A 72,089-nucleotide genomic window follows, 5' to 3' on the forward strand; every position below is an offset into this window, starting at 1 on the left:
CCTGGCCAGCTGCTCCGCGGAGCTGCCGCGGAGCATAGCCAGCCATTGAGGATTCTGGGGGGGAGGAACGGAACGCCTCCCCCCCATCAACATAATCCGCGAAAGGTAAGTCACTTTCATACATCCCTACTGGAAAGTAGAGTTTGCTTTGCACACCGGTTTGTTTCATCTGCATTGGGTTCACGTTCATTTCCAGGTGCAGTCAAAGTGTTTGTTCTTGCCTATAAAAGCCCTAAATAGTTTGTGACCATATTTGAAGGACCGCCTGTTCCTTTATGCCCGATCCACTATCATAGAGGCTCTGTAATGCATCCCACCACTTTCAGAAGCACAGTTGTTTGGGACACAAAAGGGGGCATTTCCTGTTGTAGCACTCAGGTTCTGGAACTCTGTCCTTACTGAGATTCAGGTGCTCCCCCCCCGTCTGATGACCTTTAGTGTGGGTTCAAGTGCTGTTTCCCTGTTTTCATGATGAATTGTTTGATCTTGTTCTTGGGTTTAATGTAGGGATGGAGAACATGTGGCCCTCCAGAAGTTGTTGAAGTGCAACCCCCATAATCCTCAGCCTTTGTAGCCAAATGGTAGGGTGGTGGGGATTGCAGTCCAACAACATCTGGCCTCTCTTCCACAGCCCTGCTCCTCTTCCTCAGACTATGAAGCAAGGTGCTTCTCTTCCTCTTCATTCAGTACCAAAAAAAAAAAAAAAAGCAAATTGCAGGTGCCTGGGATCCAGATTGGGACCCTGTTGAGAATGAGGATAAGAGGGCTTTAACCCTTCATCCCATACACAATATGATCTTGATCCAGAGGCGGTGCTGGGGTGGGGGGGATGTTCCTTAATTTTGTAAGGGGAAAAACAACATTCACTCCAATTGGAGTTTTCCTCCAAAACAAATTACAGGTGTGATGCCCCCCACATTTACATAAGAAAAAAACCCAGTCACTCAGATGGGAGTTAGTTTTTTCTCTCTCTCAATTCAAAGTGCAGGTGCTGTGGGGTACTGTGTATTGGGATCACAGTAGGGGTGGAAGAAAATCATTAAAGTCCCTCTACCCCCATGCCGCATTCTCTCTCTCTCTGTATTTGTCTGTGTGCACATCTGTGTGTGGGGGGGTGAGAGTTGAGAGAGAATGGATGAATGGAGACTGCTTGTGTGTTAAATGACTGGAGAGTGAGTGTATGTCATAGAATCATAGAATCATAGAACAGTAGGGTTGAAAGGGGCCTACAAGACCATCATGTCCAACACCCTGCTCAGTGCAGGAATCCAAGTCAGAGCATGCCTGACAGATGGCTGTCCAGCCTCATCTTGAATGCCTCCAGTGTGGGAGAGCACACTACCTCCCTAAGTAATTTGTTCCTTTATTTATTTATTTATTTATTTATTTATTTATTTATTTCATTTCTATACCGCCCAATAGCCGAAGCTCTCTGGGCGGTTCACAAAAACTAAAACCAAACAACACACAATAAAACAATTTAAAATATATAGAACATTAAAACCACAATATAACAATACAACCACAATAAAACCTAGCAGCAGTACAGAAGTTTAAAATACAGATTTAAAACAGCAAAGATAAAAATTTAGAAAGCTAAAATGCCTGGGAAAATAAAAAGGTCTTCACCTGGCGCCGAAAGGAGTACAATGTAGGTGCCAGGCAAACCTCACTAGGGAGCTCATTCCAGAGCCGGGGTGCCACAACAGAAAAAGCCCTCCTCCTAGTAGCCACCCGCCTCACTTCCTTTGGCAGGGGCTCACGGAGAAGGGCCGCTGATGATGATCTTAAGGTCCGGGCAGGCACATATGGGAGGAGGCGATCCTTCAAGTAACCTGGCCCCAAGCCGTTAAGGGCTTTGAATGTTAACACCAGCACTTTGAATCGGGCCCGGAAATGGACTGGCAGCCAGTGCAGCTGAAAAAGTACTGGCGTAATATGAGCTCGCAGGCCAGTCCCTGTTAACAATCTTGCTGCCCTATTTTGGACCAGCTGAGGTTTCCGGACCGTTTTCAAAGGCAGCCCCACATATAACGCATTGCAGTAATCCAGACGAGAAGTTATCAGAGCATGGATAACTGTAGCTAGGCTATCTCTGTCCAGATAAGGGCGTAGTTGGTATACCAGCCTAAGCTGATAAAAAGTGCTCCGTGCCACTGAGTTCACCTGTGCCTCAAGTGACAGTTCTGGATCCAAAAGCACCCCCAAACTACGAACCTGATCCTTTAGGGGGAGTGCAACCCCCTCCAGAACAGGTTGAATATCACCTAGCCGGGCAGACGAACCACCCACTAACAGTACCTCCGTCTTGTCTGGATTGAGTTTCAGTTTATTAGCCCTCATCCAGTCCATTACCGTGCCCAGGCACTGGTTCAGAACAGCCACTGCCTCACCTGGTTTTGATGAGAAAGAGAGGTAGAGCTGGGTGTCATCTGCATATTGATGGCACCTCAGCCCACACCTCCGGATAACCTCCCCCAGCGGTTTCATGTAGATGTTAAACAGCATGGGGGATAAAATAGAGCCCTGTGGAACCCCATGGCACAATTGCCATGGCACAGAGCAATAATCCCCCAGCACCACCTTCTGGAATCGGCCATCCAAGTAGGAGCAGAACCACTGTAGTGCAGTGCCTCCAACTCCCAACCCAGACAACCTATCCAGAAGGATACCATGGTCGATGGTATCGAAAGCCGCTGAGAGGTCCAAGAGAATCAACAGGGTCGCACTCCCCCTGTCCCTCTCCCGGCAGAGGTCATCCCACAGGGTGACCAAGGCAGTTTCCGTTCCAAAACCAGGCCTGAAGCCTGATTGAAATGGATCTGGATAATCCGTTTCATTCAAGAGTGCCTGGAGCTGTCCTACAACCACCCGCTCAAGCACCTTGCCCAGGAAGGGGATGTTGGCCACTGGCCTATAATTGTTAACATCCTCTGGGTCCAGGTTAGGCTTTTTCAGGAGTGGTCTAATTACCACCTCTTTTAAAGGACCAGGCACCACTCCCTCTCTCAAGGAGGAATTTACAACCTCCTGGACCCAGCTGGACAACCCCTCCTTGTTTGATTTAATAAGCCATGAAGGGCAAGGGTCAAGCACGCAAGTGGTCGATCGGACTTGGCCAAGCACCTTGTCCGCATCCTCAGGCCTCAGTAACTGAAACTCATCGTATTGCTCTAACAGTCAGGACATTTTTCCTGGTGTTCAGCCAGAATCTGGGTTCCCGTAACTTGAGCCCATGATTCCGTGTCCTGCATTCTGGGATGATGAAGAAGAGATCCTGGCCTTCCTCTCTGTGACAACCTTTCAAGGACTTGAAGAGTGCTATCCTATCTCCCCTCAGTCTTCTCTTCTCAAGGCTAAACATGCCCAGTTCTTTCAGTCTCTCTTCATAGGGCTTTGTTTCCAGTCCCCCGATCATCTTTGTTGCCCTCCTCTGAACCCTCTCCAGCTTGTCTGCATCCTTCTTAAAGTGTTGTGCCCAGAAATGGACATAGTACTCCAGATGAGGCCTAACCAGTGCTGAGTAGAGGGGAACTAGTACTTCCCGGGATTTGGAAGCTATGCGTCTATTAATGCAGCCCAAAAGAGCATTTGCCTTTTTTGCAGCCACATCACATTGTTGGCTCATATTCAGCTTGAGATCTACAACAATTCCAAGATCCTTCTCGCTTGTACTGTTGTTGAGCCACATATCCCCATCTTGTAACTGTGCATTTGGTTTCTTTTTCCTAGGTGCAGAACTTGGCATTTGTCCCTATTAAATGTCGTTCTGTTGTTTTCTGCCCAGTGCTCCAGTCTACCAAGATCACTTCAAATTTTGTTTCTGTCTTCCAGAGTATTAGCTATCCTGCCCAATTTGGTGTCATCTGCAAATTTGATCAGCATTATTTGCACCTCCTCCTCCAAGTCATTAATACAAATGTTGAAGGGCACTGGGCCCAGGACTCAGCCCTGCGGTACCCCACTCCTTACCTCTCCCCAGGTTGAGAAGATCCCATTAATAAGCACGCTTTGAGTCCGATTCTGTAACCAACTGTGGATCCAGCTGATCTGTCAGGGTGGACACTGAGCCCATGGAGTCCCAGAGTAGTTCTGATTCTGAGGAAGAGCAGTCGCTCCTGGGAGAGGAGCACACTCCTCTTTCCCAGGGCCAACAGCTGACGGAGATTCCTCCCACCAGCATTCCTAGCTTAGAAAGCAGTCCAGGGAGTGACCGAGCTCAGATAGCAGACTTGGTGGATGCGTGATGCCAACGCAGAGAGCGGCGCCAGATGGAGGGCGCGGAAAGGAGGCGTAGTGCCCGGTTGGCGTGCAAACAACGGCTGCACCCAGAGGATCCAAGAGAAAAGGGGAGGGACTCTCCCTAGTCCTTAAGTTCAGGGGTCTGCCAGTAATTCCCTTTCAAACGGAGACCAACTGTTCCAACTTAGGGCATAGGTATTGTCCTGCTCAGATCTAGTTGCAAACGGTAGAGTTGTTAAGTTGTAAAAGAAGAATAAAGCTTTGAAAGGAATCCCTTTGTCTGTGTCTGGACTTGGCTACTGGATTAGACTGAGAGAGGCCTCCAAGGAGCCCTTGACATGATCGTGGTTTCATCTAGCCCACCTTGAGCTAGTTTGCTCATCAGGATATCATGGGGCACTTTGCTGAAGTTGAGGTATATTATGTCCACAGCATTCCCGCAGTCCACAAGGGAGGTTACTTGATCAAAAAAATGATATCTGAGTCGTCTGGCACAATTTTTCTTGACAAATCCATGTTGGCTTCGAGTAATCACTGCATTGTTTTCAAGTTGCTTCCAGATGGATTGCTTTATCACCTGCTCCAGAATTTTCCCAGGGATTGATGTCAGACTGACTGGTCTGTAGTTCCCAGGTTCCTCCTTTTAACCCTTTTTGAAGACAGGGACAACATTAGCCCTCCTTCAGTCATCTGGCACTTCACCCGTCCTCCATGATTTCTCAAAGAGAATAGACAGCGGTTCTGAGAGTTCTTCTGCCAGTTCCTTTATGACTCTAGGATGCAGTTCATCTGGCCCTGGAGATTGGAACTCATTCAAAGTAATTAGGTGTTCCTTGACCATATGCCTATCGATCTCAAGCTGCAATCCTGTCCCTTCAGCCTGTACTTTGCCTTTGCCAGGGGGGTCATAGACCCTCTTTTGGAAGAAGACTGAGCCAAAGTAGAAATTGAGCACCTCTGCCTTTTCTTTGTCATCTGTTATCATTTTGCCATCCTTATTTAATAGCTGAACCACCATTTCTTTCCTCTGTCTTTTACTATGCACATAGCTGATGAAAGCTTTTTTGTTGCTTTTAGCATCTCTCGTTAATCTCAGCTCGTTTGTTCTCAGCTTTAGCCTTCCTGACGCCATCCCTGCAATTCTGTGCTACCTGCCTGTAGTCTTCCTTTGTTACTTGGCCTTCTTTCCACTTCCTATATGTGTACTTTTTGTTTTCCAGTCATCTCTAAGCTCTTTGTGAAGCCACATGGGCTTCTTCTGTTGTCTTCCACCTTTTCTTCTTGTTGGAATTGTTTGTAATTGTGCTTTGAGAATTTCCTTTTTAAAAAATTCCCACTCATCTTGGACTCCTTTTCTCATTAGAGTCGCTTGCCTTGGGACCTTACTGATCATTGTTCTGAGTTTATGAAAATCAGCTTTCCTAAAATCCAGGGACAGGTTTGGCTACACTCATCTTTTGCTTCCTTTAGAATGAAGAACTCAAGTATAAGATGGTCGCTTTCCCCCAGAGTTCCTGGAACTGTTACTTTATCCACTAAGTCATTTCTGTTGGTTAGGATCTAGTCAAGGATAGCCAATCCTCTAGTTCCTTCCTCTACTTTCTGTAGGAGGAAGTTATCTGCCACACAAGTCAGGAATTTGCTGGAGGGGCCATGTTTTGCAGAATTTGTCTCCCAACAAATATCGGGGAAATTGAAGTCCCCCATTACTACTACATCATGCTTCCATGAAACACTGGCTATTTGCTTTTCAAAAGTTTCATCCTTGTCTTCTCCTTGACTGGGTGGCTGGTTGTGTTGCCCTTATTTTCGCCGTAGTCTACATAAATCTTTACGTAGACTACAGCGACCAAATAAGGAACGGGAATGGCGGCTCCCTATGGGGGCCGCCATTATCCGTACACACTTTTTTTTTTTTAAGTCACCCGTGATAGGCTACGTGACGATTGACGTAGCCTATCATGGCTGACTTTGCAAATCTAGCCGTGATAGGCTATGTGAATCATCACGTAGCCTATCAGGGGGCGTTTTTTTTTTCTTTCATTGCAATGGCGGCGGCGGCAGCCGGTCGAAAGACCGGCTGTCGCTCCCGCCTCGCTCGAACACCCGCCGAACCGCCGGCCGGACCAGCCACCAGGAGGGACATTCGGTGAAGGTAAGTCCCGTCCCGGGGGGGGGGGTGCGGGGGGCAGGGAGGGTTCGGAGGATTTCTCCCCGAAACTTGTTCGGGGGGCCGAACACGTTGGCGCTCGGCCCCCCGAAGTTTTGGGGATAAATTATCCACCAACCCTACTGGTAGTAGACTCTGACCACCAGGTTCCTTTTATTCTTTACTCCCTTTATTTTAACCCAGATGCTCTTGATGGGGCTACCAAGCTCATCCTCCTGCATTTCTGTGCAGATATATGGATTTTTCACATATAGTGCAACCCCACCTCCCTTTCTGTTCCTCCTGTTCTTTTTGAACAAGTTATATCCTTCAATTGCTGTATTCCAGTCATGAGAGTCATCCCACCTGTCAGGGTGGAAACTGAGCCCATACAGCCCCAGAGCAGTTCTGATTCTGAGGAGGGACAGCAATCCATGGGAGAGGAGCTCGCTCATCTCTCACAAGCACAGCAGCTGGCAGAGGTTCCTCCTGCCAGCATTCCTGGGATAGATAGTGACCCTGGCAGTGAGAGAGCACTGGAGGGGGGCTTGCTGGATGCTCGGCACAGACGCAGGGAGCGACGACAGATGGAGGGCACCGAAAGGAGGCATTCCGCTCGTTTGGTGCTCAAACAATGGTCGCATCCCGAGGACCCAAGAGAAAGAGGGAGGATCTCTCCCTAGCCCATAAGTTCAGGGTCTTCCTGTGATTCTCCTTCAAATGGGGACCAACTGCCTTAACTGGAGCTTAGGCTACTCAGCTATCTTTCCCCAGTGCTGTTCCTTGCTTTGGCGCTAGCAACTAGTATTCTGAAAGAGTCATAAAGTAATAAGGGAATAAAGTCTTGGAAAGAATTCCTCGTTGTCTGTGTCCTGAGCTGGCTATTGGTGGGGACTGCAAGAGGCAGCTAGGGTGCTCCTGACACCACCAAGTCTCAGTTACACCTATCAAGTCATAATTTCCCACCTCTATTAAGAGTTCAAGTTCGTTCTGCTTGTTTCCCATACTCTGGGCATTAGTATATAGACATCAAAGACAATGTGCTTCATGGTTTGGCTTTCTTCCTACATGTGTCTGAAGACTATTTTTGGGTGCTATTGGAGCTGTTCTCCCCATTGCTGTGCATGAGCCTTCGTCCATTGTTACCCCCAACTTTACATCTCCCTTCCCTGTAGCATTCAGTTTAAAGCCCTCCAGGTGAAGTTCTACATGCTGTGGCCAAACACATTCTTCCCAGCCTTTGTGAGGTGCAACCCGTCCCTTGCCAGCAGTCCATCTCCCAGGAAGTATAGCCCATGGTCCCAGAAACCAAATCTCTCTTGTCAGCACCACTTTCATAGCCAGTCATTCACCCCAATTATTTTTCTTTCCCTTTCTATCCCTCCTTTGACTACTGGAATGATGGATGAGAAAACTATCTGGGCCCCAAAGTTCTTGAGTTTCCTTCCCAAAGCTTCAAAGTCTGATGTGATTTCTTTGTAGCTCCACTCAGTGGTATCATTTGTTCCCACATGGATGAGAAGAAAGGGAAACCTGTCAGTGGGCTTTATGAGTGCAGGCAACCCTTCAGTCACATCTCTCATTCGTCCTCCCAGGAGACAGCATACCTGGCGAGTCCATCGGTCTTCACAACATACTTGGGTTTTGATCCCACTCAGCAAGGAGTCTCCCACTACTATCACTCTTCTCTTCTTCTTCTTGAAGGCCTGGGTTTCATCACCTCTGTTTGACTGACCTTCAGCCTCTTGCTCACTCTCATGCAGGTTCCCCTGTAATTCTTCCTCTGCAGGCTGTCCTCCAGTCTCATCCTCAAGTACCTGGAAACGGTTCCCTAGTTCCACTGCCTCCACTGGTGCAAAGTGGCTTCTAGTTCTTCTGCTCCTAACTGTCACCCTTTTCCAAGGAGTATCCTCTACTGTATTTTTCCTCACCTCAGCATTTCCCTCCTCTGCCTCAGCTTGCTGTTGCTCTTCTAGCTCCTGTACTTCACTTTGCTGCTGTAGTTCCACCGTTCTGTCCAAAACCTCTTCATGTTCTCTTATTCCCTGGAGGCTCGACACTTGCCGCTCCTGTCCTCTTACTTTTTCTTCCAGCAGTGTCATCAACTTGCCGTTGTTGCACATGTAGGCCATGTTGTTCCCAAGCAAGAAAACAACCTTGCACATACCTTGCAGGTCACCACCATTGGAGAGTCTTGTCCTTCCATAGTCTGATTTCCTTTCTGTGTGCAGCTTTCTGATGGTCCTAGAGTAGCCTATGCCTGGCCCTTACTCCCTGGAATTTAAAAACAGAGTCCCACTGGTATGGAATTATGTGTTACAAGACAAATAAATGGAAAAAAAATGTGTGTGTGTTTTTAAATGTTAAATGTTTTTAACCTCCCCTGCCAAACTCCCCTGGCCAACTCCTGTTTGCTCCCCCTGTCCAATCACTCTGGTCACTTGCTTGCTTCTGTAGTCCCTGGACAAGCTGGAGCAGCTTCCTCTGCTCTGCTCAGCTGGGAGGCAGGAAACAGAGTGAAGCTTCCTGCCCGCACAGCTGCTGGGAGTACTCAGGCCATACACACCCAATTCACTTGGAGCTCTCAGGAGCATCTGGTGAGCTCACAGCCACTCAGAAGGACAAAGGGAAGCCCTCTGGGCTTTCTTCAGCTTCATCCAGCCCACTTACCTTTTTGCCTTTGTCTCCTTTGTCTCCATTGTCTCTTCTGCCACTGCAGCTCCCCTGGCCAACTCCTGTTTGCTCCCCCTGTTCACTCGCTCTGATCACTCACTCTCTGGGAGCTTGCTTGCTCCTGTAGCCCCTGGACCAGCTGAAGCAGCTTCCTTTGCTCTGATCTGCTGGGAGGTAGGAAACAGACTATGTTCACCTTGGGCCTCAGCTCTTTATTTTGCTCTAAATAAGGGTTGGATTAGGGGTGGACGAAAGTCCCTTACCTGTTCTCGAAGGACATTCGCAGTGGGGGGGAGGCGCTTCGCTGCTCCCCCCGCGAAATTCAGGCCGGGGGGGAGGCTTCCCACCTCGCCCCAGCTGAAATTCAGGCTGGGGAGGAGGTTTCCCGCCTCGCCTGGCCGCGAACGCGAAAGTTTTTTTTTTTTTTAAACGCCCCCTGATAGGCTACGTGACGATTCACGTAGCCTATCACGGCTAGATCTGCAAAGTCAGCCGTGATAGGCTACGTCAATCATCACGTAGCCTATCACGGGTGACTTAAAAAAAAAAAAAGCGTTGCCCTTATTTTCGCTGTAGTCTACGTAAATCTTTACGTAGACTACAGCGACCAAATAAGGAATGGGAATGGCGGCTCCCTATGGGGGCCGCCATTATCCGTACACACTTTTTTTTTTTTTTTTAATGTCACCCGTGATACGCTACGTGACGATTGACGTAGCCTATCACGGCTGACTTTGCAAATCTAGCCATGATAGGCTATGTTAATCGTCACGTAGCCTATCAGGGGGCGTTTTTTTTCTTCTTTTATTGCAATGGCGGCGGCGGCAGCCGGTCGAAAGACCAGCTACCGCTCCCACCCCACTCGAACACCCGCCGAACCGCCGGCCGGACCCGCCGCCAGGAGGGACATTCGGCGAAGGTAAGTCTCGTCCCGGGGGGGTGTGCGGGGTGCAGGGGGGTTTGGAGGATTTCTCCCTGAAACTTGTTTGGGGGGCCGAACACGTTGGCACTCGGCCCCCCGAAATTTCGGGGAGAAATTCTCCGCCAACCCTAGGTTGGATACAGATTAGGTCATGTTGAAATCACGGGGACGCAATGTTCTTTGTTTGTTTTGTTTTGTTCTTCATTACTCACATAATTCCCATTGTGTTCAGTGGTTCTGCTCCAAGTATGACTAAATTTGGATCCAGCCAATAACTTGCTTCAGACTGTCGTTATCAAGGTAGAACTCCAGTAGAGGCCAGGAAAGAAGATGGCTGCAGTGCTAGCCTTAATGTAGACTCCTGAAACCAAAATCAAAATAATGGCCTCATATTGTGAACCAAGAGGAAATTGAATACATAGAGATAGGGAATCTACACCCAAAATAACTTCTTCAACTTGATTCATAGTAAGGCTAACCCTGGATGATAAGCAATTTCTGAACTGTGGAAAAACATCACCCAGAATCAGACTTTTGGTAGTTCTTCAAAAGAAATTCGATCTCGGTTCAGGTCACTCCCTCATCAGGAACATCCCTAGTGTGGCCTCCTATTCTATCAGTCTCCAACATTTTTACAGAAGCAAGATGGGGCATGAACCTTGAAAACGTTGGGCAACTGGTCCATCCTAAGCTATAAGTCACCTGGCCAAAAGGAAATGACATTCCAGCCAATTAAGGATGAGTTGGATGAATCACATTCCACCATTACAATCAGAAATCAGGTGGGTAGTAGGTATTATTATATATATAGAAAACAGCTCAGTGGATTTATCTGAAACATGGCATTGAAGGAGAGGCTGGTTTGAGGATGGTCCATGAAGATGCTGAGGTAGAAAAGATAAGTGTGTGGTGCTATTAACACCAAGGTTATGGATTTAATCACCGCACAGGCCAATGGTTAATTTTACTCAAAGAAACATAAAGTACAAGTTCAAAGTTAACACATTCTGAAATCCAACTATCCCAGAGTTTTACCTAAGACAGCCACTCCCTATAGCCCAGTTTGCATGTAACATCTACCCATGGATTTTTTAAAGCATGTGTAGTTGGGGCCACATGGGAGCAAGGGAGTTTCATGACTGCTCACCACTTCTGCTTTTTTTTCCTGCTTTGCTAAACAACCTGGGATTGCTTTGTGGTGTCTGAATTCTGTGTTGGTGAGGGAGGAACAACCCAGAGTTTTAACCCAGCAACAAACCATGGCTATGAGTGTGGTGGGAGTTTCACTTTCTTGTTTTCTTATTGAAAACTTAAATAAAAGCTATATTTGCCAAAGACCACCATCCCCCACCCTCAGAATTTCCATGGCTTCATACTATATCATGATATTGCATCATTCCGGGGGCATGTGGGGAGGAAATGGCTGCTGTCCGTTGTTGGCTGCCATGAGAATTCCATGTCCCTGTCACAGGTGGCAACAAAAAAAACAAATGTATTACATTTTTAATAGAAAAAAGAATCTGCTACTTGCCCCCAACAGTAACTGGCCCTCTGTAACCTTTCATAAATATCCACTCACAGTGAAAACAAATGATGACATATCCCCCTAAGTTTAAATGTGATTGTGAATTTGTAAGGTTGGGGGTTGTCTCAATGCTATCAGAAACCAAAGAGAAAGATCTGAAATGATACTCATCAAATGTTAAAAAAATGAAACATTTCCTGATTCACATATTTCTACTGAGCATATTTAATAGCAAAATGCCCTAACCCCGGCGCCAGCTTGTCTGGCTGAAAGGGGGGGCATTGCAGGCGGGTGGGGTGACAAGACGTAGGGGCCTCTGATTGGTGCACCCCAGTGGCACCACCATGCAAGGAGGGGCAGGCTGAGTTGCCTTAAACTCAGCCCCCCTCCCAATCTCAGCTCTCTGGCTTGACGCAGCTAGAGAGGAAACCACGAAAAACACTTGCTTCCTGAAGACTGGCTTCGTTGTTTGCCAGCCACCTGGACTCGGCGTGCAATCTGTGCACCCAGAGCTCGCTGGTGCTCGCAGCGGGGCACGCGCGCTCCGGTGCGGCTCCATTGGGGCCAGCGCCTGCCCTGCCAGCTGGAGTGCCGTCATTGGTGGCGGCGCCGCTAGGGTGCAGCGCCTGCCGCCACTGGTGCTTTCTGCCCCATGAGGGCCCTGGCGCTTGTGGCAGCAACGCGCCCGCCCCCTCCTTCTCGATTCTTCCAGATAACTTGGCACACCTGCCGCGGCCCCGGGGTTGCTGGCGCTCGCGGCGGGGGTGCGTGTGCACGGGCGATGCCCCCTCGGCCGGCGCTTGCCGCCCCAGCAGGAGCGATGCCGGTTATGCCGGTGTGCACCCGGATGTGGTGCCTGTTGGACTGCTCCCCTGCCGGTGTGGCAGCAGAGCGCCCGCCCCCTTTTTTCGGTGTGCGCTCGTGCATGGCGCCAGTGGCTGCGGGCGCTTACCGGCTTTGAGGGGTGCTGGCACTTGTGGCGGTGACGTGCCCACCCCCCTGCTTCTTTCCTCACTGGCGGTCGCACGGGCCTGGGCGCCGAGCAAATCGGCGCTGGCTGTCGCCGCCTCCTGTGAGCATGGGGCGTTCGCAGCGGCGGCATGTGCGTCCCCCCCAAAACACACACACACACAAACAAACACACAAAAATAAACAAAACAAAAACAAAACAAAAACAAACACAGCCGTGGCTCGCTGTTGTGCTCCCACCACGGCTCCCGGGTCGCGGGCGCTCTTGGCTGGGGGCGCCCACGCTCAGGAGTGGCTCCCGTGCCCGCGGGCCTTTGCCGCGCCTCTTGGGCACCGTGCTTGCAGCGGGTGGCAACTGCACCCCCTTCAAAAGCCACTGTGGTGTAGTGGCCAGAGTGTTGGACTGGGACTTGAGAGACCCAGTTTCTAGTCTCCTTTCCAGGGGCATAGTTCAGTGCTAGAGCCCCTACTGGGCATGCAGAAGGTCCCAGGTCCAGTCCCTGGCATCTCCAGGTAGGGCTAGAAAACCCCTACCGGAACCTCTGGCAGAGCCATTGTGGGGGGCACAGATTCTCCACCCCTGTTTTATAAGCAAATAAGGTTAATGGCTAGACACACGGTGTCTTAAATGTGAACACACAGTAGGGGTGGACGAAAGTCCCTTACCTTTCGCCGAAGCTTGTTCGTGGTGGGGGGGAGGCGCTTCGCTGCTCCCCCCACGAAGTTCAGGCCGGGGGGGGAGGCTTCCCGCCTCGCCCCGGCCGAAATTCAGGCCGGGGGGGAGGCTTCCCGCCTCGCCCGGCCGCGAACTCAAAAGTTTAAAAAAACCCAAACAAACGCCCCCGTGATAGGCTACGTGACGATTAACGTAGCCTATCACGGCTAGATCTGCAAAGTCAGCCGTGATAGGCTATGTTAATCGTCACGTAGCCTATCACGGGTGACTTTAAAAAAAAAAAAAAAAGCGCGTACGCTAATGGCGGCCCCCATAGGGAGGGGGAGGGCCCCGCCTCCCCTTCCCAACCCATTGCTACCAAGGCCCGATTCCGAGTCTGATGATGAAACAGACCTGGTGCTGGCGTCAATTCTTGCTCGTCTGGAAGCTGCTGAACGTTCTTCAGAGATCCCTTCCCCCTCCCCTGGCCAGGCCTAAGAAACCCCCAGTGGTCCAGCCTAAGTGAATGCGACAGCAGACCCAACACTTGCTACTTCTTTTTATTTCAACTCTTCTCCGGGTTCAGTGCACCTGGACACCATTGAGGCCTCCACCTCGCCTTCTCAGGTTCACCATGGCAGCACTCCACCACTGCAGGCAGTCCACCTTCCTGCAGCATCTCCGTCAGCAGTGATCCAAGCAACATCCTCCTCCTTGTGGTTTTGCCCAGGCAACACACCACAGCTGGAGGTGGTCCGCCCTCATGGGGCATCTCTGTCAGGAGCACTACAAGTGGCATCATCTCCCTGGCTCCTGGATATGGGTGAGATGACTGCACCTCGCCCCACTTGTCCAGACGGGCGACCTTCAGGGCCATGGGGTTGCTGCCTTAGCTTACCTCCCTGGGGCAGCTGTCCCTCCCAATGTCATCTCCCTATACGACACCCGGGCCACCTGCAGCTCCGTCAGTCACACCCCAGTAACCCCAGCCGCTTAACACAGCATCTTACAGGGATTTGCTGGATTAATTTAGGATCCCTCGCCTGCCCCCGCCCTCTCGGGCATCCACGTAAGTGGCATATCAGATCCCACATATCTGGCGAGTTGTAATGCCACCAGGGCTACTCCTGCTCCTAATGACTTTCACCTGAGGAGGGGTGTGACTGGCTTATGTTGAGGCCTTTCGCAGGAGGGCCACCATTGCCCTTCTCTGCACAGGGACCTGTTGGACCAGGACCTTTCACTCCAATTTTGACTCCTTCCCGGCCAGGTTCGGCGACAGATCTGGCAGTGGCCACATTCACCAGGCTGTCTCCCGCACTGGCCCTCGGCCTATGGAGGGTTCGCTGCTTCTGCACTGCTATCTTTGCTGGGAATACAGCCCCAAGGGCACATACTCCCAGGACACGTGCCGTTTCCATCGTGAGTGCTCCCTTGTAGCAGTCAGCCCTCATGCACCTCTTGTCCAATGCCTGGGGATAGTAGGGTCCCCCTTGGAAAGGCCGAGGCAGTAGGAAGCTCTGGTTGGCCCATGCCTGGTTAGGTTGGTGCCGCTACTCCGGCTTTAAGACGCTACCCCAACTGGGGGAACGCGTTTTAACTTGGAACACGGTTTTATGCTAGGTTCTAGGACCCCTCCCCCCTCTCTCTCTAGGTCAACATATGCCATCCTTACCTCGTAAGCAACATTTCTCCTCGCCAGGCGTCTACAGGTTCATGAGAGGTTGACAAGGCAGTACTGGCAGAAGGGTTTTAGCCCCCCCCCTTTTCCACACCCCGTTATCTACTCTAGGGATCTCCCTTCTCGAAATGGTGCCTGGGAAATCCTCTAGGGAGTTTATCCTGATTTGTAACCTCTCTTCCCTGATGGCCAGTCAGTTAATCATGAGATCCCTGATCATCTCTGCTCAGTGCGACACACCTCTTCGATGAGGCAGCTGTCTTGGTCTGGGATCCCGGCCATAGGTCCCTGATGGGCATGTGCTACATGGAGTCCAAAGACAGTGGCCAATGTTCTGACCTAATGCAAGTATTGCTCCCCTTTCCTGTTACTTCGGTGTCCCTTAGCTCACAAAGGCTGAGGGCCCGTCTCCCACATCAACATTTGGTGAAGCCAATCCGATACCCTTAGGTGTTATTCTCGCCTCCCTCAGGACAACTTTCAGGTCCTTTAGGCACAGCTCCAAGCAGTTATACATCTTCCTAGGGTTCTCCTTTGGGGGGCCATGCAAGGTATTGTAGGGCATCTTCTTTCCACAGTTAGGGTAGCAGCCCCTGACTGTGCCTTCTGTGCTGGCTCAGTTTGGGCAGTGCAGGGACTGCAGCTGCCTCACCATCGAACCAGGGTCACTTCTGCTGTGCGCATGTATCCATAGGCATGGCTTCAACTTAGTAGGGCTTTAATGGCACCTCCTTCCAGAAGCGTGAGCCTCTCCTCAAAGCCGGTCTGTGGATTCACATGGTTCTGCCGCTACCCTAAGGGGGTTTCAGACTCTTAGGTCGTGCTGTGGTGGGTAGTGGCCTGTAGAGTGGAGGCTGCTGCCGCCGCCAAGCACATTTTGGATGACCTTATAGCCAAGTCAGTAACCCCCCCCCCTTCGTTATGACAGCATGACCACGTTATTCATTCACCGTCCTGAAATCGGAGGGTCATGTCATGTGTCAGTGTGTTCGCGCTCCAGAGTCGGTGTTACAACATCTGGTTCTGGGTCCACCATGTGCCGGGTTAGGCAAACCCAATTGTCGATGCCTTGTCATGAAATTAGGTCAATGTCTTCCGGGCCTTAGCCCCGCGGGTGCTCCATTCCCAGATCCCATCCTTGCAGTACTATGGGAGACTGGGATACGGAAGCCAGACATGCCATCCTGCATTCCATGGCTCTCTGTACAGGAGCCGCCTGCGACAGAGCCACGCATTAGGCAAAGCTTCAGCAATAGGATTCATGGCCCTTACATATAGATAGGATCTATAGAGCCAGCATGGTGTAGTGGTGAGAGTGCTGGACTGGGAGCTGGGAGATCCGGGTTCTAGTCCCCACTCGGCCATGGAAGCTCACTGGGTGACTTTGGGCCAGTCACAGACTCTCAGCCCAACCCACCTCACAGAGTTGTTGTTGTGAGGATAAAAGGGAGAGGAGGAGAATGTAACCCACCTTGGGTTCCTTGCAAGAGGAAAAAAGGTGGGATATAAATGCAATAAAGAAAAGAAATAAAGAAGATCATTGGCCGCAATTTTGTGCCTCTTTAAGTAACAACAGACTATCTGGGACCATAAGTCACAAGCTGGCCATTTAGCCTTCCAGCCCACAACAATGGGATTCACTGACTCCATGTCAGATTTTAGGGTTCGACGTGCAATATAGTGTTGGGCACAGATGTCGCCTGCTTTAGTAAATTAGCCACCTTCTCTCTCTGGATACCCCTTTTGGGCTCCGGGGGTAATGGCCCTCCATTTGAGCTTTCCAGTAAGACGTTTCCCTGTTCCACGTAGCAGCCTTAACGGCCTTCTTCAACCGCCCCCCTTAGGAATTCAGGGATGGTCTGGGCTCCCAAGGCTGACTTGTCCCAGAGGGCCTTGATATGCTTCAAGGTACAGGTCTGGCCCAATGTAACCCATTTACGTATTTGGTGATCAAACTGATCGGTATGGCAAGGGCACAGCAGTGGCCCACGGCCAAACGCAAGTCAATGGATTATGCCCCGTCGGCACCTTATGGGTTGTATGGAATGTCGCGGGTCTGAGGAGGGGCCTCCGTTTTATCACTTCAATGGCTTACTGTTGACATAAGGGCAATTTGGGCAGTTTCTACATTAGCTCTACCCCACTAGGCCTAGGTAATTTGCAGTTCAGAACCCACTGTTGTTACATTGAAGCAGTCTCCATGGTAGCCACTGGAGGTTTCTCACTCAGGCATGTTATGACATTTTGAAAATGGGGCTTCACAGCGTTTCGGGCTGCATTCACAAGTTGTCCGCTTCTTCCTGACACAATTTTCGCTTTGCTTGCCCTAATGTGCTTCTTCCTTAGACCAGCAGACTCATCGTACACCGGTACGGGTGCTCTTACATGGGCACGTTATGATGTCTGGAGCTGCACGAAGGGCTTGTAGGTCGTCTTCAGGCTTCAACTTCTGTCACCCCGACACATTAAGATCCAGGGGCTTCACAGACGTGGCATACGGTGGGAGTCCCCTCCTCACTCTGTTCCACCAAAGTTTGTCAGTCTTCCTCCACAGGTCCAGGTGCTGCACATTGAGAGGAATAACTTGGGCTGTAAGCCAGGCGAGGACCTGATCGAACAGGCCTTGGTTGAGATGCAGGTGATCCAGCATACCTGGCCGGAAGTAGCCTATTGCAGCCCTCACTGCTCCCATGGATCAATGGGAAGGAATGGAATGACATTGCCAGTGGCAGGGCACATCCGAAAGTGCACAGAGAAAAGGCTTATGGCCATGCAAATGAGGTGATGGATGCACCACCTGCCAGGGAATTCTGTGGACATGGAGGGAGCATTACAGGTAGGACGGTGTCCGCCTCTCTCATTTAGTGAATAACATATTTCTGTCTGATCTGCAAAGGGGCCTGAGGGAAGTTCTTCTGTGAAGGAGGGGGGAGTTTCACAAGCTCTAGGCTTGTGAGTCCTGTGGTGGCTAGGATGGGCAAAAACAGGAAAGTAGGGATGGTGTGCATGCAGAGGCACCTTATGGTGACAGGTGATACCTGAGGCCCCCAGAATGGGTTGTGCGGCTCAGCGGGGGGATAAGGGTTGCCTTGGAGACCAACCCTACTCACTCACCCAGGTGTTGTGTGGCACCGGGTTGGGGATGACACCAGAAGGTCTACCTCCCCCAGAAGGGGCAGTCTGGAGGGATGGCAAGATCACCGCCACCCCTCAGGCTGGGTGTGTTTTCGCCCAAGAAGTGCCAGCTAGCCGCTGACACAGTTAGATGCCTGTCCTAGTTACCCCTTTGCAGGTATTTCAATAAATGTGGCCCAATTTTCAACCCAAGTTTGTTGTCTGCGTCTTCTTTAATCCATCTCCACTCGCAATGAAAATATTCCCTTTGGGATGTTTGGTTATGTAGTACACAAGGGAAGGGGGGGGGGAACCCTCTTGTGTGTTTCCTCTTGTGCATTGATCATATTATTTTGAAAGTTTCTGTATGGAAATAGTATATAGAAGAAACTGAGAATTCTCCATTCTCAATAGAGAAAATACAGGGAAGATGAATTTGTTTCATAATGAGGACATCATGGCCAGAAAGAAAGAGTAAGGACTCAATCCTACTGGAGTGCTGCCCACTAGACAGAAGCCTCTGAATCACATAAGCATCTTCTAAGGTAAGTATCTGTTCAGACTAGGAAAGATTATGTGTGCAGAAAATAACAACAACAAAAATGGCTATCTGAGTTAGTGGCTGCTTGAAGAAAGGATATTGCTGAAGTTCATTAAGAACAGAGGGAGTTCTTATACAAAGTTGCATTTTCCACACTTGGAATACTGTGCACAGTTCTGGTTGTTGTACCTGATTAAAGATAGCATAGAGCTGGAAATGATGCCAAAAGGGCCAACCAAAAATTACCAGGTGTTGGAGAAACTCCCCAGGAGGAAAGTTTGTAATTGGTTGGATCCAACCTTGTATGAGTGAAAATTTGTTCATGGAATGCGAATTCCCACGCAGCAGGGTTTATCTGTCTTTTTCTCTCCACTGCAGTCCCCACATGTACCCCAGATCTGCTCCAGAGAGTTCCTCAACTCTCCAGAGCTTATTTAGGGGGTACACAGGGGGCTGTAAGGGAAAAGGGGAAATCTATTCTGCTGGTGGTTCCCTTCTATCGGATGAATGACACCACTGGATACAGCCCAGGTTTTGGAGACATTTACTTTAGGGGGAAAAAAAACACAACATGGCAAGTAATATGACAGATATGATAGAGTATCTAAGATGATGCCTGATGTGGAAAGAGTGCATAGAGAGAAATTTTGTCCCTCTCTTAATGCTAGAACCAGGGGTCTTCCAATGAAGCTGAATGATGGGAGATTCAGGAGAGGAAAGATAAGTATTACTTCATAGAACGTATTGTTAATATATAGAATTTGCTTCCAGAAGATGTCATGATGGTCACCAACTTAGATAGCTTTGCAGGGGATTTTAAAAGTTGTTAGAAAATAAAGCTGTCAATAACTAGCTATGAGTCATGATGGGTATATGCTACCTCCTGGATTGGATTAGAGGCACTATGCTATCTGGTCCATGTCACCACCAAAGGCACTATGTTCTGGAGGAACATAGGAACATACAAAACTGCCTTATACAGAGTCAATTTGTCTACCTAGACCAGTATTGCCTCACTGACTGACAGTGACTCTCTGGGGTTTCAGACAGGGGTGTTTCCCAGCTCTACCTGGAGATGCCAGAACTTGAACCTGGAACTTTCTGCATGCAAAGCATGTGCTCTGTCAAAAAGCTACCTGCTTGTAGGCTTCTCATAAGCATCTGGTTGCCCACTGTGGGAAACAGGCTGTTAGACTAGACAGAACTCTGTCTGATCTGGCAGGGCTCTTCTTTTGCATGCAGTTCTCCTTAAAGCATTCATTTTCATACACATCTTTTTAATCATAGAACTGCATCACCACATTTGGAGAAATGTGAAAACCAAAGGATAATTGCATTCTGGTTTGAGTATTCAGGTTGTGCAAATTTGTTGGATTTGTATTAAAATGAGAACCATATGATTCCCCCCCCCCCATCACTAGCCAGAGCTCTGCCGACCTCCATGTTTTCCTCAGAATAGCTCTGGAATAATGATGCAAGAAACTTTTGTCATTCTTAAGTTGTTGACACTTTTGTTGTCATTCTTGAGTTGTTCTGGGGAAAAACATGGCAAAAAACAGACACACATGAGGAAGAAAGAAAGAAAGAAAGAAAGAAAGGAAGGAAGAGATGCCATGATAAGCAAAACACCCTTTCTCTTCCCTTCCCACATGTACCTCCCAAACTATTTCACCCCACCCTAATGAAAGCCACTGAAAGAGGCTGCACCAATCCACCACCATGAACTGGGGAGGGAAATTGGGGAGGTCATTTCAATGCAGCCCTAACCTCAGCTAATTTAGGTCCCTTTGATTTCCACAGGACTCCCTCTTTTCTCAGCTTTAAGTTTCTACGGGGAGAAACACCTTTGCACATATGAAGAACCAAACCAAAGTGACCGAGTTCATCCTCTTAGGTTTCTCCAGTGATCCATGGCTACAGCTTGTACTCTTTGTAGTACTCTTGTTGATTTATTTGATAACCCTCTTTGGCAATCTGACAATCATTTCAGCTATAAGAGTTGACCCTCACCTTCACACTCCTATGTATGTCTTCCTTTCTAATTTAGCATTCCTTGATATTGCTTTTTCCTCTGTCACAGTTCCGAACATGCTAGAAGACTTCCTTACAGAGAGAAAGGGTATCTCAGTGCATAGTTGTTTTACCCAGGTCTTCTTTGTCATGTTCCTTTCAGTCGGAGAGGGCCTTCTCCTTTCCGTGATGGCATATGATCGCTACACAGCCATCTGCCAGCCATTGCATTATATGGTGATTATGAGCAAACAGGTCTGTGCTTTGCTGGTGTTCAGTGCATTGTTCACTGGCTTTCTCTATGCACTGCTAAATACTCTTCTGCTGACAACTTTACATTTCTGTGGGCCCAATGTTATTCATCACTTCAGTTGTGAGGCCCCACAATTGTTCAAACTTTCCTGCAGCAACACCTTTGCAAACCAAATGGTGATTTTCACCCTTGGCTCACTGTTAGGGATGGGGGCTCTACTCATTACATTGGCTTCCTATATTCACATCATCTCTGCCATCTTAAGGATCCAGTCCATGGAAGGGAAATGCAAGGCCTTCTCCACTTGCACATCTCATGTGACAGTTGTGGTGCTGTATTACGGAACTATTTTCTTTAGGTACCTGAAGCCCACCTCGAAGGACTCTCAGCCTCAGGATCAGGAAATGGCACCATCTGTTGTTTATTTTATTGTGACACCCATGTTAAACCCCATCATCTACAGCCTCCGTAACCAAGAAGTGAAGAGGGCAGTTTGCAATATGGTGAATAAGAAATTCAAAAATGAAAATATGTGAAAACAAATTAGGGATGCATGAGAATTTTGTTCCTGTTCAAAATTATATGAACATTTCTCTTTCGCAGCCACAAATAGGAACACAAGCAGGAGTGTAATTCTTGGGGGGAAAATGCAATTTCCTGAGCTTGCATTCACATTTGAAATTGCACATTTGTGCAAGTGCACACATCCAAAAAATTGCAATCCCCCCAGAAATGTATTTTAATCTTCTGAAATAACTCCTAAGGTTCATTTCAGTGCTTAAGCTATGGGGGGAAAGTATGTTTTTGGGGTGCGTGCTTGGAAAAGTGTGCATTCGTCATGTTCAAAAATGCAATTTTTTTCTGTTTGAAAAACAAACCAAAAAAATGACACGTTCGGGAGTTAGGACAAAGTGAGACAAGCATCAATTTGGTCAATGGATAACTTCAATGAGCTTGGACATCATTTGTTATCCCATCTCAACAATATTTTGACATTAAGACAGTGTGCCTTCTCTAGGACTATTGAAACAGCATCTTCCCTTGTGCACATGAATGCATGAGGAGTGGCATCATGCCCACTAGCCCCTCCCCTAATGCCATCTAATGTGCCAGTCATGCCCCTGGTGGCTGTTTGGCTAAGGTTCCCATTCTTGCAGAGGAGCCCTTCCTGGCTTGCAGCTGTAGATATATGGGCCCAGCCAATATATAGCTGAATTGCTGCTTACTTATCAGTGCTAGATTTATACACGCTGCTCCTGCTCCTATTAATACTCCCCCCCCCCAACCTATAGTTTAGAGGGATTGGGGGTGGGTGGGTGGAGTTGGCTATCAGAAGGAATGGTGGTGGTGGTGAGTTTTACAGGCCTGGATAAACACACACACACACACACACACACACCTGCAAATGTGTTGCCTGAAAATTTACCACCTGCAAATGTGAAGATTCCACCATCAAGCACAAAAAAATAAAATAAAAAATGAGAGCAGAAAGATCCATTTAAAATATCAGATGAGCAGCAAAGAACAAGGTAGAGTAAAACAAGCTGGCCTGGTCCCCTTGACCAAATAAACTCTGAGAAAAAAACACTTTAACCATACATCTGGAAATCAGAAGAAGAGAAAAGTGAGGTGGGGAAAAAAGGTTCAGCCTCCGTATTTTAGAATGGACAGTAGATGGATAATGCACCTGGCCCTTCTGCCAGGCTTCCCTATTGTCTGAGTCTGACATGACAAATAAATACCTCTATATACAATGTATGTTTTCAGAAGATACAAGACAGTTTGCCCAGTACACTCCTGGATTCAACACAGCTGGGTTAATGGCACACATTTGAGGCACGCACAAGCATCAAGGCAGGCATTCAGCTGCAACATGAGAAGGGCTAAACTTTGCGGGGGAGGGGGATGGAAACAGAGGTGCGCATGCAAGCTCTGACCCCAATGTCCCCCTGCACTCAGCTGCTTTAGAGATGTTTGCACAATTAACATGAAGTTTTGAATGGGGATGATCAGCATATTTGGTTAAATATGCTTACAATTTTGCATGTAATCAAGAACCCTGATATGAAGAGGGGGGGACTTACTTGGAAGTTACCAAAATATTTGACTACACACTGAATGCATATTCAAGAGGAAGCTTCTTCTGTTCCAGCTGAACCTGACACACAATGCTGCATGATGCATCGATGTGTGTGTGTGTGTGTGTGTGTGTGTGATGTTGTCTTTACTGCTTCTTCTTCTTCTTCTTCTTCTTCTTCTTCTTCTTCTTCTTCTTCTTCTTCTTCTTGGTCTTCTTCTTTGTGTGAGGGCAGTATATAAATAAAATAGCAATGTAAATGTGTTTGTCGTATTATGCATGCTTTATGGCTTGGATCCAGGATCTGCCTTTCTTAAGAGTAATGGGTCTGCTTACATAAAGTCCCTCTGCCAATTTTAGTGAACCCCACCACCACATCACAGCTCACCTGATTTAGCAGGGTTTCCTGACTCTTTGGGCCAGTTCACACAACCTCAGCAGCACACATGGATGGCCATTTGAATATCCATCCCCCTAGCGGCAGGGGCAGGGGGCATTGCCATAATTTTTGTTTTATCCATATCCGGGCAGGAGGAGTTATTTGAAGCCTAAACCATCATCAACTAACCCTTGCAGACCATGCATTATATGAGGGTTGTTTAAGCCTCAAGAAACCCCTACCGCTCAAGACTGGATTACAGCACAAGCTATGGTTGGGGCTTAAATAGCCAACCATGGCTCCTTGTGCCTTCAATAAGTCATAGTGGACTTTGGTGATCATGCAAAGCAGCTCTTTGTATAGCCTTTTCAGGGGGCTGGAGGGGCTGCAATAGTAAGGAGGGAGTGGGGAAGTCCACTTCTGCCAGTGCAGTTGACCCAGCATACATCTGGATCCAACCCCAGATGTTTAGGTGCACACATTAAAAGGAATCTATCTATAGACACAGGATTGTGCATACTTGCTTTAACAAAATGCAAACAAAAAGGTGACATTACCCTTGGATAACTGCAAAGTTCTTTGACAGGAGAGGAATACCTTATTATATTAAAATATATTCCAATGGAACAGTGGCTCTCAGTTGTACAATTGTATATGTTATGTCATATATGTAATTGTTCACAAACGTTTGCGGCTTTCAAATGGATGGAAATCCTCCTCAAGTCAATCCGCTATGGTCAATTGCCCTCCGGCACACTCCTAATAGGTATCCGCATTAGTTCTCTTTCCAGCCTGGGCCCATATAATAAAACCTGCACCAAGAGTTCAAAGCATGCTGTTCCTTTTGATAAGATGTGAGTGTGGTGTCTGCAGTTCCTGTCGTACTGCTTGCAGTCGTCACTTATCGACGCGCTTAATGCAAAAGTGGCTGTTTTGTTCTGTCTTTTGCTCTATGCACTTTTAGCATGTCCATTTCAAATGCATATTTCAAAAAGTGCATTTGGGGGCAAACAGACCTCCCATCCCAGCACATTATAGATGTAAATGCAGATTGACAGGTCATGCCAGCCCTTTACAGATGTCCAGTCTGGGTAAAATGAATGTGTGAAGAAGGTGGTGCAGCAGTGCGGTGACATGTTCCAACTCCAAACCTCAAAGCTCACTGTCTGCTGATGTATAGTTCTCATCAGATATGCAAACACACGGGTTTGCAGCCTGCCACTGCAATGCAAATTCACCCCCACCCCGTGAAGAGCCGTTGTATGACCAGCGCCTGTACAGGTCTCCTCTTAGGACTGGGCAGGTCTCAAACCAGGACGTTTCTCATTGATGTGGTGATGCTAGTGGTAGTGACCTACACAGTGGTGAATGAAGAATTTATGCTAGTTCCTTTTACACCACACACACATGCACACACACGCACACACACACGCATACACGTACACACATATATGGTATGGACAGTGGGGAGCAGGCGTCCATTCACTGGCTCCATACCCCACCCTCCACATGAAGGTCTGAAGGGAACCTACACCTGTAGGATCTTCTCAGACTTTTGGGTTAGCTGAGTTCCATCATCTCCTTTCCATGTCTTTGAGACAGGGAGATTGCCTTAGAGATATGGGGTATTGGTACAGATAGGGGCATTGCCTTAGATGGGGGTACTGGCACAACGCTATATCCTAATGCAGAACGTATCAGGTTGGATTCAGACTATGTCAGTCACACTTGAGTCGTTAGTCATGACTAACTTGCTCTATTGATTTCAACAGGACTAAAGCATAACTAACAGTGCAATCCTGTGCATGTCAATGCTCTTCTGAGTTCAGTGTGACTTAGACCCCAAGTAAATGTGCATAGGATTGCATCTTTACTCCATGTACAATTCATTCCAAATCATGTTCATAAAAAGCAAAACAAAACAAAACAAAAACAAAACATGCCAGTAGATCAATCTGAATTCAAAAAGATTTATCAAAATCTCAGATGGACATAAGAAAACATTCTGCAATAACTCCTAAAGTTCACTAAATAGTAGTAGTAGTAGTAGTAGTAGTAGTAATAATAATAATAATAATAATAATAATAATAATAATAATAATCCCATGCATTAAAGCAGACATGTTTTGGAAGAAGGTCACTTCACGGGAGCTGTTAACCCAACAAAGGTTTCTGTTTCGCACCCCCAAATGGGTACACAAGCAGGAGTGTAATTCTTGGATGATGATGATGATTTTGCAATTTCCTGAGCTTGCATTCACATTTGAAAGTGTAATACCCAGAAAATCACATTCCCCCCACAAATGCATTTTAATCTTCTGAAATAACTCCTAAGATTCATTTCACTCCTTACGCTGTGGGGGGAAAGTATGCATTTGGGGTGCATGCTTGGAAAAGTGTGTGTCCTTCATGTTTGAAAATGCAAACGTTTTGTGTTTGAAAAAAAATAAAAACATGTTTGGGCGTGAGGATGAAGTGAGAGAAGCAACGGTTTGGTAAAAGAAGAATTTCCATGAGCTTGAACACCACTTGTTATCCCATCCCTGAAAATTTTGACATACAGACAATGTGCTTCTTCATAAAGACTACAGGAATAACATCTTCCCTTGTGCACCTGAATGCATGGAGAGGAGTGGCATCATGCCCACTAGCCCCTCCCCTAATGCCATCTAATGTGCCAGTCATGCCCCAGTGGCTGTTTGGCTAAGGTTCCCATTCTTGCGGAGAAGCTCCTCCTGGCATGCGCCTGTAGATATATGGGCTCTTTCACTTTGACACTGAACATACAGCCATTAAGTGTGAGGCCAACATGCACAACAGCACGTGGAAGATGTGGCTAGCAGATGCAATGCCACTCCCTTTCAGGTGTGGGGCTGGGGGGTTCAGCCCTGCTATGCCCTCTGCATCTAAACAAAAAACGTGGGAAGGGATTAGGGCTGCCCTGACTTGCAGATCCTGGCTTACGTATTATCCTGATTTGTTAGCTGACATTAAGCCAGAGTTTTCCAGTTTGGACATAACAGGCAACTCTGACTTAATACAAGCATCAAAGTCAGCATGGGAGAGGAGGTGAGTGAGGGATGAATACTCAGCCCTGACAGTCATTCCTAGATTTATAGACACATTTTTTATAAAGTTGGGAAAGAACATTTGAGCACAGCCAATATTTACCTGAATTGCTGCTTACTCATCAGTGCTAGATTTATGCGCACTGCTGCTGCTCCTATTAATGTGCATCCCCTCCACCACCTAACCCATAGTTCGGAGGAATTATGTGTGTGTGTATGTGTGGGGGGGAGTTGGCTATCAGGAGTAATGGTGGTGTTGAGTTTTACAGGCCTGGATAAACACACACACACACACACACACACACCTGAAAATGTGTCACCTGAAAATTTACGACCTGCAAATGTGATGGGAGGGAGGTTGGGGGGAATCCCACTAGTAAGCACAAAAAACCAAGTAGACTAAAACAATCTATTCTGCTCCTGTTGCACAAATAATCTCTGAGAAAGAAGCACTTTGACCCTACATTTGGAAATCTGACAAAGAGAAAAGTGAGATGAAAAACAAAAAAGCATTTTGCCTCTGCGTGTTCGAATGGTAGAGGGATAATGCACCTGGCTTTCCGCCAGGCTTCCCCATATTCTGTTTGAGTCTCATGACAAATACCTCTATATATAACATATGCTTTCAGAAGATACAAGACAGTTTGGCCAGTACACAGCTGGCTTCAACACAGCTGGGGTGAATGGCACGTATTTGAAGCACACACAAGCCGCAAGGCAGGCATTCACCTGCAACGTGAGAAGGGCTAAACTTTGCGGGGGAGAGGGAGCTCTTTTGGAGATCTTTACACATTTTTAACATGAAGTTCTGAATGGGGATTATCAGCATATTTGGATAAATGTGCTTTCAGTTCAGCATGTAATCAAGAACCCTGAAAGGTCAGGAGGGACTTACATAGAAGTTACTGAAATACTTCACTAGACATTGAATGTATTGAATGTATATTCAGGAGGGAGCTTCTTCAGTTCCAGAACTTCCAGCTGAACCTGACACAGGAAGCTGCATGAATCTAAGGGATGGCAGAGAATTCCGCCATGGATTCCAGTGAGGCCCTGGAATCGGTGGCGGAAGGGCCTCATGCCCCCCCTGTGGAATCCCCCAGGATGGAACTTACTGGGGCGGATGTGGCAGATTCGGCGGCAGCGGCGGTTCCAGCGGCAGCAGCTCCAGCGGCGGTGGTGGCTGGTCTCCTGGCTGGCTGCGGCAGGGCTGCTGTGGCCACCATTGGCATCCTTGCAGCTGTGATAGGCTACGTAAGAATTTACATAGCCTATCATGGCTAACCACTAGGGATGTAGGAAACATCTACCTGGCTCCGCGAAGGGCAATCCATGGTGGGGGGGAAGGTGCTCTGTCCCTCCCCCTGGAATTCTCGACGGGGGGGAGGCGATCCAGTCCTCCCCCCCGGAATCCTGCCTGGCTGGCTCTGCTCCGTGGCCAAGCTGCGGAGCTGCCGGCCAGCTCCGGCCACCCGCAGCTGGACATCCGGCCTCTGGGCAGCCCTGCAGGGACACAAATGGCAGCTGTCGTAGCCACCATTTGTGTCCCTGTATTGAGCCGTGATAGGCTATGTGTCAGGGTGGACACTGAGCCCATAGAATCCCAGACTAGTTCTGATTCTGCGGAAGAGCAGTCGCTCCTGGGAGAGGAGCGCGTTCCTCTTTCCCAGGACCAACAGCTGACGGAGATTCCTCCCATCAGCATTCCTAGTTTAGATAGCAGTCCAGGGAGTGACCGAGTGCAGAGAGCAGACTTGGTGGATGCGTGGCGCAGACGCAGAGAGCGGCGCCAGATGGAGGGCGTGGAAAGGAGGCATAGTGCCAGGTTGGCGCGCAAACAATGGCTGCACCCAGAGGATCCAAGGGAAAAGGGGAGGAACTCTCCCTAGTCCTTAAGTTCAGGGGTCTGCCAGTAATTCCCTTTCAAATGGGGACCAACTGTTCCAACTTAGGGCATAGGTACTGTGCTGCTCAGATCTAGTTGCAAACGGTAGAGTTGTTAGGGGTGCACGAAAGTCACTTGCCTGGTCTTGCAGCTTTTTGCGGTGGGGGGGAGGCGCTTCGCTGCTCTCCCCACGAAGTTCAGGCCGGGGGGGGAGGCTTCCTGCCTCGCCCAGCCGAAATTCAGGCCGGGGAGGAGGCGCCTCGCCCGGCTGCGAAATTAAAGTTAAAAAAAAAAACGCCCCCGTGATAGGCTACGTGACGATTAACATAGCCTATCACGGCTAGACCTGCAAAGTCAGCTGTGATAGGCTACGTAAATCGTCACGTAGCCTATCACGGGTGACTTAAAAAAAAAAAGCACGTACGGATAATGGCGGCCCCCATAGGGAGCCGCCATTCATGTTCCTTATTTGGTCGCTGTAGTATACGTAAATCTTTACGTAGATTACGGCGAAAATAGGGGCAACGCAAATAGCGGTGCCCTTATTTTCGCCGTAGTCTATGTAATCTCTACGTAGACTACAGCGACCAAATAAGGAACGTGAATAGCGGCTCCCTATGGGGGCCGCAATTATCCGTACGCGCTTTTTTTTTTAAAGTCACCCGTGATAGGCTACGTGACGATTTACGTAGCCTATCACGGCTGACTTTGCAGATCTAGCCGTGATAGGCTACGTTAATCGTCAGGTAGCCTATCACGGGGGCGTTTTTGTTTTTTTTTCTTTTCTTGGAATTGCGGCGGCGGCAGCCGGTCAAAAGACCGGCTGCCGCTCCCGCCCCGGACGAAGACCCGACGAACCGCCGGCCGGACCCGGCGCCGGGAGGGACACTTGCCAAAGGTAAGTCCCGTCCTGGGGGGGGTGCGGGGGGTGGGGGGTGCGGAGAATTTCTCCCCAAAACTTGTTTGGGGGGCCGAACACGTTGGCACTCGGCCCCCCGAAGTTTCGGGGAGAAATTCTCCGCCATCCCTAATAGTTGTTAAGTTGTAAAAGAAGAATAAAGCTTTGAAAGGAATTCCTTTGTCTGTGTCTGGACTTGGCTACTGGATTAGACTGAGAGAGGCCTCCAAGGAGCCCTTGATACTATGTAAGTATTTACGTAGCCTATCACGGCAGGGGGAAAAACCCCAGAGTACGCAAATGGCAGTAGCCGCCGCCATTTGCGTATGCTGGGGTTCCCCCCCCTGCCGTGATAAGCTATGTAAATATTTATCTAGCCTATCATGGCCTCCTCAGGGAGGCAAATGGCATCCCTGCATTAGCCGTGATAGGCTATGTAAGTATTTACGTAGCCTATCATGGCTATGAAGAGGAGGAAGTGAATGGCGGCCTCAGGTCGGCCGCCATTCGCAAAGCAGCGCAGACGGGAACAAGGAAGTGCTCCATTTCATGCACCTTTTGTGGGTTGGGGGTGGCGGGGACTTCGTCCTGCATGCCTCTAGTGGGTTGGGGGGCGAGAGCTTCGTTCCGTGATGGATTTCGGGGGGCCGAATGCACTGGCATTTGGCCTCACCAAGATCCGTTGCAGAATTCTCTGACATCCCTACTAACCCCCCCCCCAAAAAAACCAGCGTATGCAAATGGTGGCAGCTATGGCGGCCGCCATTTGCGTTCCCTATGTTTCGCCGTTCTAGCCTACGTAAATATTTATGTAGGTTTTTACGGCGAAAAAAAGAAGAAATGCAAATAGCACCCACTACACTATTTGTGGTTCCTATTTTTTTGGACATAATTGCCTACGTAAATATTTACATAAGCTAGAATGGCGAAAAATAGGGAATGCAAGTGGTGGCCACTGTAGCCACCGCCATTTGTGTACGCAGTTTTTTTGGGGGGGCATGCTGTGATAGGCTACATAAATACTTACGTAGCCTATCACGGCAGCCTGGAAGGATGCAAATGGCAGCCGCAATGGTGGCCGCCATTTGCGTCCACAGCAGCCTGTCCACGGACGGATGTCCGGCTGCAGATGGCCCTGGCCAGCTGCTCCATGGAGCTGCCACGGAGCAGAGCCAGCTAGCAGGATTCCGGAGGGGAGGACCGGATCACCTCCCCCCCATCGAGGATTCCAGGGGGAGGGACCGGGCACCTCCCCCCCAGCGGATGCCCTGACCAGAACCAGGTAAGGGATTAGTACATCCCTATGCATGATGCAACTGTGTGTGTGTGTGTGTGTGTGTGTGTGTGTGACATATTGTTGTCTTTGCTTCCCCCCCCCTCCTTCTTCTGTGAGGGCAGAATATAAAGAAAATAGCAATGACAAAATATACAATTGTAAAAGAGTTTGTTGTATTATGCATGCTTTATGGGTTGGATCAAGGATCTGGCTTTCTTGAGAGGAATGGGTCTGTGTGCATAAAAACCCTCTGCCAACTATGTACTTATGAATGTATGTATATATGTATTAAATTTCTTAATCGCACATCTGGCCAGTCACCCAGCCACTCTGGACGATGTGCAATAGTACAGCAGTTTAAAACAATAAAATTCCACATTAACACATTGTTTCTAAAAATACCCTAACCCACCCCAAATGCCTGTCTGAACAACTACGTTTTTAATGCGTGGTAGAACCTCATGGGGGCATGGGGGCATTCCCTAGGGAGGGAGTTCCACAGAGTGGGGGCCACCACAGAGAATGCCCTCTTCCTCATCCTCACCAGCCTAGCTGTCCTGGCTGATGGGACAGAGAGAAGGCCATCCAAGGCTGATCTTGTTGAGTGGCCAGTCTGGTGTTGCTGGAGGTGCTCCTTGAGATAGGCTGGGCCTAGGAATGGCGGAGAATTTCTCCCTGAATCTGTGGGAGGCCGAGCGCCAACGCTTTCGGCCCCCCGAAATCGGTGGTGAAATTCTCCGCCCCCCGCCCCCCCCAGGATGGGACTTACCTTTGGCGAATGTCCCTCCCGGCGGCGGGTTCCGGTGGCGGTTTGGCGGCGTTTCGTCGCGGGTGGGGGCGGCGGGCGGTCTCCCGACCAGCTGCCGCCACCGCCATTGCAAAAAAAAAAAAAAAAGTAAAAAAAAAACACACACCCGTGCATAGGCTACGTAATGATTTACGTAGCCTATCATGGCTAGATTTCCAAAGTCAGCCATGATAGGCTACGTAAATCATCACGTAGCCTATCACGGGTGACTTTGGGGGGGAAAAAAGCGCGTACGCAAATGGCGGCGGCCCGTAGGCGCCGCCATTTGCGTTCCTTATTTTGGCACTTCTAGTCTACGTAAAGATTTACGTAGACTACAGTGAAAATAAGGGAACGCTATTTGTGTTGCCCTTATTTTCGCCGTAGTCTACGTAAATCTTTACGTAGACTAGATGTGCCAAAATAAGGAACGCAAATGGCGGCGCCCATGGGCCACCGCCATTTGCGTACGTGCTTTTTTTTTTCAAAGTCACCCGTGATAGGCTACGTGACAATTTACGTAGCCTATCACGGCTGACTTTGGAAATCTAGCCATGATAGGCTACGTAAATCGTCACGTAGCCTATCACGGGGTCTTTCTTTTTTTTTTTACTTTTTGTTTCGCGGCCGGGGAGACGGGGCGCTTCTCCCCGGCCTGAATTTCGGCTGTGCGAGGCGGGAAGCCTCCCCCCCGGCCTGAATTTTGGCCGGGCGAGGCGGGAAGCCTCCCCCCCTTCGCCTGAACTTCGGGGGGAAAAGCGAAGCACCTCCCCCCCACCGCGAAGCCAAGCTGCGAAAAGGTAAGTGACTTTTGTACATCCCTAGCTGGGACAGAACTGTATAAGGTTTTAAAGGTCAAAACCAACACTTTGGATTTGGCCTGGAAAACAACTGGTAACCAGTGCAACTCCTTCAGCACCAAAGTGATGTGATCATGCTGGCTGCTGCCTTTAATCAGGCGAGCCGCCGCATTCTGCACCAGCTGTAGCTTCCAAACTGTCTTCAAAGGTAATCCCACATAGAGTCCATTACAGTAGTCAAGAAGACAGGAGATCAGGGCATGTACTACCGATGGGAACAGATGGTCGGGAAGGTAGGGGCGCAGCCACCGTATCAGATGGAGTTGGTATGGTGCTGTCTGGCTCACAGCTGACACCTGAGCCTCCATGGACAGCTGGGAGTCTAAAATGATCCCCAGGCTGCGGACCTGGTCTTTCAAGGGTAGCCGTACCCCATTCAACACCAGGCCAACATCCCCCAACCTCCTCTTGTCTCATTTGGACAGGGATTCTATGGCCAAACTTGGTAAAGTTTTGAATGAGAGGAAGATCTGCATGTCATCCACATATTGATGACACCGCACTCCAAACCTCCTGATGATAGCCCCCAGTGGCTTCACATAGATGTTAAATAGCGTTGGGGAGAGGATGGAACCCTGTGGCACCCACAAGTGAGCGGCCATGGGTCCGAAACCAACTGTCCCAGTGTTCTCGTTCCTGCCAGAAAGGAAGGACCGTAACCAGCATAATACAATGTCTCCAATGCCCAACCCCTCCAGGCAGTCCAGGAGGATAATGTGGTCGATGGTATCAAAAGCCGCTGAGAGGTCGAGGAGAACAAGGACAGATCATTCACCCCTATCCAAAGCCCTCCTCATATCATCCACCAAGGCAACCAAGGCCATTTCTGTCCCATGCTTAGGGATGGCGGAGAATTCTGCCACAGATTCCAGTGAGGCCGAATGCACTGGCATTTGGCCCCCTGGAATCCATGGCGGAACGGCCTCCTGCCCCCCCGCCCACCCCGCGGAACCCCCGGGACAGTACTTACCTGGGGCAGATGTGGCAGATCCGGCAGCGGATGCGGCGGCAGCGTGGCGGCGGCGCAGCAGCGGCAGCGGAAGGTGCAGCAGTGGAGGCGGCAGCGGGGTGGGGGCGGCAGGTGCAGCAGCAGCAGAAGGTGCAGCGGTGGCAGTGGAAGGTGCAGCGGCGGGGCGGTGGAAGGTGCGGCAGTGGCGGAAGGTGCGGCGGGGTGGCGGAAGGTGCAGTGGGGTGGCGGCAGGTGTGGCGGCGGGGGCAGCAGGTACAGTGGCAGGGGTGGCAGGGGTGGTGGCAGAGGGGGTGGGGGAGGGGGGCAGGGGCAGCTGGTATCCTGGCCGGTCGTGGCTTGGTGCAGTGTACGCAAATGGCAGCGGCTACGGCGGCCGCCATTTGTGTTCACTATTTTTAGCTGTTCTAGCCTACATAAATATTTACGTAGGCTAGAACGGCGAAAAATAGTGAACACAAATGGCGGCAGCTGTAGCTGCCGCCATTTGTGTATGCGTGTTTTTTTTTTACTTTGCCATGATAGGCTACGTAAATATTTACATAGCCTATCATGGTTAAGTACAGGGATGCAAATGGTGGCGGCTACAGCCACTGCCATTTACGTCCCTGCTGCCCAAGGGCTGGATGTCCAGCTGCTGGAGGAGCCGGCCGGCGTCTTCCCAGAATCCCCGCGGAGTGAAGCCGGCTGGGCAGGATTCCGGGGGGAGGGATGGAGCGCCTCCCCCCTGTTGAGGATTCCGGGGGGAGGGATGGAGTGCCTCCCCCCCCACGAAGCAGATCTGCGAAACGGTCAGTGACTTTCGTACATCCCTACCCATGCTCTGGCCTGAAGCCCCATTGAAATGGATCGAGGGATCCATTTAGGGATCTTTAGGGATCCCCCCACATCACAGCTCACTTGATTCAGTGGGGTTTCCTGATGGTTTGGGGCCAGTTTGCACAAACTGGGCAGCACATGTGGATGGCAAATTGAATATCCAACCCCCGGAGGCAGGGGATGTGGGGCGATTGCCATGGTTTGTTGTTTTATCCATATCCGGGCAGACGTTGTTGTCCGAAGGTTAAAACCCATGAAATAACCCCACAACAGATGATGTTTTATATGAGGATTGTTTAAGCCTCAAACAACCCCTACTGCTCAGGATTGGATGACAGCACAAGCTGTGGTCAGGGCTTAAATAGCCAACCATGGCTCCTTGTGCCTCCAATAAGTCATGGCGGACTTTGGTGATCATGCAAAGCAGGTATTTGTATAGCCTTTTCAGGGGGCTGGAGAGGCTACAATTGTAAGGAGGGAGTGGGGAAGTCCACTTCTGCCAGTGCAGTTGACCCAGTGTACATTCGGATCCAACCCCAGATGTTTAGGTGACACTTTAACAGTGTGCACAGGATTGTGTACACTAGCTTTAACAAAACACAAACAAAAAAGTGAAGTGGCTTTAACATAATACAAACAAGAAAGTGAACTGGCCCCTAGATAACTGCAAAGGCCTTTGACCGGAGAGGTATATCTAATAATAATAAAATATATTCCAACTAACCAGTGGCTCTCAGTTGTATATGTTATGTCATATATGTAATTGTTCACAAACGTTTGCGGCTTTCAAATGGATGGAAATCCTCCTCAAGTCAATCTGCTATGGTCAATTGCCCTCCGGCACACTCCTAATAGGTATCCGCATTAGTTCTCTTTCCAGCCTGGGCCCATATAATAAAACCTGCACCAAGAGTTCAAAGCGTGCTGTTCCTTTTGATAAGATGTGAATGTGGTGTCTGCAGTCCCTGTCCAACTGCTTGCAGTCGTCACTTATCGACGCGCTTAATGCAAAAGTGGCTGTTTTGTTCTGTCTTTTGCTCTATGCACTTTTAGCATGTCCATTTCAAATGCATATTTCAAAAAGTGCATTTGGGGGCAAACAAACCTCCCATCCCAGCACATTATAGATGTAAATGCAGATTGACAGGTCATGCCAGCCCTTTACAGATGTCCAGTCTGGGTAAAATGAATGTGTGAAGAAGGTGGTGCAGCAGTGCGGTGACATGTTCCAACTCCAAACCTCAAAGCTCACTGTCTGCTGATGCATAGTTCTCATCAGATATGCAAACACATGGGTTTGCAGCCTGCCACTGCAATGCAAATTCACCCCCACCCCGTGAAGAGCCGTTGTATTGCCAGCACCTGTACAGGTCTCCTCTTAGGACTGGGCAGGTCTCAAACCAGGACGTTTCTCATTGATGTGGTGATGCTAGTGGTAGTGACCTACACAGTGGTGAATGAAGAATTTATGCTAGTTCCTTTTACACCACACGTGCGCGTGCGCGCGCGCACACACACACACACACACACACAGTATGGACAGTGGGGAGCAGGCATCCATCCACTGGCTCCATACCCCACCCTCCACATGAAGGTCTGAAGGGAACCTACACCTGTAGGATCTTCTCAGACTTTTGGGTTAGCTGAGTTCCATCATCTCCTTTCCATGTCTTTGAGACAGGGAGATTGCCTTAGAGATATGGGGTATTGGTACAGATAGGAGCATTGCCTTAGATGGGGTACTGGCACAACGCTATATCCTAGTCCAGAACGTATCAGGTTGGATTCAGACTATGTCAGTCACACTTGAGTCGTTAGTCATGACTAACTTGCTCTATTGATTTCAACAGGACTAAAGCATAACTAACAGTGCAATCCTGTGTATGTCAATGCTCTTCTGAGTTCAGTGTGACTTAGACCCTAAGTAAATGTGCATAGGATTGCATTCTCACTCCATGTACAATTCATTCCATATCATGTTCATAAAAAGCAAAGCAAAACAAAACAAAAACAAAACATGCCAGTAGATCAATTTGAATTCAAAAAGATTTATCAAAATCTCAGATGGACATAAGAAAACATTCTGCAATAACTCCTAAAGTTCAATCATCATCAGTCATCATCATCATCATCATCATCATCATCATCATCATCATCATCATGAAGAAATTTCATGCATTAAAGCAGACATGTTTTGGAAGAAGTTCACTTCATGGGAGCTGTTAACCCAACAAAGATCTGGGCAGACAGAGCTTATATGCTGGCTGACCCTGGCTCAGCAGGTGCAGTTCATTAGTAGTCACAGCTGTGACTACTGTGACACAGCTCCTTCTTATGAAGGAAGACCCTTATTCCCAAGCAGACACTTGCTCCTGAGTAGAACCCCCTTATAAGTATGCACTGGGCAAAAGTATCTTTTGGCAGCCAGGCGAATACTCCAATGATGGCTTTTAGTGTCCCACCTGGTCCATCACCATTGGTGCTCTGGTGCATCATGGATCGACTCAGGACAGGGTTGAAAGGGTTCTTGGGAGCCTCAAATGCAGCACTGATTTCACAGCACCCATCAGGTTGCCCCAGCACTACTGCAGCAGAGGGTTATAGTGGGACCCTTCTTCCTCTGAAGTGGTCTGCCTTGGGCTTGGGTCAGCCAGGAGCCTGACACATTGCCACATGAGGGACAGATGTTCTGGACCAGCAGGGCTGGTCCTACCCTTTGACAGGGTGAGGTGGTTGGCTCAGCCAGATGATTTTGGAAATCATTAAAGAGCAATCAATTGCCAATTATTTTTTGTTGATGTTGTTGTGCTTTTACTTCTAAGGAGGAGAAGAATAGATGGGAAGTTCTGCTTCAGGTGCCAAAATAACTGAACCAGCCTCAGATACAATGAACCTTGCCTAGGGTGGTTGTTTGCATTTTCTGCTCCACCTCAGGCAGCAAAATGACTTGGACTAATGTTCTGCATCATGTAAAGAAAATGTCCTGAAAATCCTTTCTCAAGAATGCTCCTAGCACAGAGACAGACACACCTTCCAGTAAATTAACAAACACACTGAAAAGTTCTAACAATACTTCTCAGGAAAAAAAAAAAAAAAACTATTTGACCCACCCAACCTTAGTGAGTGGGACCCAGGTTTTGGGGAGGAAACTGATGCTACAGAAAGCTTTCTTGAGAGCTCCCTTGACCTCTTGGTTTCTCAAACAGTAAATGAAAGGGTTCAGCATTGGAGTGACAATGGTGTATATGACAGAAACCAATTTGTTAAGATTGAAAGGGTGGATCCTCTTTGGTCGTGCATACATGAAGAGAGTGGCTGAGAAGAAGATTATGACCACAGTGAGATGAGCAGTACAAGTGGAGAAAGCCTTCTTCTGGCCCTGGGCAGTGGGAATATGCAAAATGGTACCAATAATGCAGACATAGGAAACTACAGTAATTGAGAGTGGGACCAACAGAATTATCAAGGCCAAGACAAAGTCGACTATTTCAGCCATGGTCATGTCCTCACATGCCATATTTAGCAAGGGTGAAATGTCACAGAAGAAGTGGTTGATGATGTTAGGGCCACAGAAGGGCAGTCTAGATATGAAGAGAACCTTCAGCATTGAAGCCAAGAAGCCAGTTAGCCATGAACAAACAGCTAACTGCATGCAAAGGTGTTGGGTCATGATGGTCGCATAGCGCAGTGGGTTGCAGATGGCCACATATCGATCATATGCCATTACGGCCAGAAGAACACACTCTGTACAGATGAGGGAGCTGAAAAAGTAGAGCTGTGTCATGCACCCTTCAAATGAAATGGTCTTGTCTTCCACTAGGATGTTGACTAATAGCTTGGGTACAATAACACTGATGTACCATGTCTCCAGGAAGGAGAGGTTGGTGAGGAAGAAATACATGGGTTTATTAAGGTGAAGGTTGCTTTTGATCACAACAATGATAACAATATTCTCCAGCAATGTCAGGATGTAGATCACAAGGAATATCACAAAGAGAAGCACTTGCAGTTCCATGGTGGTTGAAAATCCAAGTAAGATGAATTCCTGGATGTGACTGTTATTATTATGTTCCATAGATCTACAATGATAGGGAAAGGTGTGTTGTACATAAGGATAGAAACAGGGTGGCAATGATGAAATGATATCAGTGTGGAAAGGCAATGTGAGACAACTTGAGAAATTAAAGAAGGAAAACAGTTAAAATACTGAAGCCAGGAAACAACATACTGTAATCTATATAAATTATAAGTTATGCATCTTGCTCACTCTTTGATATTTGATAGCTGGTATATACTTATTCCCAATGTTCCCTGCCCCTACTTTCTATAGGTTACAAACATATTCATAAACTCTATGAATTTATTTTTAGGATCTATGATCCACAGAAGTACTATGGGACTCGTTTAACAGAAAATATCCGTGATGGGTGAAATTTTTTGCATATTTAGACAAAAAAAGTCCTACAATTCCCAGCATTTCCCAACCAGTTGTCAGCTAATATTCTTGGGGAAAATTCACTGGTTGGCTTTGTCCTATAATATTAACAAGATTAACTTTCATGGTAATGTGAAAAGGAAGTAAAGAACTGTCTCCCATACTGTTTCTTGACAAATTGAAAGTGATGTTTGCTTGTTTTCATTTAGGGTACAATCCTAGACATGTTTAGACAGAAAAAAAGACATACAACTCCCAGAATTCCCTAACCAGCCATACTGACTGGAGACTCCTGGGAGTTGTAGGTCATTTTTTTCTGTCTAAACATGCATAGGATTGTACCCCAATGGCCTTAAACAATGGACAGAGTAATACAAATAAAATATTGATCACTATGTCTTTTTTTCAAATATACATATTCAAAATCTGCTAGTATTCCATATCTGTTGTCCAGAAGGGCCAACACCATTTTTTGTAATATAATCAGACAAAAGTCCTCCATCACAAATGATATGAAACAACTTGATTTTTTTTCTGTGCTGATGGACCATCTCAAATGAAGATGGTGCCATTGTGAGGAGTCATTATTCCAAACGATTCCCCTTATCCTGCTAGGATTCTTTACCTTGATCTGAAACAATTATTTGGCATCCTCAAAAATAACAGTAGTCATCCTCTCTACTGAGAAATTATATTCCAATAGTAAGATCTCCTATTTCTTTACCTAGCTGTTCTAGATTGGTTGTGACATATATCCCTTATTAGGATATTGGTATTCTGGTTACTTCTGCAGCTTAAGTCAGTCTGAGAGTTCTATCTCATGATGTAGCTCTTTCTGAGGGAAGTCCTACCTCTGCTTCCATCATGGCAATACATGTGCCATGTTGCAAGTAGTGAAGAGGTCTTAGAGACTGAGACTGAACTAACAGCTAAATCCTTTGCATGTCTACTCAGAGGTTGGTCACACTGAGTTCAGTGGGGCTTATTCCCAGGTAAGCATGCAAAGGGTGGCAGCCTAAGAAGAGAAAACCTATGGAAATAATTCATCTTACCATTGTCATTTTGGATTAAATTTTATGGGTACAAATCCTCCAGATGGAAGTTGGCAACCCCTGCGTATTTCTATTTTTATTTTATGAAAATTCATTCAAAGATGTCACCCAAATTTGAACAGCTATACCATACATTTTGTATCATGTTCATATTTATTAAAGATAAAATCTCTATCCTCACTCTACCACATCCCCATTGCAAAATTTGGGAGAAATAATGAGTTCCATTTAAGGACAGATCACCAATGAAGTGGGGAGGGGGGAATTCTCTGCCAGATTTTCCAGAGTTGAAACAAAGTAAGTCTATAAACCTATAAACACTTACCTGAGAGTAAGTCCTGTTGAATTCAATGGAACTTGCTTCTGAGTTGGTATACATAGGAGTGCAGTATAAAATGTTTAATGAAATTCAGTTGAGGAAGAACCATTTTTGAAATGTGAAGCACTTCCATCTCCACATTACCCCCCCCCCCATTACTACTTGCACATTTCATAGATGTGCAAGTAGTATTAAGTAACTCTGCAACATTTCATAGAAACATCACTGGCTATTATTTTAGTAGAGGAGAAGCTGATGGATAGATTAAGTATGATTTCAAACAGTGGAGGGCAAGAGGAGCCACATTTCTGCAGTGTCCTACAATGAGGCAAGATGTTATGTTTGAGAAGATCTACAGAAGTTTCAAACAGACATTCCAGCCCAGAGGACTGCAACTAAAATATCAGACCACATACCCCCCCAAACAATATCTGGGAGTAAAGTCCTATTGAACTCAGTGGGTCTTACTTCTGAGTATGCAGGGGTAGCTGCTGTTTGGGGGAAGGTCAAAGTGTCCTTTTGAAAGAGTCACCTGGCGTGCAAATGCCCTTGATCTGATGTCTGCTCTCCCACTCAACCGAAGCTAATGTATCTGCCAGTCTCTCATTTCGCTGTGAATTAAACATCCCTTCATTCTCTACCATCTCACCTTCTGTTTCCCTCGACCATCATTTTTAGTGATAGTCCAGGATCACACTCTACTTTTTCTAAAATGGAATAAACAAAACTAGATAAGCAAGCAAACATACATAGAAAATCAATTCTGCCCTTTACCTGAGGTGCAGGTGAACTTCCAATGAAAACTTCCAATGAACATTTCACATTCTCTGCTAGATAATATTGGCTTGAATTATGAACATCTCAAGTACCTGTGTGGTGTTGAAAAAAGAAGAGGAACTTAGAAGTAACAGTTCCTCTTAATTTCCGCAAGCTGGAACTGCTTCTGATTGAAAACTGGCTATTCCAGTAAGGAACTACATTGAGAATCTCCCTTGATCGAACCAGAAATGTATCAGAATTTTTAGAAAGAACAGCCATTCCTAGCTGTTCAGCAATTCATACACCATGAAAATTATCAAGGGAGCTAAAAGTTTGCTGCCTGTACTCTGGGACTCACTGGCAGAATGCCCATGCAAACTCAGCTGGCAGATCAATAATTTGCAGTTATGTTTTATTATTTGAGGTTTTCAGACCATAGGATTTGTAGACATGGTGCTCTGGCAGTTTACACTCTCCTGAAGCATGAATGTCCTTAAGAAACTGAGACCAGTTCCCATTTACATTGCCAGAAACTTGGGAAGTGGTTTCAGGGCATTTGTCCTAAAAGGTGGCATTTGCCCCAGAAGTCAGCACATGAATAACATCGGAAGTAAAGGTGCAATGCTATGCATACGTAAATGGAAAGAGTCTGCGGAATGGAGGGTGTTAGGACTTTTTCTGTCTACACATGCATAGGATTGAACCTTAAGTAAGTAAGAATTAAAGTCAATATTTTTCCAGACCTACAGCTTTCATGTAGATCACAAGCTGAATATGAGCCAACAATGTGATGTGGCTGCAAAAAAGGCAAATGTTATTTTGGGCTGCATTAATAGAAGCATAGCTTCCAAATCCTGGGAAGTACTAGTTCCTCTCTACTCAGCATTGGTTAGGCCTCATCTTGAGTATTGTGCCCAGTTCTGGGCACCACACGTTAAGAAGGATGCAGACAAACTGGAGAGGGTTCAGAGGAGGGCAATGAAGATGATCAGGGGGCTGGAAACAAAGCCCTATGAGGAGAGACTGAAAGAACTGGGCATGTTTAGCCTTGAGAAGAGAAGACTGAGGGGAGAAATGAGAGTGCTTTTCAAGGACTTGAAAGGTGGTCACAGAGATGAAGGCCAGGATCTCTTCTCGATCATCCCAGAATGCAGGACACAGAATAATGGGCTCAAGTTACAGGAAGCCAGATTCCAGCTGAACATCAGGAAAAACTTCCTGACTGTTAGACCAGTACAACAATGGAATCAATTACTTAGGGAGGTAGTGGACTCTCCCACACTGGAGGCACTCAAGATGAGGCTGGACAACCATCTGTCAGGAATGCCTTAACTTGTATACCTGCATTGAGCGGGGGGTTGGACTCAGTGGTCTTATAGGTCCCTTCCAACCCTACTATTCTATGATTGTGTTATTTAGATGAGCAAGGAAGCTAACATTATTTCATTATAATGAAAATGTTCCCTACAATGAGTTACCTTTGATTCACACAGGTGGTTCAGGGTATGTGTGTGTGTTGAGGGTCAGGTGGGGATTCTAAGCATCCCTCTCTGCAAAACAGTCTGGTACTGTGGCTAGAGTGGAGTGGTAGGCATGGATGTCGGGAAGCACAACTTCAAATCTCTCCTTAGCCATGACGTTCACTGGTGATGGCCTTGGGCAACTCATTGTCTCTCTGCCAGGGGTATATGAACCCTGCAACTTCTGGTCTGGGTGGGTCTGCGGTGCAGAAATCTGGGCCACTTGGGGCCCCAAGGTTTCCCTAGAAGCTTACCATGTCCACCGTTTTTTGCAGGATGGCTCTCCTCCTGGCTATGCTGCAATCCTTCTTCCCCATGCCAGCTGTTAAGCAAGCCCTTGACAGCCAGCACAGGGAAGAAGGGCTTCGGTGCCTTGTTGGCACCCCAGCACTCTCTCTATGGTCTCCTGGAGAGGAGGCCAGGGCAAAAGCACTGGGCACTGGCTACGCAGTGACCTTTCTTCCCCACACCAGCTGTTAAGGAAGCCTTTGACAAGAGGTGCAGGAAGGAAGGGCCTTGATGACACCAACAGTGCTGGAGAGCTGCCCCATGGGAAATTCAACAGACCCAGAGGTGAGCGGAATCCTTCCGCTGCAGACTTCGCAGGTCGGTTTCCTGAGAATCCAGCCTGATTTGAGTCCACAGTTGATTTCTCTGCCATCCGTACTCTCAGCTAGAGATGTTGGAGAAATCCACAGTGGATTCAGATAAGTCTGGATTTCTATGAATCTAACCTGTGTATACAGCAGCAGCCTGGGCTTTTCCCTATTCACACAGTTTTAAAATTTGGAGTAGCTAGGGGTGTACGAAACCCCGCTTACCTGGCTCTGCCGGGTTCCGCTGGGGGGGGTGAGGCGCTCCGTCCCTCCCCACAGCATTCTCGCCGGGGGGGGAGGTGCTCCGCGCCTCCCCCCGGAATCCTGGCTGGCCGGCTCTGCTCTGCAGGGATTCCGTCGAGCCGCTGGCCAGCTCCGCCAGCAGCCAGACATCTGGCCGCTGGCGAGCAGGGACACAAATGGTGGCGGCCATAGCCGCCACCGTTTGCGTCCCTGTATTCAGCCATGATAGGCTACGTAAAGACTTACGTAGCCTATCACGTCTGGGTTAAAAAAAACAAAAACAAACGCGTACGCAAATGGCGGTGGCTACGGCTGCCACCATTTGCGTTCCTTATTTTTCGCCGTCTTGGTCTACGTAAATATTTATGTAGACTAAGAAGGGGAAAATAAGGGGGAATGCAAATAGCGTAGCGGACGCTATTTGTGTACGCATTTTTTTTTTTAACCCAGACGTGATAGGCTACGTAAGTCTTTACATAGCCTATTACGAATGGGGGGGGGGACAGACTGCAAATGGTGGCAGCAGCAGCAGCCAGTCGGAAGACCAGTCGCTCCGCTGCCGCTGCCGCCGCCTTCGCCGAAGCCGCCACTGGAGCTGCCGCCGTCCGGAACATCCCCCCGTCCTGGGGGGGATCCGCGGGGGGCGGGGGGTGGCAGGCCGTTCTGCCACGGAGTTCAGGGGTCCGAATGCACTGGCATTCGGCTTCATTGAGATCCATGGCGGAATTCTCTGACATCCCTAGGAGTAGCAAATAAGAATTTAATGAGGCAGACAGTTTATTCCCTTGAACTATCATACTGAAATATTTCCTACTGCATGTCACAGAGCAGTGTGATGACCAGGTCAAAATTCTAGTCTTAGACCACAATGATATGGGTTCAAATCTCTGTTCAACCATGAATCTCACTGGTGGATCTGTGAGCCTACATCTGTACAAACTGTAAGTCTGTAAAGGCAGCAACTGCAATCCCAATCCCCCTCTGTTCATTCATTGTACCCAGAACTTAATTTATTCACTCTTGTTTTCAACCTAACCTATCTCACAGGCTTGCTGTTATGATAGTGTGTGTGTGTGTGTGTGTGTGAGAGAGAGAGAGAGAGAGAGAGAGAGAGAAAGAGAGAGAGAGAGAGAGAGAGAGAGAGAGAGGTGGGTGGGAGACATCCAGAGCTTATCTGTTGTGCTGGCAGATACGTTGTGTTGTGCAAATGTGTTGTGTTGACAACTATGGGTGAGGATCACGCAGTCCTGAGTTTGGAACAGTGTAGCCTATTCGTTGGCTACACCTTGAGGTGTCATGGGTTGACCAGCTGAGCCATGTCCCCTTGAATCTCATGACTGATTGTTGAGTATGTGACCTGCTCAGGCCTGGAAGAGGTTATTTTTCCAAGTCCCACAGCCCTGACAGGAAAGTCCCAGGAAAGGAAACCCCTTTCATGTTCTTCAGTTCTTCTCCAGGAACTCACTATGGATTCCTGGCTCTGCACCCTACACACACACACACACACACACACACACAAACACACTTCCCTGCCTGTTTTGTGATTAGGCTAACCTATTTATTTTATTTATTGATTACACTTATATCTTACCTTTTTTCTTCCTTAAGGAACACAAGATGGCATACATAATCCTCACCCCCCCCCATTTTATCTTCACAACAACAACAACAACAGACCTGTTATGTAGGTTGGGCTGAGAGTCTGTGACTGGCCCAAAGTCACCCAGTGAGCTTCCATGGCTGAATGGGGACTAGAACCCAGATCTCCTGACTCCCAAGCCAACACTCTAGCCTGTACATTGCACTGGCTCTCATTTAACTCCTTGCACCACATCCCTAATACCCCTTCCCAAGATTTCCAATAAATATACATGGTAAGAATAAAAAACATGTCCCGATGGCTGATCCTGGCTTGTGGCCCAAAATTGCTACTTGATCTTGTGACGCCTAGTAATAGGGATGTGTGAGTGTGAATCAGCAGTATTCAAGCTCTTCAAAGTTCTCCAAATTCCATCTCAAAGCTCATTCCAATGTGAGTCCATATCAGATTGTGAGCTCTGTTTTCGTCTTTTTGCATGAAAATCCATGTGTATCTTTGTGGATATTATTTTAGGGCTGTGCATGGACCCCCGATCTGACTCAGAAGCCGCTTCGGGGCTTCTGAGGTGGGCCCGATTTGGCTCGGGCTGATTTGGAGGCTCCCTGACCTGCCTTGGTGGCTCAGTCTGTGAAGCCAAAGTGGGATTCGAACATCCAAGTCCCGCTTTGGCCCCCACAAAATGCCACACAGACCACAGCTCTTTACCTGGGTTCTTATTCCGTGGGGTGGGGGCACTGCTGACAGGGGAGCTGCCACTGCTGCTGCTGGTGGTGCCACTGGGGAGCTGCTGTTGTGGGATCCACTGGGCAAGGCCCTGCTAGGGAAACCTCTGCCTGTCACAGCCCACCAACAGGGACAAGGGCAGGAGTCGCCCTCCAGCTGCGCTCTCTCGCTTCCTTGGAAGGAGGGGAGGGAGCCTGGTTGGAGGCTGACTCCTACCTCTGCTCAAGCCTTTACGGGTTCCTTGCTTGCAAGGAGTCCATGAAGGCTTGAGCGAGACAAGTGGCAGCAGCAACTAGGCCCTCTGGACATGCACCAGCAGCCATCTTGTTCTGGGGAATGTGGGGAGCCATTTTTTAAAAATGGCGACTCCCTGTATTTCCAGAAATACAGAGAGTCACCATTTTAAAAAATGGCTCCCACCATTCCCCAGAACAAGACGGCTGCCGGTGCACATCCAGAGGACCAAGTAAGGAGCTGGGAGCTGGGTGGCGGCTGTGGTGCGAGCATGGCAGCTGGGCCACACCAAAGTCTTTCGGAGCATCCTGATCCATTTCAGGCTGCTTTGTGCCTCCACGCCTCGACTTGATGTGGTGGCCCAAAATGGCCCAAGGCAATCTGCTTCAATTCGGAGTTCGGGCTTCAGGCCAAAGTGGTGCACAGCCCCCCTTTCCCCCCCCCAAATGTATGTATCAATTGTGTGCATCTTTGAAATGTATGCATTCTTCGCCCATTGGTTAAGCATAGCTGTGGGCATTTTTTAAAAGTATGGATTTTTCCATGCACATTTTTCAAAAGTACAGATGAGTTCCAATACTTTTTCTTTCTTTTTTTCTTTTTTGGTCTGCAAGCTCAGAAATGTATGGACTTTGACCATAGATTGTGTCTGAGTCCCTGTTCACTTCGGAAGCTGTGAACTGGGTAAATCTAGGGATGTCAGAGAATTCTGCAACAGACCTCAGTGAGGCCGAATGCCAGTGCATTTGGCCCCCCGAAAACCATCTCGGATCGAAGCCCCTGCCCCCCCAACCCACAAAAGGTGCACAGGATGAAGTGTCCGCTGCCCCCACCCCACGACTGGCGTGCGAAACGGAGCACTTACCTGCTCCCGTCCGCGCTGCTGTGCGAATGGCGGCCGTCCTGCAGCTGCCATTCACTTCCTCCTTCTTCAGTTGTGATAGGCTATGTAAATACTTACGTAGCCTATCACAGCTAACGCAGGGATGCCATTTGCATCCCTGCGGAGGCCGTGATAGGCTACGTAAGTATTTACGTAGCCTATCACGGTGGGGGGGGGGAACCCCAGCGTACGCAAATGGCGGCGGCCGCCATTTGCATACGCTGGGGTTTTCCCTCTGCCGTGATAGGCTATGTAAATATTTGCGTAGTCTATCACAGCTCAGTGCAGGGATGCAAATGATGGTGGCTACGACAGCCGCCATTTGCGTCCCTGCAGGGCTGCCCAGCAGCTGGATGTCCAGCTGCGGGCAGCTGGAGCCAGCCGGTGGTTCTGCGGCTTGGCTGCAGAGCGGAGTCAGCCGGCCAGGATTCCGTGGGGGAGGCACGGAGCTCCCCCCCAGTGAGGATTCCGGAGGGAGGGACAGAGCGCCTCCCCCCACCTACGGAGCCCGGCAGAGCCAGGTAAGTGGGGTTTCATACACCCCTAGGTAAATCCTGATTTATTTATTTTTTTAAAAAGAACCTGGGGGGCAGACTCAAACATCCTACCCAGCAATAGGGATGTCAGAGAAGCCTGCAATGGAACCAAATGAGTTTAGATTTTTTATTAATCGAACCTGTGGATTCCACAGCAGACTGGCTTTTCTCCTGTTGGGGGGATTCTGACAAGTTATGGACCTTTTTTTCTAACTTTCCCATATTTTGTACAAATTTCATCATAGAAAAAAACACAAAACTAAACACAAAATAAACAAACAATCAGCCCAAAATGCACATTTCCCCCATAAGCTAAAGCATGAAAATGCACATTTTGGGGACATTTCAACATATTTGCATGTGCAAATTTTTGCAAATTTGAAAACTCAAGAAAACCCCAAACTGATTCCATAAATGGTTGTGCAACAGAACGAAAGGCACCAGACAATCCACAAAACACAGACAGAACAGATTTCATATAATCCGTACATCCTACCCAGTAATCACCCTACTGAACCATGGGGGAATGCCAACTCAAAGGCCTCGGCTTCTATAAGGCCATGCAGGCCTGAGCTTATATAAGCCCTGAAGATTTGGCATCAGAATCGGATAACAATGAACTTTTTTTTATCTCTACTAGCATCAGAATTGGATAACAGTGAACTTTGGAAAATCTTGAGTTGCTTTGATGCCTGATGAGATGAATCCCATGACTTGTTTCTGCCTGAAATGAGACTAATGGTTACTAGAGATAATCATGGATTCAGCAGCACTCAAGCTACAACAAATCTTTTTCAGGGCTTCCTTGACATCTTGATTCCTTAGGCAGTAAATGCAGGGATTCAACATGGGGGTGACAATAGTGTACACAACTGAGACAAATTTATTGAGATCAAAAGAATGGATTATCCTTGGTCGAGCATACATGAAGAGAGTCGCTGAGTAGAAGATAATAACCACAGTGAGGTGAGAGGCACAGGTGGAAAAGGCTTTTCGTTTTCCCTGGGCTGTGGGGATACGCAAAATGGTGCCGATTATGCAGACATAGGAGCCAATAGTGACAGTCAGAGGAATTATGAGGATAATGAGGGCAAATACAAAGTCTACCATCTCAGCCACTGTTCGATCTGTGCAGGAGAGGTTGAGCAATGGTGAGATGTCACAAAAGAAATGGTTGATGATATTTGGGCCACAGAAACTCAACTGGGAAATGAAAAAGACCTTGAGCATAGAGATTAGGAATCCAGCAAACCAAGATCCCACTGCTAGCTGCAAGCAGAACCGGGCACTCATTATGACTGGGTAGCGTAGCGGGTTGCAGATGGCGACATAGCGATCATAAGCCATGACAGCCAGGAGGACACACTCTGTGCAAACTAGAGATATGAAGAAGTAGAGCTGGGCCATGCAGCCTTCATAGGAAATGCTCTTGTTCGCTGCTAGGAAGTTAACCAGGAGTTTGGGAACAGTCACAGAAATATACCAGGTCTCCAGGAATGACAGGTGACTAAGGAAAAAGTACATGGGTTTTTGGAGATGGCTGTTTGTTCTGATAAGACTGATGATCACAATGTTCTCAAGCAGGGTCAGGATGTAGACACTGAGGAATGTTACAAACAGCAATATCTGAAGTTCCATGAGTGTCGGGAACCCCAGGAGGATAAACTCCTGGACTCTGGTCTTGTTTTCCAGTTCCATGCCTCATACGGATATCTGGAGGATTAAGAGACAACAAAATCATGGTAAATTTTGGAGAATGAGTGGGAGCATTGGCAAAACAATGCAAGATTTTAATGTGCAGAAGAACATCACAGAGTAAATAAAAAACTAAGGACATCAGGGATGCTCTGACTTGGATTCCTGCACTGAGCAGGGGGTTGGACTCGATGGCCTTGTAGGCCCCTTCCAACCCTACTGTTCTATGATTCTATGATTCTATGACAACTACACTAGGGTGACATATTGCACAACAAATACAGGTGCTTGCCTCCTGCTGCAAATGTGAAAAAAACACTTCTGCTCATGCAGGGAGGGATGCTGATATCCCCTATCTGCAGCTTTCTGTCAAAACATGGCTCCACGAAGTGAGGGGGCATCCAAATATGCTTTTGGAGGGGAGTGTAGGGAGCTGCAAATGGTGGCTGGTAATCTGTAATACCCCTTTTTGTCCAAGTAAAAAAAACTTTAAAATAAAATGAGAATTCCCACCACCCTTTTATTGTGTGCCACTGCCACTTAGGATAGGGATGGCGGAGAATTCCACCACGGACTCCAATGAGGCTGGATTCTAAAGAATCCCCCCCCCCAGAGTCTGTGGTGGAACGGACCACTCACCTCAGCCACCCCGCAAAGTTCACGCCAGCCGGATCCTACCTGCTGCTGGCCAGGTCCAGGTCATCTGCTGCCATCCACTGCTGGTCTGCAGATGCAAATGGTGTCCGGCGTAGCGAATGCCATTTGTGTCCTTGTCCCTTTGCGCGATAGGCTACATAAAGATTTACATAGCCTATCACGGCAAAGAGCAGGGACGCAAATGGCATAGCAGATTCCATTTGCATCCCTGCTCTTTGCTGTGATAGGCTACATAAATCTTTACATAGCCTATCATGGCAAAGAGCAGGGATGCAAATGGCGTGATGATGATATTATCCATTCAGTCGTGTCTGCCTTTTGGCAATTCTATGGATAATCTCTCTCCACATATCATGATCTTGTACTATTTCTTTGAGCTGTTCCATGCTCTGGTTGGTATCAATTTTGATGGTATCTAGCCATCTCGTTCTTTGGCAGCCAGGTTTCCTTTTTCCACTAACCAATCAAAGCATAATTGCTTTTTCTAGTGAGTTCCTCCGCATAACTTGGCCAAAATAAGTCAATCGCAATTTCATGATTTTTCCATCCAATGACATGTCTGGGTTTATATGTTCCAGAACTTGCTTATTTGTTATCTTAGCTGTCCAAGGAATGCACAGGAGCTTTCTCCAACACCACAGCTCAAATACATCAATTCTCTTTCTGTCTTGTTTCTTCATTATCCAACTTTTGCATCCACAAGTAACTATGGGAAACACAGTGGTACAAACTAATCTGCATTTAGTTGTCAAGCTGATGTCCTTGTTTTTCCATATTCGGTTCATGCTCATCATTGTTGCGCGACCCATCACAATTCAACGTTTTATTTCTGGGCTGCATTCACCACTATGATTGATCTGCGATCCTAAGAAAATAAATTCTTCTACACATTCAAACTCTTCACCATCAACTACTATGCTGATATTTCCGTTCTTCACAGTTGACATGAGCTTAGTCTTTTTGATGTTTAAGGAGAGGTTGAGAGGCCAAACTTCTCACTCTCTTCTTTGATTTTCTTGATCATATATTCCAGACCTTCTTTGGTTTCTGAGAGGAGAGTTGTGTCATCAGCATAACAAAGATTGTTTATAATCCTTCCACCAACCTTTACCCTGATTTCTGTTTCTTTGAGCTCTAACTTCCTCATGATCATTTCGGCATAGAGGTTAAAAAGAAAAGGTGAAAGAATGCAGCCTTGCCATACTCTTTTCTCTATTTTAAACCAATCAGTATCTCTCTATGAAGTTTGAATGGTGGCTTCCTGATTTGTGTACAATGATTGTACTAACTTGACCGAATGTGCTGGTACCCCCAGATCTCATAGTGCTCTCTGCAACTTGCCATGCTCAATCATGACAAATCATGTCAAAAGCTTTCTTGTAATCAATAAAGCATAAGTAGATGACCTTTTGATATTCATGAGATTTTTCCATGATCCCTCGCAGATTTGCTATGTGGTCACGAGAACTGCATCCCTCTCAGAAGCCAGCTTGAATATCTGGTAATTCCCTTTCAATGGTTGGTACCAAGCACTTTTGTATAATCTTAAGCAACATTTTGCTAATATGAGGTATGAGAGCAATTGTTTGGTAATTGGAACAATCTTCGGAGTCTCCCTTTTTTGGTAGTGGAATAAACACTGAACGTTTCCAGTCCCGTGGCCATTCATTGGTTTCCCAGACTTTCTGACACAAAACTTTGATAATTTTGGATGGTACAGGCCTTAACAATTCTACAGAGATGTTGTCAATGCCTGGGGCCTTGTTGTTTGGTAGTTGTCTCATAGCCCATGCAATCTCTTCCTCAAGAATAGATGGTTCTTTTTCCACTTCACAATCCTCAGCATCCAGCGGCAGTGCATCTTTGCTACCAGTATACACCTCTTCAGTATATTCTCGCCATCTGTTCTTGACATCTTGTTGGTTGGATAATACTTTCCTTTGCTTGTTTTTAATAGTACCTTTGTGAGCAGTAAATGATGTTCGAATCTTTTAAAGTTGCATAAATGCATTCTTGATATGGCCCCTCATGTAATCCTCTTCTAACTGTTTGCAATGCTTGCCCAATAGACTTCATTATCTTTCCTTGCTGCCCTCTGGAAATCTGCAAAAAAGATTTACGTAGCCTATCATAGCAAAGAGCAGGGACACAAATGGCTTCCGCTATGCTGGACGCCATTTGCTTCCGCAGACCGGCACCAGACGGAAGTCTGGCACCAGACGGACCCGGCTGGTGGCTCTAGGGACTCGCCACGGAGCCAAGCCAGCCAGGGAGGATTCGGGGGGGAGGAACAGATTGCCTCCACCCCACGGACCCCCCAGTGGACTCAGGTGATGAGATTTGTACACCCCTAATTTAGGATAGGAGAAACAAGGATGCTCGAGTGTGCTAAAATTCTCTGAACTTCACTTCAAAGCTTGTTTTGGCTTGCTCTCATATTCATTTGCGGCCTGTTTTTCAGTTAGTTCAAATGGGGAAAGTTGTGCATTTTTCACATGTTGTGCATTTTTCAAGTGCACATTTTGGAAACATGAACACAAGTTTGGGAATGTGCAAACATTTTTGGAGAACATGTGCTCTCTTTCTTATTTGTCTTTAGGGTTGCAAACAGGACAGTAATTTGTGAACTGAATGGAAATTCCTATACATCTCTACTGTCAGTTCCACTGTTGGTTTTATAGGAAGCCAGCAGAGTGGAGGAACTTTACCTTGGGTGTGGCTGTGGAAAGCCTATACAGTCAAATCCCTGTTCATCACTCAAATTACATGATGATATCTTGGGTTTCCTTGGACAGGCTACTGTCTCTCAACCTAATATACTTTACAGGTTGTTCTATGGTTAACACTAGGGATAGACAAATCTATTTCAGTTTCACATTATTCCAATCTTTAGACTGGAAAAAAATTCTCAAAGTTCAATACAAACCAATCTTCTTTTTTACATTTATATACAAATGTGCACACATTTTTCAGTGCATTTCTCCTAGTATACAAATTTGTGTATGCAGTTTTGTGTAACATGCACATTTTTCTGCAAGCCATTGTCCTAACAAAATACAACTGTGAATGTTATTTTCACGAACATATGCATTATTGTGTGCATTTTTTAATTGGGCAATGCAAGTAAGTGTTAATTTTGAAGAATACCTATGTGTCAGTTTGCATATTGGTTGGTTCAAAAGTGTGAAATCATGTCAATTCACATTAAAATGGAAATGGAATGAATTTCTCCCCCATACCTAGTTAAACAACAATCCTGGACACTTTGAGGGAAGGTATGGATACATAGATATAATAAATACCTTAAGATCTCTGTCTAATATGTTTGTGCCACTCCATATTTGTCAAGTATGTGAAAGCTTCGGCTGCTGAATACTATAGAAATGTAATACATACATAATGCAGGTTTTGCTCCACTGACACTTTTGTATTCACAGACTTCCTGGTAATAGTTAGGGATGGCAGAGAATTCTGCCATGGATCTCAGTGAGGCTGAATGCCAGTGCATTCGGCCCCCTGAAATCTGTGGTGGAACGGCCTGCCACCCCCCCCACGGATCCCCTCCAGGATGAGACTTACCTGGGGCGGATCTTCCGGGTGGCAGCGGCTCTGGCAGTGGCTTCGGCAGTGGCAGCTGCAGCGGCTGGTCTTCCAACCGGCTGCTGCCGCTGCCATTTGCAGTTTGTTTTTGTTTTTTATAGAGACGCAATAGGCTACGTAAGTTTTTACATAGCCTAAAACGACTGGGTAAAAAAAAAAAAAAGCGTACGCAAATGGCAGCAGCTGTGCTATTTGTGTTCCCCTTATTTTCGCCGTCTTAGTCTACATAAATATTTACGTAGATTAAGATGGCAAAAATAAGGGACGCAAATGGAGGCGGCCATAGCTGCCGCCATTTGCATAGGTGGGTTTTTTGTTTTTCCCAGAGCCCTTCGCGGCTGAAAATCTGGCTGCAGATGGCTCTGGCCTGGCTGGGCCTGGCCGGCTGCTGCGCAGAGCTGCCGCGGAGCACAGCCGGCCATGGAGGATTCCGAGGGGGAGGAACAGAGCTCCTCCCCCCCGTTGAGGATTCTGGGGGGAGGGACGGAATGCCTCCCCCCCATCAACATAATCTGCGAAAGGTAAGTGCTTTTCGTACATCCCTAGAATAGTAAAGATCTGTAAGATGATACATTACAGATCACACACATGCAGGTTCATCACTTGAGAATTTCAACACCAGGAGATAAGCTCCAGGGTGGTATATATGACAGATTGTTGGGCTAGGACTGAAGACAACCATTTTCCCCGCTACTCAGTCATGAAGCTCATCAGCTAAGCTTGGAACTGAGACTGTCTTGCAGCCAGAGGGTTGCTGTGAGGATAACACAGAGTGAGGAGAAATGCATACACTGCCATGTGCTCCTCAGAGGAAGGATGGGATAAAACCATTATTAATAAGAACATGTGAATGGGGAATCACAGATCTAACAGCACAGACAGAACAGTTAAATGACCTTAAATAATATTCATTTCAATGGAGTCAGTTCACAGAATTAGCTGCTGCTGATATCAAATGTGCAACATAGAGAAATCAAATCATGTACAAAGCACAAGTTCTTGGTATCCATTGAGAAGGAAGGATGTGTGAACTCACCCAGTGGCAAACCCAATGGCAAACAGCACCAAGTCCTGATTTGCATGTATGATCAGCCATTTCAGATCGAGCACTGCAGGCAGAACTTTCACATTGTTTCATATTACCTCAAACAACATGCTTTCCCATGTAGTCATTTCACACATTCACTTACCTTTTTCAGAAAGTGCAGAGTAGCATGCATCATGCATAATCCCTATGCAACCATGTACTATGGGCAGTGAATGCTCTACTGTGCCCAAGTCTCTAGGAAACTATAATCAATACAGCTATATAATGTTGTTGTGGGGCCCCACCAAGAATGAAATTCGATCCACACTTCCCTGGAAGTAAGTACTGACAATAAGGCTTGTTCCATTTGCTTTCTCATTTGATATTCTATTTTTTGAGATACTAATTTGAAAAATGGAATGCCATTAAAAAATTACACGTTGGCAATACAAACAAAATAATTACCACGAAAATATTGGGTCTAACCCAGAAAAAGTCAGTTGCAAGGTTCTCATTGAAATCAATGAGACTCAAATTACCCATGACTGTTTTTTCACATTGCTTTCAAAGCGACCAAATTTCAAATAACTTAGTCTGACTCCAACTCATTAACTATAAAATAATTAAGGCTGCAATCCTATGCATAGTTATTGGGAGCAAGTCCCACTGATGATAATGGGGTTCACTCCTCAGCAGACATGTATAAGATTGTGCTGTAAATGGATCACAATACAACTCAAATTTTCTCAGACACCTTGCATCCAAAATATGATGAAAGCAAATTGAACAGAAATTTATTTTGCTTTGTTTTCATTGCTATGTATGAAATGTATAAGCTTTGCCAATTTGACTATATGTCTTGTTTCATACCAAATAAATAAAATATATGAATAAAGGGGGGTGGGGAATGAACATATATCACACAAAATAACTTATTTTGGGGCCTCATGAATGAAACACACCAAATGAAACACGCAACACACCAATGAAATATAGCCATATATACTCGCAACATGTAGGGGATGGGAATATCTGACCATTTAAATGGAGTATTTGAATAAAGCTTCCACAACAGTCTTCCGTTAAAAGTGCACCAAGAAGCGAGGGTGGGGTAGTAGTAGAGCAGAAAAGTTGAATTTCAGAACATAACTTACAATCGACAGTAGAGACATGAACAGATCAGGCTGAGCGACATACTTTCAGCATATGTGGGCTTTCCTTAGCCGGTCCTTTATTCTTTCAATGAGATTATGCATTTCACTCAGTAGAGTAGGTGTGAATCAGTTTCCTCCAGTCTGGATATAACCCAGTGTGGTCATAACTTAGTACATTTATGTAAACAACACCTGAAGTCTCAACAGAGCCTTGTCCCTCAGAGCTTCTTAACTTAGCTGAACTTCTATAACTTCTTTGTCTCCTTCCCAAACTAAATTTGAATTGAATAGTACAAGAGAGAGAGAGAGATGAGAAATACCGTCCATGGGGATTGCATACAAGGAGACAAATTAACCTTTATTCAGGAATTCACTTATTTGGGAATAACAGCTTGTAGGAAAGCAGTTAAATACCATTTCCATTCAATGATCTTCTTATTCAAGAATTGGCACTTTTTAAATTGTATGTATTCTTTTATGTATTGGTGTGCATGATATTGGGAGGATTTTTATCCTGAAAATCAGGATATGAATGACTAGCAGTAGTTTATAATTTACGGTCTACCAACCACAGACACACAGAATCAAATATATAAATATAAATACATACTGAAAAGTATAGAACATAGAAGTTTAAAAGTAGAATCATTAAACAATAATAGAGGGGCTAATCCATATGGTTACATTAGAATAAAAAAAATAGCAACTTGCTCTGTATTTGAATTGTTAGAGCCATCAAGTAAAATAATCAGCAAGGATATGAATAACTACAATAAATAAACAAACATTAATTAATGCGACTCTAGCAGGAAGGAATGGATGAATCTGTCAAGTTCATTTCTCAGCAGTTAATCAGATTTCTACAGTCATTCCGTGCTATTTCTGCATTAATTTGCAAAAAGTGCACACAAAAATCCACAAGATAATTCAAAGAGGTTTGTGTGTGTATTTCTTCAAATATTTGAATGTTTGTATGCAATTTCCCAAATGGACACATTTTATGAACATTCCAGGTGTATAGGGGTGGAAAATAGAGAGATGAGACATAAGTGATTGGTATTGAATTGGGCCACATTTATTGATAAATCTGCAAAGGGGAAAATACCTGGACGGGCAACTAATTTCTGCCAGCAACTAGCTAGGCATTGTAACAGGTGAAACATTCAAAGCCTGCTGAGTGGCATCTAAGAGATTGCCATCCCCAGGACTACCCCTTTTGGGGGAGGTTGGCCTTCCCCTGTCACCCCCTCCCGGGCCACAAAACACCCAGTGGGTGAGGGTGACCTCACAGGTAACCCTTATCCCGCTGCTGAGGCCACAAAACCCAGAGTGGGAGGCCTCAGGCATCACCTGTCACCAAAACAATACCTCTGAATGCTGACCATCCCTGTTCTTATCAGCATTGCCCATCCCTAGCAGCTTACCTGGAGAAAATGTGACCAAATAACCAGACTATCAAATAAGGCCAAAATCACCTGGTGGACACACCTGCCCCACTTACAGTGTGAAGTAGGCAAAAAGACTTCAGCCTTGGCCAATCAGACTGTGAGCCAAGAATTCGTACTCGGCCCCCAAAAGGGCAACCAGCAGAACCCACACTGCATACAAGGAACAGGGGGAGGGAGCCATATTTCAAAGAGGCAGGAAGAAGGGGCCCGAGAGCAAAGAACTCCTCTTGAGCCCTTCCCACCCCACCCCCAGTGGCATCACATCGGACTGCCAATGGTGGTCTCCCACATCTCTTCCTTCTCCTGCCACCCACAACAACCCCCCCCCCCCAGCTGGATGCAGGGTAGGGCACTTTTTTAAGTATATGCATTTCCCCCCATAGCCTAATGGAATTTTGTGTGCACTTTTCTCTAATATGCACATTTTGTGGGCACTTACATTTTTTGTCCATATTTTTTTTCATTGATGAGCTTGAGCTCAATGTTTAAGAAAGTGTGGATTTCAGAGCACAGTAGTATTCTAGTTTATGCTTTGGTTCGGGAAATGCAGATTATATATATTCACATCAAAATGCAAACTGAATAAAATTCTGACCCATCCCTAGTGTCAGGTTAACCATATATTTTGGTATTTAAAAAATGGATTGTACTGTGATATTTCATTGAACATTTGGAAGTAACTTCCACTGCTGGCTATATGATATCTTGAAATACTGTAAGGCAGTTGCTGAGAATGTTTAGTTTGTATTTTAAGTATATTTTCATTCAGTACTTCTATGTTGCATTCCCCTGTATTTTACCTGGCACAGTACACTTAGCTCTTTAACTTCTGACAGTTTGCATTTTTAAAAATTATCTCGCCATCCACAAACTCTCAGTGTGTGCTTAGGCAATGCATACATTAATAAATGGTGTGGGGAAGCACCCCAACTGTGTAGGGAGAGATATGGTGGTCATGACGTGTAGGGGGAGACATGGTGGTGGGGACTGGATGGTTTAGTTGAGGGGAAGGAGAGTTTGTTACTACCCTTCCTTCTGGTCCTTTCCCTCATCCGAAGGAACCTGAATTGCCATGTCAAAAATCATCAACCATCTATTAGAGGTCTGACATGGTATGTATCACATAGACCTGGGTAGATGACCTGGGCATAAGTTGGATCTCCCCCACCTATATCCACCAAGGTACTAAGTTCAATATCAACATAGGCTTGATATCCAGGAAGAAGGGGTTGGAGTAGTCTATGAGATAACCATTTATTCTGCTAGGCTTCCTCTTCCTGTCAAACTAAGAGTTTTTCTACATGAGGCATTCATTGTGCACATGTTATTCCTTGCTCATGGTTGTTGATGGGTTCTTTAGATGACATCCTAACCCTCCAGTTTCACTTTTGTTTTTAACAGCACTTTCAGTGAGGGTTTTTTGGAGCAGGGAAAATGTAGTTTTATTTGTGAAAGTGACAGAAAAGCTTTCCCACTTGTGTAATAATTACACTGTTCCATTATATCACAGTGCCACCTAGAGATTATGAAGAGGAAAAGCCAGGAAGGAAATGCTCTTCATGCAGTGCTGGGATCTCAACTCTGCAACAGAACCAAAAATAGATACAGTACATTAACAGCCTTGTGTAGAAAAGCTCTGAGTGCTAGCTTCAAGTATTTGAACCTGGTGGTGGGTAATCTGGGCAGATCAAGGATTCAGTAGGTCTACCAACACCCAACAGTCTGTCTGACTTAATATCAGAGGTGGTCTTGGTCTGGGGAGCAACACCCATTTTGAGGCGGTTTTGTTAGAGTCATCTCAGGACATCATGGTGGCCATGCCAACTATGGGGCTATCCCAGTAGGTTATTGGCCCAACACACACAGCAAATTATACAGTCTGGATCTTGTTTTCTGGCCTCTTGACTGAATTGAAATGAACAACACATATCATATTTTTATTGTTTTTAACATTAAATTGATAACAGTTTATGGGATTATCCATAGAGACTAACTTCCCTGTTACTGGCTTAAGTTGCACCAGATTGTTGCAGATTCCAGGTGAACATCAGGAAAAACTTCCTGACTGTTAGAGCAATATGGCAATGGAATAAATTACCTAGGGAGGTAGTGGGCTCTCCCACACTGGACGCATTCAAGATGAAGCTGGACAGCCATCTGTCAGAGATGCTTTGATCTAGATTCCTGCATTGAGCAGGGGGTTGGACTTGATGGTCTTATAGGCCCCTTCCAACCCTACTGTCCTATGATTCTATGATCTCACTTACCTTTTTGTTCAATCAGTGCACAATATTATCCCAAGGTCTGTTCCGATGAAAGCACACATTGCAGCAAGTCTCTGAAAGTTAAGCAGGTCTGGGTCTACTCAGTGTTTGGATTATGGCTGCTTGAAAAATGGGTTATTTGTGAATAACTAAACAAAGGGCACAATCTTATGGGGACAGGAAGCTGCCTCCAAACCCTGAGGCAACTGCCTATCCAATGCAGGGCAGGAGAAGCACGGAGGGGATCATTCCCTCCGCACTTCTCCTGCCCTGCATTTGCGGCTAGACAGCCGATTTCAGCTGTCTAGCCACGGGAAGGCAGAGCAGGGGAGGAGGCTGCCAGACGACACATAGGATGTGTCATACCAGCATTTCCTCCTTCTCCACCCTGGAACACCCCCCAGAACACCATGTTTTGGCCACTCCGTGCTCCTCTTCAGAGTGCGGAGTGCGAGGCTGCTCTGTGCTGCCTGTGAGGCAGTGCAGAAGCGGGGGAAGGTCGGTTCCTGGAAAACCGCATATCCTATGGCCATCTAGCCACTGACTAGTGGCCATAGGATTGTTCCCAAAATAACTTGATTTGCTCCTCTCAAACTAATGTGTGGATCAGAATTCAGGTATCCACTAGATGCTGTATTTCTCTGAATATTGTGACACAGTTCCCAACAGTTGAAAAGTATCCAAATGTGCATTAATATATGGTTTTAGAGAAAAGACACATTTTCTCCATAATTTGGAAGTATTTTTATTATTATTATTTTAATTACAGATTAATGCAGACAAAAAACAATGGAATTACAGTCAAAAAGCATGAGAAAGTGATATAGACCATAAACTTATAGAGACCAGTTAAGTGGCAATCAATATATGCTAAATGGGGGGTTGAACATCCCCAGAAGGAGCAAGTTCATATCTGGGGTGCTTGTAGATCCAGCTCTGAATGGAGGCCTAAGTAACTTCAGTGACACAAAGTGCCCTTTATCAGCTTCAGCCAGAACTAGGGATGTATGAACCAACCCCCGTCCGGGTTCTCTGGGCACTGGCCCAGCAACCTGCCCCTGCTTGCCCATCCCTGGACCACACTTGAGCCCATCCTGCACTCAGCAAGCAGCCCATGCTCACCCCAGTGGCCTCATCAAGTTCTGCAGTCACCGTATTTTGAAAAATGAAATGGCAATTCCAAAAATCCGTGTATCTGCATATGTGCGAAAATGTGCATATTTGCGAATGAGCATATCTGTGCTGGTGCAAAAAATGCGCACTTTACAAAAATGCACATTTTCACACAAATGTGCATTTTCACGCATACACAAATATGCACATTCACAAAAATGTGCACTTTCACATATGCAAATATGTGCATTTTCAAAACGCACATTTTTGTGCATATGCAAAAATGCACATTTTTGTGATTGCCAATTTATTTATTTTTTTAAATGGTGACTGCGGAGCATGACAAGGCCTCTGTGGTGAGTGTGAGCCACTCGCCAAGTGCAGGTAGGGGGCAAGCAGGGGAAGGGGCTTGCCAAGCGGGGGAGTGAGGGGCTCGGGGGGGTTCAGCCATATTCCCGGATAGAATCGGGCACCTGTGCCAACCCTACCTACAACCCTACCTGGACAGAGATAGCCTGGCTACATGTAACCTCCTGCTGGGATTATTTCAACATGTTATACATGGGGCTATCTTTGAAGACGGTCCAGAAATATCAGTTAGTGCAGAACAGAGGAGTGAAACTGCCTACTGGGGCTGGCCATATGACTTGAACATGTTTCTCCAGTGCTGCATCAACTTCACTGGTTACAAGTCCGTTTCCAGGGCCAGGCCCAATTCAAGGTGCTGGTGCTTACTTTTAAAGCCTCAAATGGCTTAGGAACAGCCTAACTGAAGGAAAGCCTTCTCTCATACGTTCTTGCCTGTTTGCTAAGACTGTCTTTGGAGGGTCTTCTGTGGTTGCTGCTGCTCACAATGGTGCAATGGGTGGCTACCAGAGAAAGAGCCTTCTCTGTAGTGGCCCCCTTGTCTATGGAATGCCCTTCTCAGGGAGATCCCCCTGGCAACTTCAATCTTTACATTTAGACACCAGTAAAGACCTTCCTCTTTAAACAGGCATTTAACCTTCAATCTGTTGCTTTATTAATTTTACTATGTCTCCTTAATATTTTTTTTTATATTGTACTGGTTTTAATATTAATGTTGTATTATTTTGTTACTTGTATTGTATTATTTCTCTCTCTCTCTCTCTCTCTCTCTCTCTCTCTCTCTCGTTATGTTGTTGTTGTCTGGTTTTATGATTATAAACTGTCCTGAAGGCATTTGCCAGGTGGGGGGTATACAAATGTAATAAAATAAATAAGCATATAAACAAACAAACAAATAAACCTCTAGTTTAGATGGAGATCTTCCTGGGAATCCTACGTATCCATCATGTATCCATCATGGAAGAAAAATCTGATATAAATAATTGTTTACTTCTTTGGTTTAGCAAATTACTCTCAGGTTCTTAATTGCTCTCAGGTTCTTAATATGCATTGAAAGGGATGGAGGAGTTGCCATTGAAAAAGAAATGTGAGACTAGACAGTCCATGTAATGTAAGACAGCTGACATTCATACTTGCCAATAAATCAGTGTTGGACTGCAGTACAGTTCAAATCATGCTGCTTAGACTGACGGACTGGTATGATTAAATTACTGCTATGAAACACACTACAGTCAGATGACTGGGGAATTAATCTCTAAAAAAAGATGTCATGCTTCTATTAAGCAAATTGAACCTCAGTTCCTTGTTGAATCACTGATTCCTTATGAGTTCAGGAAACAAACACCCATGAGGAATGTTATTCTCTGAATTAGGAGCCAGCTCTCAAAGACACCTACAAAACATCCATACTGCCATTCCAAAGCTTCAAAAAGAACATCACAATGGTGGCTTCGCAAATTCATCCAAAATCACCAGTTTAGATGAAATCTATCATATATACATCTGCCATTGAGCATTATCACTTAAAGGTAATTCACAGGACTGGGGACTGTGCATTGTTGGGAGAGATACTTTAGTTTTCTTATTAAGTTCAAAGTTATGGGATCCAAATTGGTGAAGGCTGAAGTTTCATAAGCAAACAGCAGAGGAACATAGGGAAGTCGATTTATTTCATGGGTTTGAACGACGTATCTGCACCAGTGTTCCTTGTCACTTTTTGTTTCCCCCCAGTTTCTCACTCACAGAATTTCCTTCCAGACTTTTCTTATGGCTATCTGAATGCATTGTATATACTACACTATACCCTATGAACACGGGGCACACCAAAATTAGCAGTGCAGATCTCACCATAGGTTGACAATCAAACATCTGTCACCTTGATAGTATTGAGTTCTAGTTCTAACAGGAGAAGGGTCTTCTGTGACTTAGGCTCAAAATTCAAGGGGCAAAATTTAGGGGCAACAAATGGGGGAAACTCCAGGAGGTGAAATTACTTGCTGGTTCGGGGACACGTTATTGATTAGCAGCAGCAGCAGCTGTAGGGTTTTTCTCTCTCCTGTTTTTAGTTTGTTCTTGCTGCCACAAATGATAACCACCATGTTTTCCTCCTAGACTGCCCTAGAAATGACCCTGCATAATTTTTCCACCCCCTCCCCAGTATGGCTCCCTGAATGGAGACATAATACACTGTGATCGGAGAGTAGCTTTTAGATGTAGGAGTGACTGTAGCCCTATTCAGGCATTCTACATCTAGTAAAGAGAGGGTGAGCACACTAGCCCTACCACCCTTCATCATTTTTGCTGGTTTGTACTTGTGGAGGACAATGCTTTGAAGAGGGGATTCCCCTTTATCCATGGATGCTCCCCACATGAGCCAGAATATTGGAAAATCAGCATTCAAAATCCTGTGGAGAACCTCCATGGATACAAGAGGTTCTCCTCTTCAGAAAGGCACCCTCCATGAGTATAGGGTGATGCAGAGGGGACTAGCATGCTCCCGCTCCTCACATGATTACTATACCCAGATGTAGGATGTCCTGAATAGGGTGTGTGTGTGTATATCTGTCTGTCTGTCTGTCTGTCTGTCTGTCTGTCTGTCTATCTTCATCATCATCATCATCATCATCTTTCTATATCATATGAGCATTTGAAGACCAGCAAACCTAAAGTGCTACCAAATTTTATTTTATTTTAAAAAGTGTTCCCATTTCAAAAAAGAAAAAAAAAGACAGAAAAAAGGAGGAAATACCCTCTTTCAGATTTCTTATAACACTCTTCCCACGATCTAACATCTCTGCTTGCAAAGAAACATTATCCATGCTGGCTGCTTTCCCTAATTAACCTCACTGAGAGTGGGTTGTTGTGACATCCGAACCCAGTGAGGGTGGTTGGCTGGGGTGGTAAACAAACCACCATAACCCATGATCTCTTGTAGGGTTGCTGGGTGGTTTGCTAACCACCCCAGCCACCAACCCTCACCTGGTTCAGACATCATGACAACCCGCACCTGGCTGGCGAGCATAATTAGGGCAATCAGCAGGCATGTGACTGGCATGCATGTGGTTGGTTAACAAGGTACTGTGGCTAACCATCCTAGCATCATGTGAACCAGCTCAGTTCATAAACCAGAACACTACTCTTATAGCAGTCCTCCCCAAGTTGGTGGCCTCCAGATGTTTTGGACTTCAACCTCCAGTAATCCTAGCCAGCAAGGGCAATGGTCAAGAATGCTGGGAGTTGTAATCCAAAATATCTGGAAGCCACCAGTTTGGGTAATGCTATCCTCTAGCTTAATCTATATCCTCTAGATCAGCCTGGATTCATATCACAGCTAAGTTATGCAATTGCTCTCTCTCTCTCTCTCTCTCTCTCTCTCTTTCAAATCCCTCATTAAACCCTACCATTTCTGTGAAGTATTTGGCTTAACCCTTTAGTCTTCATCCTAAACTGAAATGAGGCCTACATACATGCAACTGAATTTTACACACTAATCCCTACTTACTCTGACCACTCTTTTCCCTTCTTCCATTGGATTAAAGGTTCCTTGGGGCAGGCAACAGTCTTCTGCTACTCTGTACAGCTATATTAATAATGTACATCAGACATCCCTATCTTCAATATAGGTTTATAGGACAGATATACTCCAGTTCCACTGTATTTACTATTTAGTAGCACTTGCTTTAAAAACGCTAGGTCTATCTGATCTTGACTTGCTGTAAAGATATACTGACTCCTTTTAATTTTTGATTTTATTTTTCCATCAGATGAGAGTAAATAGGAGTACAGTGAATAACTTCCTGCTCCTGGGATTCTCTGATCTTCCCAGTCTGGAGGGATTATTCTTCTCTGTTTTCTTAACCACCTATGTGTTGACCCTGATTGGGAATTTCTTCATAATTATTGCCATGCTGGCTGACCAGACACTCCACAACCCCATGTATTTCTTCCTCAGGAACTTGTCCTTTCTGGTGATCTGCTACACCTCAGTCATTATTCCCAAGATGCTTGAAAACCTCCTGTCAGAGGACAAAACCATGCCATTCATTAGCTGTGTCTTTCAGATGAGCATCTTCCTCATCACAGGAGCAGCAGAATGTTTCCTCTTGGCTGCCATGGCATATGACCGCTATGTTGCCATTTGTCAACCTCTGCATTATATGCTCATTATGAGCAGCACAGTCTGTTCTGGGCTGGTAGCAGCTTCGTGGCTAGCTGGAATTCCAGTGCAGCTTGGCCAGACTTTCTTGGTGTTCACCTCCTATTTCTGTGATTCTAATGAAATCAACCATTTCTTCTGTGACATCCCTGCTTTGCTCAGTCTGGTCTGTGGAGATACGTCTATACATGAACAGATAGCTCTGGTGGAGGTTTTCTTACTTGCACTAATCCCCTTTGCCTTGATCCTCATGTCTTATATGTGCATTGCTTCTACCATTCTGAAGATGCCATCTGTGGAAGGAAGACGCAAAGCCTTCTCAACATGCTCTTCACATCTCATGGTGGTGGTGGTGTTCTATGGTTCTGGAATAACAGTCTACTTGACACCAAAGTCAGGTCATTCTCTGGACGCAGATAAATTCCTATCACTCTTCTATACTGTCCTGCCACCATTGTTTAATCCTCTTATTTACAGTTTGAGGAACAAGGAAGTCCAAGTTGCTCTCAGGAAAGTATTTCTTCTTATTCCTCACTCATGTAAAACAAATGCACACAAAAAGAATTAAAATGCTGGATAGAATTCCTTCCTGGTAGAGCCTGATGTAATGATTCACATGTCAACTGTGTCAGTTGACGTGTGTATGTATGCATGCTACTTAGGGTTTAAAATTACTCAGTTAATTACATGGATTTTTCTGCCTCTCCAAATACCAATATATGAATGCTGCCCCATACTAAAAAAAAAAAAAAAATCACTTTGGAGGTCACTGTGACTGATGAGAATGTGATGTTTGAGTATTCGAAACAAAAAATGAAATAATACTTTCTTTTTTTCCCAGCGGGATGGATGGGTGGATGGAAAAGCAACACATAGATACCCTGGTTGTCTGAATACGATCTTGATAGTATGGACAGACAATAATGCAGAAGGTGTGCATTCCAGCAGGTTTGGGACCTACTCCAATAGGGGCAGGTGTTTCTGTGCCTGTGTATACAAGTGGAGATCTGATTTAAAAAACAAAACAAAAACCCATATCCAAGGTCACTTGTGCAGTTCATGGATAACTGTTTGGTTTTGGTTTTTTAATAACATTTTTTGGAATGTTATAATTTTTAAAGTTTACATTTTAAAAATATGATTAATAAGATCGTTTGGAAGCCCTGTTCTGGGTGTTCACATCTACAGGTAAAGGAGGCACCTACTGGGGAAACGTCATTCTTTGTAGCAAGCCATTTATAGGACTCTCCTTGGAGGAGTTCCCCCCCTTAGGGGGGGATCTTTTTATTTGTGTGTGATGTTTTAATATTGACTCAACTGTTGTCCTATGCAGCTACTGCTATCCTTGAAGTTGTGTAAGCCAATTTGGGAAATTTTACTTATTTATTATTTGAACTATTTTTATCTCACTCTTCAGCCAAGTAAGGTTCCTGGAGCAGCTTATAAAACATCAGTAAAGAAGACAGTACAATCTAAGAAAGACATGACACACAAGGAAAAGGGGATGAGGAGGGAAGAGGGGGGGAAAAGTAGATCATTAGTAGGGCTTTGGAAGAAGCAAGGGAGAGGGAATCCTCCAAAACAATCTCCAAGAGTTTTTTTCCCTGGATAAAGACCAAGTGTTGAAACACATTTGGGAATTCAATTGGCACAGCTGTTTCTTTTTTGACTTTGGTTTCCAGCCTTACAGCTGTTTTTCTTTTATTTTCTTGTCCCGGTTGACACTGTTGGAATGGCTCTACTTCTCCTCTCATTTCCATGGGTGGGGGGCTGTCCAACTGGAATGGGCCCTGATGTTCCCTTTGTCTGCTCCTGTCTCCTTCACACATTCTTTCCCACATGGCATTTGATGGCTGTTAGCCCTGTGGGAATGAGGGGATGTTCCCCTTGCCTAGTCCAGCCTTTAAGTTGAAGAGTGGGACATAAATATTTTAAATAAATAAATGTATGCACGTTGTACATGGCACTGTGTGCATGCTTACATATATATTTCTCCCTGCTACTATGAGAATCTTTTTACAGAACTTGCTTGACAGGGAAAAGCCTTTTTTCAAATTATGATTGGCCAATTATAAAAAGTTAATGCAGTGGAAGTGATTTTATATTAAGATTTCTACTCCATTTTCCCCTTCCAATACAAAGATCAAATATAAAAATAACAATAAACCACATGGACAAATGGGCCATTCATGCCTGTAATGTTGCTTAAATGCTCCCTTTATGGCTGCCATTTATGAAACATTAGATATCCAGGGAACCCTGAGCCACCATTCTTAAGCAAAATGGTGGCTTGCTAAGGGGGCAGGTGGCCACCAGATGCTCAGAGACTGCACAGGTGCTTGGCAAGCAGATCCTGTAAATGGTGGCAGCTCGGTGAAAAGGGTCCAGGAAGCTGAGCAGGGGGGACTCCACCCCATTCTCTGACTCCCATGACATCCCTACACATAGTTGCAATCATAAAATAAGTAAAACAATAGTAGCTAAAAGCAACTTTAAAAGATCTCAAGGAGCCAACTAACAGATAACTCTGCTTCAGTGCTTTAACGGCATCCATGTTAAATGCTTTCTGGATGAGAAAAAAGATTTAAATGACAGCAGAACACCAATAACGAAGAAGATAATCTAAGTTCTTGGGTCAGGGAGTTTCACATTTGAGGTGCTACCACAGAAAAGGCACTCCCATGTATTGCAACAAATCATATCTCAAACAAATCACCCATAAGCGGCCTTTATATCTTTAAAGAAACATGTTACTATTTATGAACAATAATACTTTTATGATTATAAGAAAAAATAGCACTTTTCATCAGCTTAGGCTGGTATACCAGCTATGCCCTATTCTGGACAGAGATAGCCTACTACAGTTATCCATGCTCTGATAACTTCTTGTCTGGATTACTGCAATGTGTTATACGTGGGGCTGCCTTTGAAAACGGTCCGGAACCTTCAGCTCATCCAAAACAGGGCAGTGAGATTGTTAACAGGGACTGGCCAATAAGCTCATATTACACCAGTACTTTCCCAGCTGCACTGGCTGCCAGTCCATTTCCGGGCCCGATTCAACGTGCTGGTATTAACATGCAAAGCTCTTAATGGCTTGGGGCCAGGTTATCTGAAGGATCACCTCCTCGCATATGTGCCTGCCTGGACCTTAAGATCATCCTCAGCAGCACTTCTCCATGAGCCCCTGCCAAAGGAAGTGAGGTGGGTGGCTACCAGGAGGAGGGCCTTTTCTGCTGTGGCACCCCAGCTGTGGAATGAGCTCCCTAGTGAGGTTCACCTGGCACCTACGTTGTATTCCTTCCGGCGCCAGGTGAAGACGTTTTTATTTTGCCAGGCATTTTAGCTTTCTAGACTTTTAGCTTTGCTGTTTTAAATCTGTATTTTAAATCTCTGCATTGCTGCTAGGCTTTATTCTGGTTTTATTCTGGTTGTATTGTTATATTGTGGGGTTAATGTTTTTATATTTTATATTATTTTATGTGTGCTTTTTGGTTTTAATTTTTGTGAACTGCCCAGAGAGCTTTGGCTATTGGGCAGTAGAGAAATGAAATAAATAAATAAAAGACTTTTCATTTTAGCTATTAGGAGGACAAATAAACACTTAGAGATGTTCGGTGTCAGCAGAGGGACCCGTCACCTCAACACTATTTTCAGTTCTAGTCTTGTAGACCACTCACACAGAAGTAAAGGGGCTTCTACTAGAGAAATACAACTAGAATGGTAAATGGTCATTCTAAGAACCATGTCAGCTCCTCTGATATTGCAGTATTTCCTATGAAGATAATGAGTTGCATGTGTGTGTGTGTATGGTAGTGGTGGTTAGTGGGGGTAACTCCCTAGTGGGGAGTTAGAGTGGCAGCTGAAGTAACTTTGGGACAAAGGGCTCATAAGAACTCTGAGGTTTCCTGTGCCAGTGGTCAAGGTGCTGGGATCTCAGTGTGCTTTCTCTCCCCTGCCAGATGATCCTGGTCATACTGGGATTCTGAAATGTACACAGCAGCTTCAGAATTAGGAGTATCCTGAAGGATCCTTCCACATCACAGTGCTAAACAGTTAGGGGCAAGAAGAAGAGAGAGAGGAGACAACTGGCAGAGTGCCTTATGATAACTGAGGACAGGAGCAAAGTTGGGGGAGAAAGAGCTATGTTTGATTTGCAGTGTGAACTTACCCAGTTTTGCAGTTTTAACCCCATACACAAAGTGATACTCTCAGTTCTCATTTGAAATTCACACTTCTCTGAATTTTGCAATGGAGTTCTCCATTCAAAAACATGCACACAAAAATGCATATATATATACGTGTGTATTGCAGCAGCTAGGATGCATATTGGGACAACACCCCCCCTCCACACACACACACATACACACACACACACACACATACACACACACATATGTTCACATAACACCTGTGTTAAAAGAACTGCACTGACTGCGTATTCACTACTGAGCCATGTTCAGGTTTATGAAGCTGACACACATATGGATATCTAGCAGACCACCTTCCCCTATATATACCCAAACAGAATGTTGTCATATAATACCGCAAAGGTGAGCCTTCTCAATGGGGGATGCACACCCTGGAAAACCCTCCCTCCATGCAGTTATGGAGAAAGAAAATGTAGTATGTTTCCAACTTCCTGAAAGCACACTTCCAACCGAGCTTTCTCTGGCTTGTAATTAATTGCAGTTAATCATATGCTGCTCCAACTTACTTGTCTTCTTTATATTGCTATTGTAGTTGGGATAGTTTTTAATAGTGCATTTTAAGTGTGACTTGTACTGTTACTAAAGCTGAAATTGTTTTTAATACTATATTTAAATGTGTTGTTTTTAATATTTATATGTCAACCATGTAGAGATTTTATTACACTAAGCTGTATTACTAATAAATAAACATAAACATGAATGTGCATCTGTATTCAAAACTTCATCACATTAGGAAAATTGCTTGAAAAATATGTATATTAGGCAAAATTCAGTTAAATGCATGTATGAGGAGAAATGTGAACAAAGCAGCATAAAAATTTTCATGCAAAGTTTTGTTTGTTTGTTTGTTTTTAAGTGTCTGGGTTGAGGATAAACTGAACTTAATATCAGAAAACTGGAAAACTGAAATTACCAGTTCCCCATCCATCCATCGATAGAAGGAAAACCCAGGTTTCATTTAAAAGGACCATGATAATAGCTGTGTTGGTTTAACTCTTTCTAGGTGATATAACAGCTTACCAGTTCAAGAATAGCGCTTTAACCTATGTCCTAAAGTGACAGGTTGTGCAAGCTTGCTGCATTTTGCATTTAACCAAATTATTTGATTAACCAAAATCATATACCCTCTGTTCGGGCATTAAACCGCACAATTTGGAGATGTACTGGGGGGGCAGGATGGGGGTGGGGGGATGGCACCAAAGTGTTGAGCTTGCCAAACCATTCCAAAGAGGACAACAGTTTCATCTTGAGGACAAATAATGTTTACAATGCTGGTTTCCATTTATTGAAATAAGCATACATAAATAAGGGAAACCTCTGATTCTCAAAAGAAGTGTAAAACCTGAGACCAGGGCCCCTGGATCTAAAATGTACATAATAAAAACCCATTTTCTCAGATTGGAGTTTTTTCAATTCAAATTGCAGGTACTGTGGGGATCCTCTGAGTTGGGATCACAGTGTGTGTTTGTTTTTTGGGGGGGTCATTAAAGTTCCCCTATCCCCATACCACATTCTGTGTGTGAGAGAGAGGGGGGATGGGGAGACATGAGGAGAGAGAGAGAGAGAAAGAAAGAGAGAATTAATGGATGAATGGGGTGTGCTTGTGTGTGAAAAGATGCGTGAGTCGGTGCATACTGTATGGTGTTTGTTTTGGCCCTGAGTGCTTTATTGTTTCTCTAAACAAGGGTTGGATGCAGAAATAGTCACACTGAAATCAATGTGACATTGCTTTGTTAGGTTGTTTTCTTTCATTGCTAATTTAGGGCACAGTCCTATCCATGTTCAGACAGAAAAAGGTCCGACAACTCCCAGCATGCTCCAGCCAACCATGCTTCTTGTATTTGTTGAACTTCTTCCTGTCTAAACATGAATAGGATAGCACCCTTGATTCCCATTGATTTCAGTGTTTCTGAAATCAATTTGCTTCTGACAAAATTTGGATCCTGCTAATAAATTGCTTCAGACAGTCATGATCAATATAGAACTCCAGTCGAGACCAGGAAAGAAGATGGCTGCACTTCTAGCCTTAAAAAGTTCACTCTCGATACCCAAATCAAAAGGATGGCCTCATATTGTGAACCAAGTCCAAGAAGAAGAAGAAGATACTGAGACTGGGAATCTAAACACACCATAACTTGTTCAAGTTGTTTCACAGTAAGCCCAACTCTGGGTGATGAGAAATTTCTCAACTGTGGAAGAACATCATCCAGACTCAGCATTTTGATAGTCGTTCAGAAGAAATTCAACCTCCGTTCATGTCAATCCCTATCATCAGGAGCATCCCTAGCGTGGCCTCCTATTCTATTAGTCTCCAACATTGTTTCAGAAGCAAGTGGGGCATTCCAGAAACAAACCTTGAAAAGGCTGAACAGGGCAACTGGATTCTCCAATAGAAGCTATAGGGCACTTGGCTAAAGGAAATGTCCTTCCAGCATATTAAGGCCAAGTGGGATGAATGTAGAGAATGTTGGAGAATTCCTCCATGGACTCCAGTGAGGCCAGATTCTTTAGAATCCGGCCCCCCGGGGTCCATGGCAAAATGGCCTCCCCCCACACCACCCCCTGAAATCCCCCCCGGAATGGACCTACCTGGCGGCTGATGCGGCTGATGCGGTGGCGGCTCCGGCTCGTCTTCCGGCCGCTGCTGGGCTGCTGCGGCTGCAAATGGTGGCCATGCCGTCATAGCAGCCACCATTTGCGTGCCTGCATTAGGCTGAGATAGGCTACATAAATACTTACATAGCCTATCACAGCAAAGAGCAGGGGCGCAAAAGGCAGCTTTTGTCATGGATTCAATCCCCATACATGCCAATGATTAACTTTACTTAAAGAAAAATAAAATTAAAAATTAACACATCCGAAAGTCCAACTGTCGCAGAGTTTTACTGACACAGCCACTCTCCAAGGCTCTATGGCCCAGTTTGCATGTGATGAAGACCCATTTTTTTTTAAACCCTGGGTAGCCAGGACAACATGGAAGTGAATGAATGTGCTACCTCTTGACTTTTCACCGCTTCTGCTTTGTTTCTGCTTTGCTAAACAACCTTGGTTGTGATTTGTGGTGTCTGAATCCAGAACTCTAGGGGCTTGTTTCCACCAGTGAGTTACTCCAAACTGGCTATGTTTGGAGGTTGTTAGGGATACATGGCATTGTGGCCATCCAGCAGCCACCCCTGAGCTTACCAGGAAAAAAAACAGATTTCCTGAGACTGCTTAAAGTCTGATTGTTTTCCTTAAGTCACATTCTCCCTGGTATAGTTGCTGTGTGTCCAAACACCAACATTGACCTCGGGTATGCTAGCCCTGCCCAGGGGTGTACCTTTCACCATAACCTCAGTCTAGGCAAGTGCTGTGAAGTGTGATCTCAAGGCTCCGATTCTCCATTGTTTGCTTTATTGACTTAGGAAGTAGGGATGTTGGAGAATTCCGTCACGGATTCCAGGAAGGCCGAATGCCAGTGCATTCGGCCTCCTGGAATCCATGGCGGAATGAAGTCACCTGCCCCACCACCCCGCGAAATGGGCCCGGAATGGAGCCTACCTTTGTCAGCCGTTCTGGTGCTCCTCGAATGGCTGTTATAGTCTACGTAAGTATTTACATAGATTAAGAGGGCAAAAATAAGGAACACAAATGGCGGTGGCCATAGACACCGCCATTCGCATACGTGTTGTTTTTTTTTTAACCCACCCAGCCATGATAGGCTACGCAAAGATTTACATAGCCTATCACATCATTTGTTGTTTTTTTT

General features: G+C 46.1%; 4 protein-coding genes across 4 annotated transcripts; 2 read left to right on the forward strand and 2 right to left on the reverse strand.

The window, feature by feature from the left end:
- The first annotated feature begins 20,325 nt into the window (after window positions 1-20,325).
- Window positions 20,326-21,270, forward strand: LOC146341404 (olfactory receptor 5AR1-like). The gene has a single exon (XM_084807426.1). It carries the CDS (start codon window positions 20,326-20,328, stop codon window positions 21,268-21,270), a length of 945 nt encoding a protein of 314 aa, XP_084663552.1.
- A 15,577-nt stretch (window positions 21,271-36,847) lies between these two features.
- On the reverse strand, window positions 36,848-37,825 carry LOC146341405 (olfactory receptor 6B1-like). Its single transcript, XM_084808340.1, has one exon. The coding sequence runs from the start codon at window positions 37,823-37,825 to the stop codon at window positions 36,848-36,850; it is 978 nt and encodes a 325-aa protein (XP_084664466.1).
- A 9,560-nt stretch (window positions 37,826-47,385) lies between these two features.
- Window positions 47,386-54,948, reverse strand: LOC146341406 (olfactory receptor 6B1-like). Its single transcript, XM_084808341.1, has 2 exons — window positions 54,936-54,948; window positions 47,386-48,350 (listed from the first exon to the last, which is right to left on the reverse strand). Exons 1-2 carry the CDS (start codon window positions 54,946-54,948, stop codon window positions 47,386-47,388), a joined length of 978 nt encoding a protein of 325 aa, XP_084664467.1.
- Window positions 54,949-63,738: 8,790 nt separating this feature from the next.
- Window positions 63,739-66,852, forward strand: LOC146341407 (olfactory receptor 10A2-like). Its single transcript, XM_084807427.1, has 2 exons — window positions 63,739-64,644; window positions 66,787-66,852. The coding sequence occupies exons 1-2, from the start codon at window positions 63,739-63,741 to the stop codon at window positions 66,850-66,852; spliced, it is 972 nt and encodes a 323-aa protein (XP_084663553.1).
- The last annotated feature ends 5,237 nt before the right edge of the window (window positions 66,853-72,089 follow it).

The sequence above is a fragment of the Heloderma suspectum genome, chromosome 6, assembly GCF_057233095.1.
Source record: "Heloderma suspectum isolate Gila_16-S chromosome 6, 16-S_ref, whole genome shotgun sequence".
Taxonomy (NCBI): Eukaryota; Metazoa; Chordata; class Lepidosauria; order Squamata; family Helodermatidae; genus Heloderma; species Heloderma suspectum.

Bases quoted from the DNA above. Each gene is read 5' to 3' on its own strand.
- LOC146341404 (XM_084807426.1), top strand. From the start codon at position 20,326: ATGAAGAACCAAACCAAAGTGACCGAGTTCATCCTCTTAGGTTTCTCC.
- LOC146341407 (XM_084807427.1), top strand. From the start codon at position 63,739: ATGAGAGTAAATAGGAGTACAGTGAATAACTTCCTGCTCCTGGGATTC. The intron at 64,645-66,786 runs GTATTTCTTCTT...TTCACATTTGAG, and splicing joins TCCAAGTTGCTCTCAGGAAA to GTGCTACCACAGAAAAGGCA.
- LOC146341405 (XM_084808340.1), bottom strand. From the start codon at position 37,825: ATGGAACATAATAATAACAGTCACATCCAGGAATTCATCTTACTTGGA.